General features: G+C 39.5%; 2 protein-coding genes across 5 annotated transcripts; both read left to right on the top strand.

Annotated features, from left to right (window-relative positions):
* The first annotated feature begins 3,923 nt into the window (after nt 1–3,923).
* Nucleotides 3,924–23,436, top strand: TM4SF19 (transmembrane 4 L six family member 19). 3 transcript variants are annotated; one of them, XM_070370898.1, is made up of 6 exons: nt 3,924–10,723; nt 15,372–15,573; nt 15,981–16,058; nt 17,950–18,119; nt 18,371–18,554; nt 22,026–23,436. In XM_070370898.1, exons 2-5 carry the CDS (start codon nt 15,394–15,396, stop codon nt 18,549–18,551), a joined length of 609 nt encoding a protein of 202 aa, XP_070226999.1. In that variant the 5' UTR covers nt 3,924–10,723; nt 15,372–15,393; the 3' UTR covers nt 18,552–18,554; nt 22,026–23,436. The 3 variants fall into 3 exon arrangements, with proteins under 3 accessions (XP_070226999.1, XP_005897872.2, XP_070226995.1); XM_005897810.3 differs by lacking the exon at nt 22,026–23,436 and adding an exon at nt 19,747–22,015; XM_070370894.1 differs by lacking the exons at nt 3,924–10,723; nt 22,026–23,436 and adding an exon at nt 19,747–22,015 and having other exon boundaries at nt 14,055–15,573.
* Nucleotides 23,437–23,462: 26 nt separating this feature from the next.
* On the top strand, nt 23,463–51,143 carry DYNLT2B (dynein light chain Tctex-type 2B). Of its 2 annotated transcripts, none has more exons than XM_005897809.2 (5): nt 23,463–23,939; nt 26,705–26,838; nt 32,134–32,203; nt 41,546–41,609; nt 50,993–51,143. In XM_005897809.2, exons 1-5 carry the CDS (start codon nt 23,572–23,574, stop codon nt 51,038–51,040), a joined length of 684 nt encoding a protein of 227 aa, XP_005897871.2. In that variant the 5' UTR covers nt 23,463–23,571; the 3' UTR covers nt 51,041–51,143. The 2 variants fall into 2 exon arrangements, with proteins under 2 accessions (XP_005897871.2, XP_070226984.1); XM_070370883.1 differs by having other exon boundaries at nt 50,998–51,081.
* Nucleotides 51,144–51,509: the final 366 nt, after the last annotated feature.

The raw sequence follows: 51,509 nt of genomic DNA, 5'->3' as shown, positions 1-51,509 counted from the left end.
TCAAAGTGATATAAGTAAGCATATCAAAGAGATGGAGAATGAGATATTGATCCAACTTAAATAAAACAGGGGTTTTTAGAGTACAAGATGTAGAGGATTTTATTTTGAGGCAGGAGTGTAATTATCCTGGGTTTGGTATATAGGCCCACAAGGAAGGCATTATGAATTGTACACAGGAAGAGTACGGATTGTGCTTTGTTCAAGAACTTAATACACTTTATTAGTAAGTCTTATTTCCTCTGCAAATTCCTTACCTCTTTGGAGGAGAGGTTTTATTGAATAGATAAAATGAAGTTAGTGAGATTAGATAAAAATAGTCACTCCTCATAGGTATTGGAAACAGCTTGAAAGAGACCTTAAAAGGTAGGAAGGAAAAGAACAGGATAGACTTTGATGAGAATAAATGACAGAAGACAAATACAGGGAGATGAAATGAAAATTAGTAGGGAGGAAAGTAACAGGAAATCATTTGAATTTGATTTATGAAGGGACCAGAGAAGAGAATAGCCAAATGGGGGAAGAACAGGAAAGTAATTTTGAGTAACTAACAAGTACTAAGTACTTCATGTGCATTTTCTTCTTATCTTCCTAAGGACTCCACAAAATGCATATTTTCCCCATTTTACAGATAAGGAAGAAAATTGAAGTTCAGAGAACTTGTTCAGGATGTCACAGCTAGTAAGTGGCAAAATCAGAGTTGGCATTCATGCTTTTTTTCACTCCCGTGCTGTGGTCTCCTACAACAGGAATCAATTTGTTCAAAAGGTTATCTTCTCATTGTTTGGCTCCGTAAGTTATTTGGTTTTGTTTCCTTAAAGCTCGTGAGATTTGTACTATGCCTAGATAGTCTTATTTACACCATTATTTTCAGTGGGTGATTACTAATTGTTTTTTAAAAATGATGCACTGATGAAAATGTGAAAGGAAAATAACTGTGGCACTATTTGCCAAGAAAAAAATGGATGAAAAAGAATTTTATCAACTTTTTTTTTTACCATTTTTCAGAAAAGATACAATTATCTTTTCTATATCCCGTCTATATTAGATTGTTGTACATTCTGTGTGTGTATTTTCAAATCATCTATAAAATTCTACTTCCTTTACTCTGTAAGTTAACAGTTATTTGAGTCCTTAATCAAAGTTGGAAAAATCTTAAATCTAAGATCTGCTTCCTGCCTGTTTTATCCAGTTGGAGAGACACACTACACATGAGATAATAGAACATGTAAACGCTTACTTTCCTGAGTCTGAACCATAATTACAATAGAAGTTTAGAAAAGGTAAAAAATAGTGTAAGTTTTATTTAGGGAAATAAAACTGAAAAGTGGCAAACACTTGCTCACATTTTCTTTTGATTCCCCTATATTCTTTAGTACCAGCTTTTGAAACTGCTAGATTTAGGGTGTGACACATAACAATAAGGCATAACTAGGAAAGAAGTATTGATCCCAGGATTAAAGATTTAAGCTAGCAGGGATCTCATTTGGACATTTAGGAAAATACCAGAGGGAGCCACTTGCTACTGGAAAGGGAAGATTTAATTTCTCTTTCTGGGTACACATTAAATGTATTATATATTATATGCAGAAGGGGTACTATATGTAGGTATAAAGTATACTTGGGTTACGTCTCTGCCTCTAATTAACAGAAAATTGGACTAGATCAATAGTTCTTAGTCTGTTCAAGTAAAAGGGCTTGTAACGTTAAAATCCAGCAGTGGTGGGGAGTTATAGGGTTAAGTATTAAAATCCTTAATTCCTTAGGTGGAGAAAATGTAAGTGTGCATGTGGAATTGCAGACCCTTTCCAGAGACTCTGGGAACCCACAGATTGTAGACCACTGAATTATATTATCTCTGAATCCTCTCCACTCCAAAATTTAATGCTCTGAGTCTCCTCCTTTTATTTTATATATTAATCCCTAGAGTAATTAAAAGCATTCTTGTTAATCAGTTCTTGCTTTTTTCCCTGTGTCCAGGTTTCATTTGTCCAGTAACTTGATCTACCCATACTGTAATGATTGAAATCTCCAGAAGGAGAGTATAATAGTTTCAGGTTTACTAATGATCTTTTAAACACAATTCATTACTTTTAATTTAAACTTGCTGTCTTCCTAATCAGTGTTGAGTGTGACTAAAATGTAATAAGAACCAATTATTTCACTGACAGCCAGAGTTAAATTTAATTCTATATGTGTGCTTAAACAAAGCAGTTTACTGACTAAGCAGTTGTTCGGAAATTGATTTGTGTAAATTGTAGAATTCACTTGGTTTTGACAGAAACAAGTTTTTCAGGATCAAATTAGGTTGACTTTTAAAAATATTTCTTATCCCATAGAGTGTATCTCCATGGTGTCATTTTCTGTCTTTCTGGGTCTCTTTCATTTAGAGCCGGAGAGAGAGAGTAAATAGTACTCAGAAGTATTACTCAATAGTAAATCACGGAATGGAGGTTGATGAGTAAGTAAAGTCTTGTGTAAAACTAAATGATAGTAAGAAGAACCCACCCTTCTGGTGAACAGCAATTTTCCAATAAACATAAGCCTTGATGAAAAAGCCACTTAAGGACAGCTGTGTACTATTAATATTTAACTTCATTTATTTGCCTTGCTTAGCATTTTACTTACTGTCTTGCCATGAAACTTAGTATTGCACTGTATACATTTTAGAATAGTGGTAAAAATGTTCTGTAGTACTGAAAATAACCAACATAGAACACCAAGCCAGTGTGGTGATTTCTCCTGATATGTCAAAATTCTATATTTCAGTGATGGCTGTTTCGGTCTTTGATTCACCTATGTGTCAGTCCTGCTAGAGAGACAGATTAGTATCTTAGCTTTTTTTTAAATAGAGATTATGATGACCTTGGTAGTTTTCCCATGAAGTGATTGTGTGATTAAATTATTGAATGTAATGAGACCCTTAATTAGAAAATCTTTTAATACAACTTTCTCTTTTATGTTTCCATTCTCTTCTTGATTTTTGACATCTATTCTCAGAAAATGTCATGATTTTTAATGAAATTGGATATGTTTAAGAAATTCCATTTCTGACTTTTAATAACTTTTCATTTTTTATAAATTAATATACCAGGAAAGAATTTGAGGCAAACATCATTTTTTATAACTCTCTACCTAGGAATCCTTATTCCAAATATAGAATAGCTAGTCCATGACACCCTTCCCCCTTCTTTAGCTTATGGAATGCTGTTGTATTGCTTAGAATCTCAGTCTTTCTCATAAACATAATAGTTTTGGTACAGGCTTTTCTTTGACATATGATCTCAAAGTAGAGTTGAGCAATCTAATATGAACTACCTTAATTAAACATAATTTAGTATTTCTGTAAAGCATTTTCAAAAGATAACCAGACTTGTAGGATTAGAGATATAAATACTGATGGTAGTATTTTGCCTAAGAACAATCACATATTAATCTATAAATATGGACTTTTGCCTTGTTGTACTTAATTCTGTTGCACCAAACAAGTTTTTGTTGTTTGCTTAATAGTGTTTCCTCTACAGAGATCAAAATGCCCTAAGATTTTATATCCCTTATAAAGTCACTTGGGTTTATAGATTGGAAGAATAAGCTCTACTTAATGTAAGAAAAATTTTATCTCCATTGAAGGAAATTATTTATCTAACTTGGCCACCATGAATCACTCATTTATTAGACATGGTAAATAAAATGGGAAACATTTCAAATCATTAGATAAATTCTGACTTGGAATTGAATTCTCCCCTCCTTAAAGTCTTTTCTATTTGTTTTTTTTTTTCAAAGACTCAATATGGGCATCTTAACTGATAAGGGAGAGAAATTCTTGGTCTGGAACCATTCCCTGCCATTCTGCCTTTTATTTTTTTTTAAATTTTCCTCTGTCAAGGTCGCTGACTCTAGTACGTGTCACCAGGACATATTCAAGTTAATGACATTGGAATGTTGATGCTTAGTTGGATATCTTTCTGTTTTCAACAAAATGGTTTTATAGTATGCTTTTCTCAAGCTTCTGTGTTCTTAATAATGAAAAATATCAATAAATGGTGTGATTCAAAATATAAATAGGTTTTTGACACTAATCATATGCTCTTAACAGTAGCTTTTTGATAATTTAACTGCCCTGTAAGTTAAACCTCACATGGAGTGACCACTGCCACCAGAAAATCCCCTCTTACCTGCTAATTAGAATGAAAGTAGTATGTGACCTCCACATTTCAGCTAATTAGTAGTAAGCTTGTAGTGGCTGTTTATCTTACCTATTTGGGGACTTGGGCCTTGTTCCTTTCCTAGGTTTGTCCCTTAGATTTGGAAAGACTGTTTAAAATTTGCTGGGAGACAGTAAAGCTGTGAGATAATCCTCTAGTCTTAGTTGTAGAGAAATGAATACAGGTTGATGCTTATATGATACTTGGATTTTGAGGGGCTTCCAGCCAAGCTTTGGCATGAATCTTAGAAATAATTTTATTCACTCCTTTAAGAATCTTTTTTTTTAGAACGGTTTTCCTTTTGATTGTTAACAACTTCTAAGCATCTGGTGTCTTTTATTATTATTATTTTAACCCTTTAAGAAAGAAAGTAGGTATTGATTGTTCCATGGAAACTCTCAGGAGTGTTTGTAGGCTTCTCTGCATGCTTTGTATGAGTTCAGTTTTAACTGCATTTTGAGTCATCTGGAGTGTCCAATTCTGGTGTCTTCACTATTGTGTTTTTCAGCATTTTTCATGTCATTTTCCAAACCTCACTTCCCATCTTATTCGGAGAAGTTAATCAAGGAATGGAATTTGGGGATAGGGACGGGGGTGGGTTGGGGACTTGAGTGAAGTCAACTTAGGGTATTTGCTTTAGTGTTCTCAAGCAGTTTCTAATGGTATTTAGAAATTCCCTGGGATGTTTGTATACTCAACTTATTCTGGATAAAGTGGTGGTCTCAGTGAGATTTGCATTCTTAATGCAGGACAAGCTCTAAATTTAATCTGTAGTGTAACTTGGTTATTGAATCCAAGAAGGTAATGGACAGAGACAGTGCTCCTATTGTAGTGTTTCTGGCAAGTGCTCCCTAAAATGCACATAACATATAGTTCTCAATTTTCAGGGCTTTAATCCCATGGTGCTAGGAGAGATCATTTGTTTCTGCAGTTCTTCTCAAGAGTGGGAAGAAGGCTTTGGGACCAGTGAGAAAGGGGCGACAGGATCATCCACTAAATTTTTTTGTTTAAGACACTTGAAAGACCCTCCTGTATATCTAGTAAGAGATAATAAAGGTGCTAGGGAAAGCCTTAAATTTGAAGACATAAGGAGACCATAGGAAATATAAACTTGTAGGAGGAGAAAAACATGCTGTTAGATAAAGCAGAGCTGTAACTGCTGGCTAAGACTCAATGGAACTTCCACTTGCTCTAAAACCAGGGAAATCTTAGATAACTGGGTGTGATATATCTATAGATACACATAGTCTATAGGTAAATAATTTCTAAAATGAGGATCTTTCTCTTGGTGATCCTCTGGTTTTGGCTGTACCAAATTGTGAATATTCTTGCTGTGTTGTACCCAGTTACTTTATATTGATACTGCAACTTGAATTGGGGAGGGGCGGTGGGACATTTGGGGTGGGGGAGGGAGGGGAGTCTTTCGAAGACATCAGCTCACTGTGCTGAGAGAGGGACCAAACTCAAGGAAACCTCTGATCTATAAATTCAACTGCTGCATTTTTTTATAAATACATGTAAATGTCCTGTTGTAATATTTGATCTTGGAAATAAAATCAAAAACTTTTCAGTATTAGTTTTTTTGCATTACTGCTTTTGTGAGGTAAGACTGGGTACTGTTGATACTTTTGTTAATATAATTCAGTTTTGCTTGCCCTCATGTTCTCATGTTGAGGACACTGGTGTTTACTGACAAAGGTTAGTTCATCATTCTATTATCAAGGGTAACGTTTGTTAGCTTCTTCTCTACTCTTAGTTATATGTTGAACATTCATGATGAAAGCTCTATGAATGTTGGCTGAACTGTTCATGAAATTGTTGGGTTAGATAGCCTTGTAAGGAAACTAAGATTGTATATTTGACGTATTGGTAGTCCAATGAATATGTCACATAGAGTCTAGTCTTTCAGACCAGCAGTGACTAATGACTAAGGACTCAGCTTAGGTGAAGGAAAAAAGTAATTACTAAATTAATGGGAGAAAAGCCAAGAGTTACAGAGATTGTGATGACCAAAACAGACAGTCCCTGCCCTCAGAGAACCTCCTTTTCAGTTAGGAATACAGATGGTAAACAAATGAAAAAAATAACAGATTTTTATTCAAACTCTGTGAACAGAACTGGGAAAGGAGCCAGTAGAGAATTCTGCTTTAAATAATATGTTGGGGAGTTAACTTTTCGGCTGACACAGGAAGGATGAAAAGGTGGCCCATGCTAAATAAAAGTAGGAAAATTTCCAAGGAGAACAAGTATAAGGGCTATGGAGCAGCAAAGTTCTTGATGATCTGAGGTATTGAGGGAAGGCCAATGTGTCTGGCATGTAGTAAGCAAAAGGAGTGGCATAAAATACGTAAAAGCCAGATCATATAACACATTAGGCCTGGTAAAGAGTACATATACTGTTAATAGTTTAATGAGAAGCTGTGAATGTGGAGACAAACTGGAAAAGAGACTGTTGCAGTGATTAGGGTACAAAGTGGAAATTGCCTGGACTAGAGTAATAGCAATGGAACTGCAGTGTGGTGTATGATGCATTTTAAAGTAAAAATGTAAAGACAGCTGTTGGATTAGATGTGGGGCAGTGAGGAAAGGGAAATCAAGGATGGCAAGTTTGAGGCAGTAGGTAGGTAGTGATGTCATTCCTGAGACAGACAGACTGGTGGATCAAGCAGATGTAGTGGAAAAATCATTTTGGATGTGTTCACCTCGGCACTTCCAAGTGCAGGTGTAGTACAGCATGTTGAACACATGATTCTGATGCTTGGAGGAGAGGTGAACTGAACCTAAGAGATTTTAGAAATCATCAGTGTTACAGATGGAGTTTAGAGCCATGAGAAAGAATGAGGTCACTAGGGAGAAAGAGAAGATGGTCCAGAACTGAGGCCTGGAGATTACCAACATGAAGAGGCCCAGTCTAGGAGGTATGACCTGTGAAGGAGGAGAAACACCAGAGTGAGAACGTTCAAGAAGCATCTAGTCGCCAACTATGTCTAATTCTGTCTAGGGTCAAGTGTTCAATAGACAAGAAGTCATTGAAGACTAAGAATAGTTTCAGTGTGATGTTGGAGATGGAAGCTTAATTTGAGTATTTGTTATATTTTTATACTAATGAAGAAAAAGGAAAAAAATCCCAAACTTCCTCTTCAGTGAACTGGTATAAATGGCAACTCTTTCAACATTTTTTATCTTCCTTTTTTTTTCTCTCCAATTAAGGAAAATGTGCTTCCTTATTTAGTCAGCTGTCAGTTGAGGCTGAAACCCACACAAGGAAGCTGATGAGTCTGTCACTCTTGTTTGGGAAAGACTGGCCTGATTGTAATCATCTTTTCCTTTTCCCTTCTACCAGTGAATTCCATCTTCTCAACTTCCATTATTCCTTGCTCAAATCCCACCTCCAGTCGAGGATGGAACATCGATTCTGTTTTTGAAAGCCTTTCAGCCTTGGGAAGCCTTTTATGGCATTAGGCAAATAGTTTTCCCACCCAGGCCCCATTAATTTGTGCCCTCCCTGGATTCCTGTTTGCTTCCCCGTAGAAGTATCACCAACCAAGTGATAATTAGTAGCTGTGCCTCTAATAGAGCCAACTTCTAATATCATTAACATATCTGCAAAAAGATAATGTTTAGTTCTGTCACAGCAGTGACCAGGCCTCTGTGACCATAGAGGTCTTACCAAAAGGGAATGAAGAATTTGACCTAAGCTGGCCTTAGTATAATTGTTTATAGCAAGTATATAGTTTCTAAAAGAAGGGTCTTGTTCATAAGATTAATCATTGAATTATTTGTCACAAAGACTTAAACTGCCTTCACCAACCCAAACTGTGTTTAGCTCTTTAAGGTGTTAAAGTCAAATTCCAGCATTTTCCTTTGCTGGGGAATACCTAAAATGGGAATAGCTATGTCACAGTGTAGGTGAATATTTCATTTGGTAAATGATATTGCCAAACAGTTAACCGAAGTGGTCATACTAATTTACACTCCCACTGGCAATGTTGCATTCCAATTGCTTCACATTCTTACCAATGTTTTTAATTCAAGCCATTCCAGTAGGTGTTTGGTAGTATCCATTGTGGTTTTAATTTGCCTTTTCTTAATGAGTTAGAGCTTTTCATATACTAATTGGCCATTTGGTGATCCTTTTTGAGAAGTGTGTGCTCAAGTCATTTGCCCAGTTTTTACTGGTTTTTGTCTTCACTGGTTTGTAGGAGTTCTTTATAATTCCAGGCATGAGGCGTTTGTCATATATATTGTGAATGTTTTTTCCTATCTGTAGTTTGCTTTTTCACTCTCATAATGTGTTTTGAAAAGTGGTTCTTAAGATTTTAAGTTCCATTTATCAGTCTTTTTCTTTATGGGCCCTGCTTTTCATGTCCTGTTTAAAAAATCTTTGCCACTTTCCACTTCATTTTTACTTACCTATGCTATTTATATGCCTCTTCCCCCACAGTTGAGATTCATGAGGGCAGGGGCTGCTGCTGTATCTTACTCTGCTCTGTAGACTCAGAATCTAGCATAAAGCTTAGAACACAGTAGGAACTCAGGAATCGCTTGATTAATGAATGAATTCATGCACTGGCTGGAGTAACTGCACAGAGATTCTACTAATGATGAAAACAATACTGAAAAAACCCTTGGTGTTTTTATGAGAAACATAAAAACATACATAAGAAACCCTTGGTGTTCTTATGTATGAGAAGGAAAATTATGTTATTAAGGCTCCTTTAAACTGTATATAAGCTTTCTATGCTTTGTATGAAATTTCTGTGCATGCGGATGTATATGTGCCTGACACACAAGCTGGTAAACCACTCTGGAAAAGTTCATTAAATAGGATCCAGTTTCCATTTTCATGATAAAAGGGAATCATTTAGAGCCCAAGTGAATTCTTATGTCACCCAGAGAATTGAATTTTGATAGAAGATACTAGGCTGAGGACTCAAAAAGCTTTATATTAAGAACAAACATTATTTACCTTATAAAACACATTCACAAACTATCTCATTAGATCTTTACAACAGACTTAAAGCAAGTAAAATAAGTATTAGATTAGCTTCATCATGCACATGAAGAGATTATAGCCCAGAGGAATTCGACTTGCTCAGAGTAAGAGTGAGTGAGTTTGGGGAAATGATCCTATGTCATCTAACTACACTCTACAGCCCCACACATTGATATTTGAGATTTTTTTCCCCCAACCCAAATTCCAACTGGCTTCTTGGAGGCAATGCTAAAGTGCTTTGGCATCTAAGAGATCTGGGTCTCAATTTCTGCTACAAATACCTATTAGCTATGTGAACTTGCATAGTTCATTGAGCCTCAGTAATAATCTGGGCCTCAGTTTCTCATTTACAAAATGATACCTACCTCACAAGTTTATTTTGAGAAATAAGAGGTAAGATTCCTCTCACAGCATAAGATGCAAGCCCTCTCATTTTCTTGGATTTCAGCAAAAGGATTTTACATACAGTATCTGTTAGAACATTTCATGAAAGAAAGTGAAAGTTATTCAGTCCTGTCCGACTCGTTGAGAACCCACGGACTGTAGCCTGCCAGGCTCTTCTGTCCATGGAATTCTCCAGGCAAGAATACTGGAGTGGGTAGCCGTTCCCTTCTCCAGGGAATCTTCCCAACCCAGGGATCAAACCCAGGTCTCCCGCATTGTAGGCATATTCTTTACCATCTGAGCCACCAGGGAAGCCCAAGACAACCAGAGTCGGTAGCTTATCCCTTCTCTAGGGGATCTTCCCAAGCCAGGGATCAAACGGGTCTCCTGCATTGCAGGTGCTGAGCTACCAGAACATTTCATAGTTCGGCAATTAGAATGATTTGATGGCAGACTGTCAGATATCATTCAGATTTTAGAAGGTATTTCTGTTCTGAATCCAATGGCTTATCTAATAGCAAACACTCTACTATTAAAATGGTGGTACAAGATGATGGTGGCCTGGAGCTTGAAAGTTAGAAAGTTAAAAAGCTATTAAAAAGCACAGCGAAGAGCAAAGTAAGGGAGGTGATAAGGAAAAAAATGGTTGCCCTGCTTGGTGCTGTTTTTTTCAAAGAGCCCAAACTTTGCAGAGAGTGAAACAGATATGTGCAGATAGTGTGTGAAACACTGTTGCCGCTTGGGAAAGAAGGGAGGTTAAGATATTTCTCATGGGTACCATCCTCTGACTCATAAGGCATTTTACTCACGAGGCCATGCCTCCTGGTTCCTTTCTTAGTGTCACATGAAAATGAGCAGAGGGTGGGTCATCAGGAGAGGGCTCTTCAGAAGAGCAGAGCTTCCTTGTTGGAGATCTGTAGGCAGTGTTGTGGGGGCATGTCTCCACACCATGCACCCGCCTGAGTGACCTCTGCATATAAACAGTGCCGCCCTGGCCCTTTGTAGGAGTCTGGAAAGAACAGCCTGCAGTCCAGCCCTGCAGGAGTCCCAGCTGAGGCCACAGGAGTTTAAGCCCACTCTGAACACGGGGCCCTTTTCCAGGTTCTCTGTCTCTCATCCTGATTCTTGCCACTGGAAGCAGGTAAGCAGAAAGGAAAGGGCCCAGTGAGGGGATGGCCAGCTAATAGTTTGGTCTAGCTTTTAAGAGCACAAACTTCTAATCCAGAGGATACCTGCCTCAGCCGCTGAGCTCTGTGTGACTTCAGGCAATTTAACATCTCTTTGCCTCAGTCTATCAACTTCAAACCTTTACACATGCTTAGAATACTTTTCCCTTCCAAACTTTGCCCATCTAATACCTTGTTAAGTTTTAGCTTGGATAGCACTTCCTCCAGGAGGCTCTGCATGCTTCTGCAGGCAGGATTAGGCGATCCTCTGGTGCTCCCATCACACCTTCAATTGGACAGTTCTGCTCAGTACTCCGGAGAAGGCAATGGCAACCCACTCCAGTACTCTTGCCTGGAAAATCCCATGGATGGAGGAGCCTGGTAGGCTGAAGTCCATGGCTCAGTACTTGCTCATTGCCTGGTTAGTGTCCCCACCAGACTTTAAGTTCCTCAAGAGAAGAGGTTGTCTCTGGTTCACCAGAGTGAATAGTGCCTTGGCAGACAGTGGTCACTTAATATAATATTTTGATGAAAGAATGATAAAAAGGCTGGCTAAGTAATAAGTGAGGTAGATCTAGAGACACATAGAATTTACAAGCTCTTCTATATGACTTGCTGCTGCTGCTGCTAAGTTGCTTCAGTCGAGTCCAACTCTGTGTGACCCCATAGACGGCAGCCCACCAGGCTCCCCCGTCCCTGGGATTGTCCAGGCAAGAACACTGGAGTGGGTTGCCATTTCCTTCTTCAGTGCATGAAAGTGAAAAATGAAAGTGAAGTCGCTCAGTCGTGTCCAACTCTTCGTGACCCCATGGACTTCAGCCTACCAGGCTCCTCCGTCCATGGGATTTTCTAGTCAAGAGTACTGGAGTGGGGTGCCATCGCCTTAAGGCTTAGCTGATCACTTAAAACTGTTACCCAGACATCTAGCTAATGAGTTGTTTGTTCACTTACCCCAGATCTCAACTTAGATCAGGGCCTCCCCTAAAGCCTGGTTGTAAAGTTTTACCTTATGACCCGGCTTGTCTCTTCACATATCAAATTAGCCAAACTCTTTCCTAATCTCCTGGCTCACATTTGTGGAAGCATTCCTAAAAATATTGTGGTTTCTAGAGGAACAAAGTCAGGGAGGAAGTGAAATTCAAACTGAGCCACTGCCCTGCGAGATGCAGCAGCAGCACAAGTGCTTTTAGCAGAGAAGTAGGACAGCCAGGATCCTCTGAATCCCACTCATCCCAAAGGCCATGCTCAATTTAGTTTTCCTCTGCATGTTCATGTCTTTTCCTTTCCCTTATTTATTTATTTAGCTGCACCGGGTCTTAGTTGCAGCATGTGGCACCTTTGATCTTCCTTGTGGCAGGAGGGATCTTTTCAGTTGGCCTGTGGGGTCTAGTTCTCTGATCAGAGATGGAACCTGGGCCCCCTGCATTGGTAGCGCAAGGTCTTAGCCATTGGACCACTAGGGAAGGCCCTAGTTTCCCTTCTAAAACTCCAGATTGGAAAAAAGTCCATAGAAGAGATTAGGGCCTGTCCATGTCAGTGATCTGTATCTAGACAGGCCTTACTCATAGGTGGAATGATTCAAAGGCAGCTGAAGGCATTCCTGAACAGAAGTTTCTCCCAGCCAGAGAGTATGCCTCCAAGTCCAGCCACACACCAGTCCTTTCTTGGGCCCCTAACAAAATGTCAGTCATCTGGGAGGTGTGTAGGTTAATTTGCTAACAGCCTGGATTGGTTAGTTCAACCCTGGATTGGAGACACGCCCTAAGAGCCCAGCTGGAGGCTGCATCACACACTGTTGGGGGTGAGGAGTTGTTACCTTACAGGCGCCCTGTCTCCTGACTACAATCCTAGGGAGGAAACAGCCGGTACCATATCGGCTTGGAGGACTACTTCAGGAAAAGATGGCTCCTTGGTTTTCCGCTGGGGGACAGGGGTACGGGAAGGGACACGCCATCCCTCCTGATCCCTGGTGCCTCCCCTTCCCTCTAGGCCCCTTGATTCTCAGGGGAAAGGGCCACTGTTCCTCCTTATCCTACCCCCATCTGCTCCAACGTGTGCCCCGCCTCCACAGATCTGAACTTGCTTTCATCAGGGACAAGTTATTTTACTCACCATGAGAAAATAACTTTTTCTCTAGAAGAAAAACCCAGTGCAGAGGGCACATGGTGAAGACAACTCATCCCACTAAAATATTAGCAATTGCATCAGGAAATTCCCTGCTGGGAGGAGCTGCTGAGGTGTTTGGGCTCTGAGATTAGGGGAAGTAAAAGATCACCAAGGACTGCGGAGGCTGGGGAATGTGGGAGGTGGGGGCCGACAGCACAAGAGCACCCCACCCCTTCGCGCCCCACCCAAATGGACTTCTCAATGCTGTGTCTGACACCAGTCTCTGTAAAAGATGAAGTCTGGACAAATAAAAAATCCTAGGCTAATTAAGGTGGTTTGTTTGTTTTTAATTAAGTTCATAATTTGTAAAACCATTTTTAAAAAGGTATGATAAAATTAAAATTTAGGGTAGTCCTTCCCAGGAAGGAGTACTGGGAAGGAGTACTGGAAGATGATAGTAATATTTCTCAGTGGTAAGGATCCATTTTGTAAACCAGTTGTGTTTACATGGATGTTGTTCAATTATTCCACACAACTAGTAAGGGCAAATATATACATTATGCTTAATTCTTTAACTCTGAAATATTATATATTTAGTTATATGTTTATATGTAAAAGAGAGATTGGGGTGGAGGCTCTGATCCACACATATTTTCTGATTATGGGCAAAGCTGGTCTGTTAGGAGAGGAGTGTCAAGAGCCTTAAGTTGAGACAGACATGTAACTGAATTGCAAAGTGGCAACAAACCACTTCTTGGAGATGTCATGGTATAGGTTTTTTCAGATTCACACTGACCTGAGTCTACCAAATACTAGTCCTATTCTAATTCATATACATAAAAAGTTCACAGATCAGCGAAAATTTAAAAGGGAGAAATGGCTAAAAGTATCGGTGTGGAGGAGGCATTTTTCAACCTATCTGGACACAAACTTTTAATTTTTAATCAATTTTATTGATATATAATTAAAATATAAAATTCACAAATTTTAAGAGTAATTTGGTGAGTTTTGTCAATATATGTAGTTGTGGTATTCACCAGAATCTGGATTTAGAACATTTCTATCACCTCAAAAAGTTTCCTTGTGTCCCTTATATTAATCCCCTCTTCTATTCCCAGCACCTGGCAACCACTGATCCCATCACTAGACTATAGTTCTGCCTTTTCTAGAAGTTCATATACACAGAATCATAGAGTGAGTAGTTTTCTGGCTTCATTCATTTAGCTTTATGCCTTGGAGACTCATCCATTTTGTTGCATGCATCAGTAGCTTATTGTGTTTTTGTTTTGGGGGGATTTTTGGCCATGCCGCATGACTTGTGGAGGAATCTCAGGACCCTGATCAGGGATTGAACCCAGGCTCCAGAAGTGAAAGCTCAGAATCCTTAACCACTAGGCCACTAGGGAACTCCCCTGAATGGTAGTTTTGAAGAGCAAAAGTTTTTAATTTTGAAGTTGTTTTTCACTTTTTATAGCTTGTATTTTTTGTATTCTAATAAATCTTTATCTAATCCAAAATCCCAATGATTTTCTCCATTTTTAAAAGAAAATTTGTATTAGATTTTAGATCCATGGTCCATTTCAAGTTAAATATTGAATAAGGTTACCAGTAATAGGCAAAATACATATTTTTGTTTTACATATGGATTGTTCCAGGATCATTTGTTGAAGAGATTCTCCTTTTCCTACTAAAATATCTTTTTCAAAAATCATTTGATTGTATGTATATAACTCTATTTCTGAATTCTCCAGTCTGTCCCAGTGGTCCATGTCTGTATACACCATTACTTCACTGAGGAATTACTGTAGCTTTATTTGTCTTAAAATCACATAAGTCCTCCCACTTTGTTCTTCTTTTCAAAATTGTTTTGAAAAATCTCAGTTCTTTGCTTTTCCATGTAAACTTAGATTCAGCTTGCCAATTTCTACAACAAAACTCTAGTAGGATTTTGACTGAGGTTGCATTGATATTGAGTCTTTTGATTCATGAGCATGTTTATCTTTGCATTTATTTGGATTTTCTTTTTCTCAGCAATGTTTTATAATTTTTAGTGTACAGGTCTTGCACAGATTTTGTTAAATTTATCTGTATTTTCTATTAATATTTTATGCTATTATAAATATTCTTTTAAATTTTATAATTTATCATTGCTTATATATAGAAATACAATTGATTTTTATATATTTAATTTTTTATTTGGTAACCTTGTTAAACTCACCTATTCTTTCTAGTAACTTTTTAATAGATTCCTTATAATTTTCCATGCAGATAATCATGTTACCTGTGACTAATGACATTCTTACTTCTTTTGTATCTGTGGCTTTTGCTGCTTTTTATTTTCTTATTGCACTGGAAAAGATCCCCTGTACAATGTTGAATGGAAGTTGTGACAATGGACACCTTGAAAATGACAACTTTTAAAGCAAGAGGATGACACCCCGCCCTGTGCTCTGGGGGTTTCCCCTACCTGTCAGACCCAGTAACAGAGCTACATGACCCTCCTTCCATTGGTTCCAGGACACTGTCCTCTCCCTGTGTGATGGCATGCTCACGGACCTGTTCCCGCATTCTGGGGCTGAGCCTTGGGACTACAGCCCTGTTTGCTGCTGTGGCCAACACACTGCTCCTGTTTCCTAACTGGAATGTGACCTACCTGTTGAGGGGCCTCATTGGCAGGCATGCCATGCTGGGCTCTGGGCTCTGGGGAGGAGGCCTCATGGTAAGTGTCCAGGGTTCCCTGAGTGTGAATTCCCAAAGTGTCCCCCAGGGGTGGAGAAACAAAGTCAGGGTGAGGGAAGGAGTTTTGTAATTTCTTGAAAACAAGTTTGAACTAACAAACTGATTGTGAATCTATAGCAACTCCAAGGGATAGAAGACCCTAGGAAGGCTGATCAAAGTTTGCTGGATTTTGGACTAGGCAGGCTGGGTGTGAACGCTGCTGTCCATAGAATCACATCAGGCTAGTCAGTCAAAATTGTGTTCTGACAGTCAAAGCCAAACCCTCTGGGAAATACAGGATAACTAAGTCCATGTGAGATGTCCAACCACTCTGTTTCAACAGCCTTAGGTGGCAGTTAGAGATGTAAATTACCTAATCTCGTCTTAACAAACTCCCTCTTCTTCCAGGTTCTCACTGCAGCTACCCTGATCTCCCTGATGGGCTGGAGATATGGCTGCTTCAGTAAGATCGGGCCCTGCCGAAGGGTAAGAACCCAATTCTACTCTTCTAAGAGCCAGAATGTCCCCACATTCTACAACTTTAGAGGCAGAGTGATGAGGCAATTTGAGTTGTGGGGTATGAAGTCAAGTCCTGACCATACTTCTTAAAAGCCCTAAGCTCTTGGGCAAGGTTTCTGAACCTGAGGTCCTTCTGTTAAAATGAGAGAACCTATTCCAGGGAGTGTTAATGAACACATTTGTGGGGAACTGTTCTTTTAAAATTTATTTTATTGAAGTATGGTTATTTACAATGTCCTGTTAATTTCTACAGTACAGCAAAGTGATTCAGTTATACATGAGCTGTTCTTATTATTAGTTTTAGCCTGTTGAACAATATGGACATGAATTATGTTCTTTGTAGTCATGTGTCATTGATAGAAAATTTCCTGGCTATTTTTTTCTTTTTAGAGCTGAAAGTTTCTCCAGAGATCTGATGACTAGATTCTAGTCTAATGTCTCCGTTTCACAGAAAATGAAACTGAGGCCCAGAATAAATGTGCACTTTATTAATTACAGCAGCATCTATATATACTTGAAATATCTCAGTACGTAAGTGTATAAGGTGTATTGCTCATTCAGCCTCAGACACATGAATCTGTGTCCTTTTTACAGTGTCTACAGTCTGCTTTGATATCTACAACCCACATGTTGGGAACCCCGCTGATTTAGAATTACATGTTAAAGAATTAAATATAAACACCCACATATCTCATTCACTATCTGTTCTCAGTCATGTCTGGTTTTCTCCTAGGCAAGCGGCCCTCAGACTTGAATGCGTGCATCAGAATCCCTGCAGGCTGTGCTAAAACACAGATTGCTGGCACCCCCTACCCCGAGAGTTTCTGACTCCATGGGACTGGGTTGTGGGGAGAATTTGCATTTCTAACAAGTTTCCAGGTGATGTGATGTTGCTGGAACAGGGACCATATTTCCAGAACCACCATCCTAGGCTTATGTCAGACTAATTCATCTTGAATCTTTTAAGAGTCAAAACTTACTATGCATCTTTCTTTGGCCCCTCCTGGGTTTTAAACCAGCTTGACAGTGGGAAAATGACTCTATGATTCTATATAAAAACTATATATGGTTTCTGTGTATGTATATATATATGTGTGTGTGTGTGTATATGTTTTATTTAAACTTTTAAAATATGTTCTTTTGGAAGGTGAAAAAAAAATCTCGTACTCTGAGAAAGAAACCAATTTGGAAGTTAGAGTCCTGCCAAGGAAATAAACACGTCGCTATCTTTTGGGAGGGAAATGAGTGGTGCACAGACTAGAAAAGTACAATGACAGAACTCAAGTCATTTCAGAGTGTAATCTCTGACTTGGTCTCCCCGTCTGTCTGTCTCTGTCTCCCTCCCTCCCTCCTTTCCTTTCTTCTTCTCCTTCTTCCTCCCTTCCTTCCTTGATTTGAGAAAGAGAGGAATCATGGATGGCAGCTTGGAACTTTTGAAAAAATATAGCTTTCCCTTAAAAGGGTTGGACTGGGGCTTGGATAACCAGTCTGACCTTTTAAGCCAGAGACTAAATGACTGCAGTCTGAGTGTACAAGTTTTTGATGCCAATCTGCTGAGAAGCTCTGAAGAGCCTGTTGAGTTACGCTGAGCTTGCTGCCTGGTCAAGGTGCCAGTGTTTCCCCCTTCCCACTTCTGTTCCTTCTTTCCCACCCCTTCCTGGCTCTACTCGGTGATTCCTTGTCAACCAACCCTACCTTGGTTATGTTTTCAAGGAGGTTCTGTGGGTAGAATTATCCTCATGACTGGGGAAAACCTGAGAACCAGAGAAGTGAGACTTGTCCAGATCGCACCACAAGTCACCTAGTCACCGAGTCATGAACCCATCTCAGGCTCACTGTTTCCTCTCTCCTTGTGTAGATGCTTATTGCTCTGTTGTCAAGTGGCCTGGCTTTGCTTGGAGCCTTGATTTGCTTTATCACTTCTGGAGTAGCCCTGAAAGATGGTCCTTTTTGCATGTTTGATGTCTCACCCTTCAATCAGACACAGGCTTGGAAACATGGTTACCCATTCAAAGACCTGCATAACAGGTAAATGGATGGAAACTTGGATTTGCAGTTTTTCGGAAAGAGAAAGGCACACACGTGGGCTACAAATCCCTTTTGGTCATGCACTCTAGCATCCTGCTTCTCGGATTCTTAGAAAATTGCAAATACAAAAAGAGTCACCCTCAAAAGTCTAATCCTATGACCTGAGCTGAGGGTGAACCCAGGTTTCTATTGAGGTTGCTTGGACTTTTCTTACTTATTCCAACCCCTGGTCTCCTTATTTTTTGGGACAGGAATTATTTGTATGACCATCCACTCTGGAACTCTGTCTGCCTGGAGCCTTCTAAAGCTGTCATTTGGCACGTGTGCTTCTTCTCCACCCTTCTGTGCATCAGCCTCCTCCAGATTCTCCTGGTGGTCATTCATTTCATCAACAGCTTCCTGGGCCTTTTCTGCAGCCTCTGTGAGAAGTGACAGGTAATGCCCTCTCATACATCAGTGTTTTCATCATGTGCTGCCTAGAACCTTTCCTGCAAGAGAGGGTACGAATTATAAACACAGTTCCCTTTAGGAAGTCATGTGGTAATAATAACAATGATTCCTGGCATATATATTGAATGATACAATGGATTTTAAATCAATTACTGCAAGATGATATATTAATAGAAGAAACAGTTAAATCATTATTATTGTGTAGGAACTTATAGTCCATGAAATGTCCTCCAGCCATGATCTCCTTTCAGCTTCTCCACAGTCCTGTAAAACTGGCCACATGTTAGAAATGAAGTTGAGGCTCCTAGAGGATAATGGACTTGCCGCCCAAAAGCATTTAATTAGGTTCAGGAAAAGTCAGTACTGGAGCCCCTATCTTCCAAATTCAAGTTCACCAGCTTATTAATAAGGCTGAATTTTGTGGCTCCCAAATTCATAGGTTGAAGCTCTAGCCTTCAATGTGACTTTGAAGATAGGACCTTTAAGAAGCTAACTAAGGCTGAGTGAGTGAAAGATGCTCAGTCATGTCCGACTCTCTGTGACCCCATGGACTGTAGCCTTCCAGGTTCCTCTGTCCATGGGGATTCTCCAGGCAAGAATACTGGAGTGGATTGCCATGCCCTCCTCCAGGGGATCTTCCCAAGGGGTCAAACCCAGGTCTCCTGCATTGCAGGCAAATTCTTTACTGAATGAGCCACCAGGGAAGCCCTAAGCCTTAACTTAGGTTAGATGGGGTCATAAGAGTGGGACCCGAATCCAGTAACGCTGGCATCCTTATAAGAAGAGGATGAGACAACAGGTATATGAAAAGATGCTTAATATTACTAATCATCAGGGAAATGCAAATGCAAACCATAATGAGATATCATCTTATACCTGTTAGAATGGCTATTATCAAAAAGGAAAGAAAGAACAAATGTTAGTGAGGACGTGGAGAAAAAAGAACTCGTGCCCTGTTGATGTGAATGTAAACTGGTGTAACCACTATGGAAAACAGGATGGAGGTTCCTCAAAAAATTAAAAAAAGAACTACCACATGATCCAGCAATACCACTTTTGGGTATTTATCTGAAGCAAACAGTAACACTAATTCAAAAAGATATCTGCACCCTCATGTTTGTTGCAGCATTATTTTCAATAGCCAAGACATGGAAACAATTTAAGTGTCTATCAACAGGTGAATGGAGGGCTTTCTTGGTGGCTCAGTGGTAAAGAATATGCTGGCAAATGCAGGAGACACAGACTTGACCCCTAGTCCTGGAAGATCCCACATGCCCAAGAGCATCTAAGTTCATCACCACAACTATTGAGCCTGTGCTCTAGAGCTGGGAGTACCAACTATTGAGCCCATGTGCTGCCACTACTGAAGCCCAGGTGCCTGGAGCCTGTGCTCTGCAATAAGAGAAGGACCACAAAAAGAAGCCGGCAACTGCAATTAAAGAGTAGCCCCTGCTCACCGCAACTAGAGAAAAGCCCACGCAGCAACAAAGACCGAGCACAACCAAAAAATAAATAAATAGATGAATGGATAAAGATGTTATAGTATACACACACAATGGAATATTCTTCAGACATAAAAAAAAAGAAAGAAATATTGCCATTTGTGACAACATGGATGGACCTAAGTGAAATAAGTCACACAAAGACAGATACCATATGATCTCATTTATATATGGAATTTAAAACAACAGCCACCAAACCAAGTTTATAGATACAGTGACAGACAAGTGGTTGCCAGACATAGGGTTGGGGAGTGAGAGAAATGGATGAAGGGAGTCAAAAGGTACAAACTTCTAATTATAAAATAGTTAAGTCATGGGTATGTGATATATAACATGTGACTACTAATAATATGTATTGCATATTTAAAGTTGCTAAGAGAATAGATCTTTAAAAAAATTTTTGTAACTAATATTTGCTGCCAATGTTAACTAGAATTATTGTGGTGATCATTTTGCAATATATACAAATATCAAATCATTATGTTGTACACTTGAAACAAATATAATGTCATATGTCAATTATACTATAAAAATGACAATGTAGTACATTTCCAGAATAAAAGCATGATTAAGCTTCAGAAAGTTTATTCACCTATAATAATAGATTTAAGGAGGAAAAAAATCCTAATGATTTTCTTTATAAAGTCTGAAAAGGCATTTGATAAAATTCAACATACATTCTTTACATCCTTTTTCTTTTCTTAATTAAAAAAAAATTATTTATTTGACTGCACTGAGTCTTAGCTACGATCCGAGGATCCTTGTTGTGACATGCATATTCTTAATTGCGGCATGCAGGATGCAGTTCACTGACCAGGGATCGAACTCTGGTCCCCTGCATTGGGAACACAGAGTCTTAGCCACTGGACAATCATGGAAGCCCCTCAATATACATTCTTAATAAAACTCAAGAAAATGAGAAGACAGCTCCCTCTTGATCATAATACAACATAACTATCTCAACTTAAAAGTCAGCATCATGCTTAATGGAGGAATTCTAGAAGCAATTTCACCAAAGTTCCAAATAGATGATACTCATTATCATTATCATTTAATATGGTTCTTGAGGTATTAGCCCAAGACCAAGTATTCAAAGGGAAATTAACAGATATAAAATAGGAAAGACAGTGAAGTTCTCATTATATTTGGACAATGTGATTGCACATCTAGAGCACTCAAGTTATATTATAAAGAATAAGAATTTCACACATATAGGTACAAAATATACAGAATGAAAAATCTTCATGTATACAAACAACAAACAGTTAACAGACATGGAGATGGGGAAATCCCATTTATATTAAAAACAAAAAGAAAAAAAAACCTAGCTACCAACATAACAAGAATGTGAAACACTTTTTTTATCTTTTAGTTTCTCTTTATTTACTTACTTTTTGGCTGCACCATACCGTGTGGCTGTGAGAACCTCATTTCCTGTCCAGGGAGAAAACCTAGGCCCTTGAGAGTGAAAGTGAGGAGTCCTAACCACTGGATCACCAGAGAATTCCCAAGAATGTGAAATATTTATTGAAGAAAACTTTAAAATATTACTGGACACAAACTTGCATATAAATGTACACCATGAACTTCAATAGGAAGACTTAACATCATAAAATATGAATGCTCTTTAATCTATAAATTTAACAATATTAATAAAGTCACCAATGACATTTGGTGGAAAAGGATATGGAATTAGATAAGCTGGTTTTAAAGTTCACATGAAAAATGAACAATCGAGGCTAGCCAGGAGACTTCTGAAGGAGAAGGGAATGAGGTGGGACTATACTAGATATTAAAAGCTAATGTAAAACTACAATAACTAAAACAGTGTGATACACTAAATGGAGTTCAGAGATAGAACTAAATATTTTTGAGTATTTAGTATATGCTAAAAAAAGATGTGGGAAAAAAAGAAAGTAGATGATAAACCAGATCTCTCTCCATGGGAGCACAGAGGAAAAGGCCATGTGAGGACACAGCCAGAAGGTAACCATCTGCAAGACAAGGAGAAACGTCTCAGTCGGAACCAGCCTTGTTGGCACCTTGATCTTGGATTTATAGCCTCCAGAAAATAAATTTCCATTGTTAAAGTCGCCCAGCCTGTGGTATTTTGTTATGGCTGCCTGAGCTGACTAATCCACCAGTGTTCAGTGCATTTCAATAAGTGGTATATACTGAATACCCACTGTGTGGTCTATGCCTGAGGCATGATCCTTGCCTCTGGGCCTGTCCCTGTCCTTGAAGAGCTCATGGTCAGGTTAGGGAAACACATCGACTAATAATTTGAATGTCATATGGTAAGGACCATGTTAGAGGTCAGCCCAGGAGTAATAAGAGATTGAGGCAATCTGTCAAGAGATGAAGGAAGGCTTCAGTCATGTCTGAACTGACTCTTGAAATGGTTAGCCCATTAAAGAGTGAAGGGAGCGTTTCCTCAGCTGAGGAAATAGAATGCTCAGAAGCATGGAGGTGAGACAGATGGTGAGGGTGGAGACCTGTGATGCCACAGCTCCTTCAATGTGAAATGCAGAAAGCGGAAGACCTATCTCCCATTTTGGGACCTTTGGTCAGTATGGTATTGGCCGAATTTCTTCTCTTAGTTTTTGAAGCTGACAGGATAATGCAGCTTTCTAAAACAGGACCAGGACTGGTGCAATCGTAAGCAGAAAATGCATCCTAAGTCTGCTCCTTCCTGCCTTTTGCCCTGGAGCAGCAGGGTGGTGAGGCTGGGGGATCTGTAGGTCGACAGTTATGGATTAAAGCAGGACACTGCAAAAAATTTCTGTAAAGGCTCAGTTAATATTTCAGACTTTGAGAGCCATATGGTTTTTATTTTCAACTGCTTCCTTCTACCAATACAGCAGAAGCCAATCTACTGCTGGGCTGTAAAGGAAACTACAGCATTTACTGCAGAGCAACAAGCAAGGAGAATGGACAGCCCACGCTCACAATATTCATATTCCCCAGTGGCTTTCAGGGCAACATTATGGGTGAGGGTCCCCAGGTAATTGATCAGCTCCTGAAACTTCTGACTGGTTCTTGGTGAGGTAACAGGGCAGTTACAGGAATCTCAAACATCAAAACTCTGGCTCTAGGCAGTCTATGGTCTAGTGTTTGTGGTCAGCGGTTTCCATCTAGTAAGATCCTGATTTTTGTAAAAACAATTTAAGAACGTGCATCAGATGGTTACCTATATTCCTCAAGAAAAAAAAAAAATCCCTGTAACTTTTTATAGCTGACCTGTTATTTATTTTTACTTTCTAACTCGGAAAGGCCTAGGAGGGGAAAGATTTTTTCACATGCAAAAAGTCAGGAATGCTTTAGATCTGTCACTGAAACCGCTAACATTGCCCTGCTTCAGCTCGGTTTCCCTTGCCGCATACTACCTGTGTATCCCTGGGCCTCTACGGGCCTCAGGCTCTGTGTCACTTCCTAAGATTGCGACGCCTCTGGAAGTGTTTTGTAAATCGGACAAAAAGAGCCCAGTCTTCGCCGAAGTTATGCTCACTGTACCCCGACACACTTCTGGTCCAGCATCCGATGCGCAGGCGCAAGGAGGAGGGCGGCGAGAGCACGCTAAGAAGGGCGGGTCCCACGGTGCAGAGCGCGGGTCCGCTGCACGCAGGGTCAAAGGCGGCGCTGTCGCCCTGGAGACGGCTCAGCAGCTGCCGCGGCCACCGGCTCAGCTTTCTTTGCGGAAAACGCGGGGCCAAGAAGTTGAGGCTATGTCGGTTGCCGCCTCCTTCCCTAAGCACACGTCCTTCACTATGCGCGCGTCCTTTGCTGCAGCTGACGGCTTGCCTGAGACTGAGAACAACGCTGGGGAGCCGGAGAATACCTATATTCTGCGGCCTGTTTTCCAGCAAAGGCGGGTAGAAGACGGGTTGTGGCGGAGGCGACCCTCGAGACTCCTTCCGGCCCCAGGCAGAGCTCGCCTAATAGCTAGGGTGTCTGGAAGGAGCGCGGCGCCGGGGAAGGGGGGGGCGGTGCGTAGCGGGCTATGGAGGATGGGGCGGGGCTAGAGGCGGAGGGGCGGGCAGGGGAGGAGCCCGGGTGTTGGCGGAGGAACTTGAGAGGGAGGAAGGGGCGTGACCGGGGAAGGAAGGACTGGGCGGGAGAGGATGCGGTGCTGTTCCGCTTGGCCTTCCAGCTGCAGAAAACAGCACAGGACCGGACCAGCGATTGCAGGGTTAGAGTGCTCGGAGGTAGTCCCTTAGAGTAGCGCAGTAGGGGTAGTTGACTCTCGGAGTTTCAGAAAGTGGACACAGAGGAATTGAGATGGTTAGATGGCAGAAAACAAACGGCTTGCTTTGAATGCCATTCAGTTTTGAGGGTTCATGTGTGCCTAAGTGTGCCCAGAATGCGCTTACTCCTCTGCACGAGACCTGTATGTATTCATATTACAGTCTTACCCAAGTAGTATCCAGAGGCTTTTGGCCTGCCACCCTGATACCTTCCCAGAATTAAGGCACTAAGTCTTGTGTAGAGGAGGGTCAGGGTTGTAGGATCCATCAATAACTTCATTTTCCCAAGATAAAAAAAAAAAATTAAGACTTTCCCAAGCCCCTCCTCTTGTTACTTGAAATTACATTCCCAAATCAAGTGCTTGGTGAATACTAGAAGCCAGGAACGTTAGTTATAATGTGATAAAAAGATTTCATGTAGCAATTTTCTGGTGGGTAGCGCGTGTGTGTAGTCACCTCAGTCGTGTCCGAGTCTATGCAACCCTATGGCAACTGTAGTGTGCCAGGCTCCTCTGTCCATGGGATTCTCCAGGCAAGAATATTTGAGTGGGTTGCCATGCCTTCCCCCAGGGGATCTTCCCAACCCAGGGATCAACACAAGTCTTTTATGTATCCTGCGCTGGCAGGTGGATTCTTCACCACAAGGGCACCTGGCAAGTCCCTAGTGGCTTAGAAGGGACATTAAAAAAATATGCTGTTGTCTTGGTTAAACATTCTAAATACATAGAATGCCCTTCACCTGTGTTTCTGTTGTAATACAGAGCAAGATTAACAGCAAGTATATATTATGTAGAAATAACACTATGAGATTATTTGTGACTTGCAGAATGCCTTTGACATTTCCTGAGAGTGGAAAGGACTTAAAGGAAAAGCCAGATATAGTATGCTTGTTTATAGGAAAACCACATTTTGAACAGATCAAATCCTGTAAGTTTATCCATTATTTAAAATTTGCCTGTGAGAATAAGCAGCCAAGAGACCAAAGAAAATAATATTAAAAAGTAGTAAGGGGCTACTAGTACTACCAAATATTAAGCTGCATTATAAGCTCAAAACTGAAAACATTCTGGTAACTTGGCACATGATAAACAAATCAACTGAGATACTATATAGCCCAGAAAAGGAACTTAGTGTTGTAATATGTAATAAATGCAACTAAAATGCTAATAGTATTGTTAGGGTGGCTAAATTAGGGGAGACTTTTTTCTCTGTCTTCATTTATTCAGTAATTCATTTCTTCAAAAAATATTTGTCTGCTGGATGCTGTTCTAGAAATGGGATATAACCATGAACAAAACAGATAAAAAATTCTGCCCTATGGAGCTTGTGTTGTAGTTAGGTCAGACCACAAACAAGATAATTACATAAGTGAACCATATAGTGTATCAGATAATAATAAGTACTTGGAAGGGAGATAGATAAAGTGATATAGTAGGAAGGTGGTTTGAAGTTTTATAAAGGGTGGCTAGGGAAAGAGACTTTTGAATAAAGACTTGAAAGAAGTGAAGGAGCTAGATATGCATATGAAGAGAGGAACTGAACCTCTTACAGAGGTTAACATCAAGTGCAGAAGCACTGAAGTTTGTATGTCTGGTGTGGTCCAAGAACATACGGAAGGCTGGTGTGGCCTGAGTGGAGAGAATTAGCAGCAAAGTAGTAGAAAACAAGGTCAGAGAGTTTACTAGGGTGGATCAAATGAGACCTTGCAAGTCACAGAATGTTGCTTTTACTCTGAGTGAGGGGAAAAATATTTGGGTATTTTAAACAGAGGAGTGTCATGATCTGGCACATATTTTAATAGCACCAGTCTAGTTACTATGTTGGGAACAGGTTTTGGGGGAAAAGGCAGGCACAGAGACTTGTGAGGAGGTCATGATAATCAGGAAAGAAGCAGTGGTAGCTTGGAGCAGGGTAGTGGTAGTTGACTGGTGAGTGATTGAATTTTAGGTTATTTTGAAGGTAGAATTGGTAAGATTTGCTCATGAATGGGATGAGGGCTCTGAGAAAGGCAGCCACACTGACTCCAGGGTGTTTGGCTTGAGCAACTGGAAGAATGGAGTTACCATTGACTGAGATAACCTAGTTTTGGTGAGAAATGATCAGAAGCTCAGTATCGGGTGTACTAAATCTGAGTTGCCTCCTAGTCATCTGGATGGAGTACTGGTGGGAATATGTGATCTGAAGTTTAGGGGAATGGTCCAGGCTGGAGATATGTTTGTGATATGACTTGTTTTCTTAACTTGTATTTATTACTTTTATAATAAAAATATGAAAAAGAAGGATAAAATGATTGTAATGACAAAAACTGCAGGAAGTTGAGCTCTGAAGTTCAACTTTAAGTTTAGGATTTTGGAGTTACCAATTAGATGTTTTGAACTGATTCATTTAGGTTCAGACCCTCTGTGGTTAAAGACTGTATCCATGCTGTACTCAAGGAGGAATTGGCCAATGCTGAATACTCTCCAGAAGAAATACCTCAGCTCACAAAACATTTATCAGAAAATATTAAAGATAAATTAAAAGGTAATAGTGATGGTAATTGGAAATGACTTGTTCCCTTCAAAATACAGTTTTACCAATTTATCTCCTTTATGTTTAAACAAGGGACATACCTTAGCTGTGGATTCTGTTAAACACACATTTTTCTTCGGTGTTGGTCTTCTCAGTTATTTGGTAACTTTCACTCATGCAGGTTTTTGCATATGGTGGGAAAGAGCAAAGGTGTGAAATACCTAGTTGTACTGAATGACTATCCAAGATATCCCAGTATGCAGAAAGATCAGAAAGTACAGGGGCTCCTTTCCTCCTTTCCTCCATAACTTCTGATCTGCTGAGATATCAAGTCCTCAGCTTCTTATCATATCCTCCCAGATGGACCTTAGTCCACCTGTCTGGCCAAATGCTTAGCCATTTGCCCTACTCACCTCCCCACTCCTGCCTCACTCTACACCTGCAGGGCTGATCTCATGCTTTTCCTCCTTGTTCTTTGTCTTTCTATCTCTCTTACTCTCTTTTGTTAATAATGTCATGCCATCTAAAAAGTCCTTTCTGTCTACCCTTTAAAAACTATTTATTTTGGCTGCACCTCATGGCTTGTGGAATCTTAGTTCCCCAGCTGGGGACTGAACGCAGGCCATGTCAGTGAAAGCCTGGAATCATAACAGGCCACCAGGAAACTCCCTACCTACCCTTTTTAAAAAATTCTTTTGGAGGGAAGAATGTAATCGTAATACATTTTCATTGTAATAAACCTGGAAAATATACCTAATGCATTTTTTAAAGTTATATAAAAGCCTGTTAACCATGAGAGTTTCCATTTAATACTTTGATATATTTTCTTATTTTTAATAACGTATCTTAATTTTTAGAAATATAAAAAAATACAAAGAAGAAAATTGCAATTCTATTCTACTGCAATTCTATTCTATTGTAACTGTTAGTATATTAACATTGTTTTTAGATTTTTAGTGAAATTCTGTTAAAATTGTTGTAAAAAATACATGCTTGCTATTAAAAAGTTAAAGTGTAAAAAGATAATTAAAATTAGAATAATCACTTCAAATGCTTACACCCATGAAGAATGATTAGTATTTCATAAATATCATACCAGAGCTCTTTTCTGTGTATGCACGCATGCGTGCTTAGTTGCTTCAGTTGTGTCTGACTCTTTGCAACCCCATGAACTGTAGCCTGCCAGGCATCTCTGTCCATGAGATTCCCCAGGCAGGAATACTGGAGTAGGTTGCCATTTCCTCCTCCAGGATACCTTCCTGACCCAGCTGATCTCCTGCATTGCAGGCATATTCTTTACCCACTGAGCCACCTCGGAAGCCCCTTTTCTATGTATATGTATGGATAAATACTTTAAAAACAATGATATAGTATAGACTATTTCCCATAGCATTGTAGCATTTATTCTATATTTAAATAATCCCTTCACCGTGCTATTTCCATTTCTGATGTCTTTTTTCTGGTTCATTTCTTACCTAATAAGATTTTGTTGTAAGGTTTTTCAGGAAAGGCTCAGAAATGCGTTATTCCCTAGATTCTTTCATGTTTGAGAATGTCTTTAAACCAAAATATATTTTGGATGAATATAATATTTTGAGTGTGTGGATCATAATAAACTGGAAAATTCTGAAAGAGATGGGAATACCAGACCACCTGACCTGCCTCTTGAGAAACCTGTATGCAGGTCAGGAAGCAACAGTTCAAACTGGACATGGAACAATAGACTGGTTCCAAATAGGAAAAGGAGTACGTCAAGGCTATATATTGTCATCCTGCTTATTTAACTTATATGCAGAGTACATCATGAGAAACGCTGGGGTGGAAGAAGCACAAGCTGGAATCAAGATTGTCGGGAGAAATATCAGTAACCTCAGATATGCAGATGACACCACCCTTATGGCAGAAAGTGAAGAGGAACTCAAAAGCCCCTTGATGAAAGTGAAAGTGGAGAGTGAAAAAGTTGGCTTAAAGCTCAACATTCAGAAAACAAAGATCATGGCATCTGGTCCCATCACTTCATAGGAAATAGATGGAGAAAGTGGAAACAGTGTCAGACTTTATTTTTTTGGGCTCCAAAATCACTGCAGATGGTGACTGCAGCCATGAAATTAAAAGACGCTTACTCCTTGGAAGGAAAGTTATGTCCAACCTAGATAGCATATTCCAAAGCAGAGACATTACATTGCCAACAAAGGTCTGTCTAGTCAAGGCTATGGTTTTTCCTGTGGTCACGTATGGATGTGAGAGTTGGACTGTGAAGAAGGCTGAGCACCAAAGAATTGATGCTTTTGAACTGTGGTGTTGGAGAAGACTCTTGAGTGTCCCTTGGACTGCAAGGAGATCCAACCAGTCCATTCTAGAGGAGATCAGTCCTGGTGCTCTTTGGAAGGAATGATGCTAAAGCTGAAACTCCAGTACTTTGGCCACCTCATGTGAAGAGTTGACTCATTGGAAAAGACTCTGATGCTAGGAGGGATTGGGGGCAAGAGGAGAAGGGGACAACAGAGGATGAGATGGCTGGATGGCATCACTGACTTGATGGACGTGAGTCTCCGTGAACTCCAGGAGTTGGTGATGGACAGGGAGGCCTGGCGTGCTGCAATTCATGGGGTCGCAATGAGTCGGACACGACTGAGCGACTGAACTGAACTGAACTGAATATTTTGAGTTAATTTTTTTGAGAATCTTATATATAATCGCTTCACTGTCTTCTTGAATTAAATGTTATCATGGAGAGATCCGAGGCCAGTCTGATGTTCTCTGCAGAAAGACTTCTGTCCTTAACCTTGATGCTCAATAGATTTTCTAGAGTATAGTTTGATATTGAGCATTTTATGTCTGTTAATCTGTGGATTTTATTCTTTCCATATTGGAGAAATTTTCTTGTATCTTTTTTTTTTTTCTTGTACATTTCCAGCTCCATTTGTTAGATTATCTTCTTCAGGACACCAGATATCGATGTGTTGAATCACCTCTGTCTACCGTATTTATTATCTTTGCTGTAATTTCTTCCTTTTTTTTGACATATACTTCTGATTAAGTCAGTAATTCAATTTTCATTTGTGTCTGTCCTGTCTCTTGCCATTTGTAAGTGATTAGTTCTGCACTGATAGATATGGGTATTCAGTTTATTTCCTAGGCCTATAGTCTCCCTTTTCATCTTTCTTTTGTTTTGTAATCTGATTGAGTTCTTATTTTATAGAATTTGTAAGCTTATATTATGAATCAGCTGTGAGGAATTTTTCTTTGTTCCTTGATTTATGTTATCTCCTGGGTTGAGTTTTTTGGCCTTTTAAACAGTAAGTTTCTTTTCTTGCTAGTTCTTTGGCTTGTTTTTGCTGTTTTCCTTTTCCTTATTACCATTCAGCTTCTTTTCATTTTTGCTCTGATGTGGTATTGATGATTTTTTTTTTTTTTTACTTCTTAGCTTTTTTTTTTTTTGCCCTCCTCCCACTGTATCTAAGACTATATTATTTTTCCATCAGAACTATGTTTTAAGCTCTGGGCATTTAATATTCTAGCCACATTTCTAAAGCATGGGTATGAGAAAAGGAGGAAGAGGAATGGATAGAGAAGGAGGAAGCTCAGCTGAGCTGTGTGCAGTGTTTTTAAAAAATAACTTGGACTCTGTCTCCTTCTGCTGCTACTGCTACTAAGTCGCTTCAGTTGTGTCCGACTCTGTGGGACCCCATAGACGGTAGCCCACCACACTCCTCTGTCCCTGGGATCCTCCAGGCAAGAACACTGGAGTGGGTTGCCATTTCCTTCTCCAATGCATGAAAGTGAAATGCTAATGCTAATGCTAAGTCGCTTCAGTCGTGTCCGACTCTGTGCGACCCCATAGACGGTAGCCCACCACGCTCCGCCGTCCCTGGGATTCTCCAGGCAAGAATACTGGAGTGGGTTGCTATTTCCTTCTCCAATGCATGAAAGAGAAAAGTGAAAGTGAAGTCGCTCAGTCCTGTCTGACTCTTAGCGACCCCATGGACTGCCGCCTACCAGGCTTCTCTGTCCATGGATTTTCCAGGCAAGAGTACTGGAGTGGGGTGCCATTGCCTTCGATGAAAGTGAAAAGGGAAAGTAAAGTTGCTCAGTCGTGCCCGACTCTTATCGAACCCATAGACTGCAGCCCACCAGGCTCCTCCGTCCATGGGATTTTCCAGGCAAGCGTACTGGAGTGGGGTGCCATTGTTTTCTCCTTCTGAGACTTTGTTAAGTATCCTGAATTCAAGTTCATGTCCCTCAATGGAAGGGTACCTGTAGATGTTCAGATTATTTGCTTAATTTACCATATGATCCTGGAGCTTTTACTTTCATAAAAAAAGAATTGGCTCTGTCTCAATTTTGCCTATTTAACTTTTCCTTTTTAAAAAAATTTTACTGTTTCCATTTTTCTTTGGTCAGAAAAGAGAGAAGATAAAGATGCCCATTCAGTTTTCTGTCCCCAAAATTTGCTGTTGGAGAGAATTTTCAGGATTTTGCTGTTTTAGCAGTATAGTTTTGGGGGAGGTAGCCGAGTTGTCCTTGGCCATTCCATGTAATCCAGAATCTTTTGGTTTCTTTTCTATCTTACTGAAGAGCTTGTAGTTTTCTAAAGATCCCACGCACTATGTCTTTGCATGTGCTGTGCCCCTCCATAGAATGGAGAGACATTGTTCGTTTGATAAAATCTCACTCGTCTTTCAGGACCCAGCTCACTTATCGCATCCTCCAAGAAGTCTTTTCTGGTCATTCCTTCCCCATTGCCCAGTCAAAGGGAGGAGCCCCCCCAGCCCTGTGCTCCTAATGTACCTTGTACATGCCACTCTTTGAATTACTACTCTGTGGCATTTTCATTTTATTTTCTGTGTTTGCCTTCCCAACTACTATGAGTTCTTTAAGGCAAGAAGGATGTCTTATTTACTTCTATGTCTCCAGGGCCTAGCTCAATACCCGACTTAGAGCAAGAGAGAAAGGAAGGAAGCAAAGACCTATTGAGAGACCGCTGTGGAAGAGAAATGGGTAGAGACAGGAGGAAACTTATCTCTTCTAACCTCACAACACTTCCAGGAGGAAGGTAGTGATACTCCCATTTAACAGTTGAGGAGACTTAATCAGAAAAGTTAAATAACTTGTCTAAAGTTACACACTTATTAAGCTTACTGTTAGAATTTGTCCTCAAATCTCTCTGACTCCCAGATTTACAATCATACTCACTAAGTGTATAGACCAAATGCTTGTGTTCAATATCAGGAAAATTTGTCTTCATTAAGTAATTTTCCCATGTATTTGCTTCTATATAACTTTCTTTTTTGTTTTTCTTTCCAGAAATGGGATTTGACCGATATAAAATGGTGGTACAAGTAGTGATTGGAGAACAAAGAGGAGAAGGTGTATTGTGAGTAGCTGGTTTTTCCTTTTGTTTTTATTTTTATAAATTTCTTATTGGGTATTCATCTTCTTGACAATTCAGTAAGATCCTGTCTTTGCAAGGATGCGAGGAAAGGACAGTGTAATAAAATGCATGTGTGAACTGAAGAGATCCTGGTACTGAGCAGTGAGGTTGATAGTCTGGGTAAGTTCCATGGGGTAACTCACTTTTCATAGTATTTGTAGGCTAGTAAACCTTTGAGAGTTTATGTATATATGCTTCTAAGATAGTGTAGGATTATGTATATATGTTGCCTTGGTCTTACCATTCTCTTAATTTCTTTAAAATTGTCTGAGGGACAATTTTCATAGCTATTGCTATTGGCTTGGGCTTCTGTTTCTTAAAATTCACTCTGTTTTTTTTTTTTTTTCCAGTCCCAATGTCAGTTACCTAACTTGTTTCTCTTATGTTTTTCTGATTATTTTCTCCTTCACTGGTTCCTCTTTCCTGGCTATACCCCCAGCTGTGAACTTTCTTGAAGGCTCAGGTTTTATTCCACTGCTCTTCTCTGTCCATTTTCAATGAGGTCATTCATTTTCATGATATCAAACTGTCATTCCCATACTGACAAGTTCAGAATCTGTACTTCTTGTTTTTTCCTGTGCCCGAGTATTAATCTCTTATTTTCCTTTATAAACAGTGCCTAGTCTAGTATTTTGTAAGACAGTATGAAAATATTTGCTGGATGAATTAAAAAAAAAACCCTGTAGATACTATCACTGAGAATTTTCACTGTAGATTGTTAGATTGGGAAAGGACTACAGATTTTTTCCAGTGTCCATTCCCCTTATTTTATGATGACACTTACGAGGTTCAGCATGATTTGCCCCAAATTATGTATCTGGCTGGTGTCAGGGTCACTGTACTCTTTACCATGGTGTCCTCTTCCATTTGGTCAAAAGGTTTCAGGAGATTTCTTCACCACAGAGAAACTAGGAAATGCTTTATTATTCTGTCACCTCAGACTGCGATGGCACTCTACTCCAGTACTCTTGCCTGGAAAATCCCATGGATGGAAGAGCCTGGTAGGCTTCAGTCCATGAGGTCGTGAAGAGTTGGACACGACTGAGCGACTTCACTTTCACTTTTCACTTTCATGCATTGGAGAAGGAAATGGCAGCCCAATCCAGCGTTCTTGCCTGGAGAATCCCAGGGACGGCAGAGCCCGGTGGGTTGCCATCTATGGGGTCGCACAGAGTCGGACACGACTGAAGCGACTTAGCAGCAGCAGCAGCACCTCAGATTCAGTGTGTTCAAATAGAGTTCCATATTTCTCTTTCCTTCCTCTTCCAAAATCAGTCAGACATTTTCATTTCTCTGTCTCCCGCAGTATTACCCAGGTTCCCCTGCTTAAAGTGTGGAGTCCTCTTTTATGTAGCCCTGACTACCTCACTGCAAACACTGTAACCTGGATGTCAGGGTTGCTTAGCTCCCCCTTATCAACACTTCCAGACTCTGATCTCTCTCCTTTGCAATTCACACACAAGACTAGTGTCCCTGAAGTATGCCCTTACTTTTCTTAAACTCTGTAGAGTTTATTTCAAACCTTGTAAAGCATAAACACCTCAAACTTGTCCTGACTGACTGTTAAATGTGATCAGGCCAAACTCTAAAGCATGGCATATAAGGCCTCCCTTACCTCCTGTTAAAACTTTCGTCATCTAAAATTTCAGGCGTATGCAAAACTGCAGAACCAAGGAACTTGTGTGTGTCTGTTACCTAGCTTTAAGGTTATCAACCACACACTCATGTTGTTTCATTTATACCTCCACCTACTCTTCCTGCCTCCATCAGATTATTTTGAAGGAAATTCTAGTCATCATATCATTTCATCTGTAAATACAACAATATTTATGTCTAAAATATCAGGGCCTTTTTTATCATAATAAAATAGCACATTTAAACATTGAAGGTCTTTAATATTATAAGATATTCAGTTGGCTTTTTTTCTCTTCTTAAAACAGATAAGAGTCCGTGCCTGGTGAGGTGCCTCACTGGTGTCAAGGATATGGGCTCTCCTGTCTTGCCCTGATATGTCCTCATCTGTATCGTTGAAGGTGACTCAATACTACATTTATCCACATTCCTTAAGAGAAAGAGATAGAAGGAAAACATAAATGCCTTTCCATTTTCAACACTTTAAACTTATGATTACACTCTCTTCTGATTTCAGTTGTTTCTGTTGAGAAATCAGCCCTGAGTCTTATTTTTGTTCCTTTGGAGGTGATGTGTCTTTTTTCCTAGCCACTTTAAAATGTTTTTCTCGTTGCCTTTTTAGTATGATATACATGGTTTTCTTTGTATTTATTCTATTTGAGGTTCTTAGGACTTCTTGAATTTGCGGGCTCTTGAATCTTGTCGTATCAGCTTGAGAAAAGTCTTAACCATTTTTTCTTTTTTTTAAACAAGTCTTTTATCTTAGAATAGTTTAGATTTATAGAAAAGTTTCAGAGATAGTACAGAGAGTTCTTAAATATTTCACATCCAGTTTCTTCTGTTATTAACATCTTCTATTCAGTCAGTTCAGTCGCTCAGTCGTGTCCGACTCTTTGCGACCCCATGAATCGCAGCACACCAGGCCTCCCTGTCCATCACCAACTCCCGGAGTTCACTCAGACTCATGTCCATCCAGTCAGTGATGCCATCCAGCCATCTCATCCTCTGTCATCCCCTTCTCCTCCTGCCCCCAATCCCTCCCAGCATCAGAGTCTTTTCCAATGAGTCAACTCTTCACATGAGGTGGCCAAAGTACTGGAGTTTCAGCTTTAGCATCATTCCTTCCGAATAAATCCCAGGGCTGATCTCTTTCAGAATGGACTGGTTGGATCTCCTTGCAGTCCAAGGGACTCTCAAGAGTCTTCTCCAACACCACAGTTCAAAAGCATCAATTCTTCGGCGCTCGGCCTCCTTCACAGTCCAACTCTCACATCCATACATGACCACAGGAAAAACCATAGCCTTGACTAGACAGACCTTTGTTGGCAAAGTAATGTCTCTGCTTTTGAATATGCTATCTAGGCTGGTCATAACTTTCCTTCCAAGGAGTAAGCGTCTTTTAATTTCATGGCTGCAGTCACCATCTGCACTGATTTTGGAGCCCAGAAAAATAAAGTCTGACACTGTTTCCACTGTTTCCCCATCTATTTGCCATGAAGTGATGGGACCGGATGCCATGATCTTTGTTTTCTGAATGTTGAGCTTTAAGCCAACTTTTTCACTCTCCCCTTTCATTTTCATCAAGAGGCTTTTTAGTTCCTCTTCACTTTCTGCCATAAGGGTGGTGTCATCTGCAAATCTGAGGTTATTGATATTTCTCCTGGCAATCTTGATTCTAGCTTGTGTTTCTTCCAGTCCAGCGTTTCTCATTTGCCACAATCAATGAACCAATATTTATGCTTTATTATTAACTGAAGTGCATATATTATTCCAGTTTCTTTAGTTTTTACCTAATGTCATTTTTCCAGTCTAGGATCATATATAGGGTACCGTATTACATGTCTCTTCTTAGTCTTTTCTTGGCTATGACAGTTTCTCAGATATTCTTTGGTTTTGATGACCTTTGACAGTTTTGAGAGGTATGGGTAAGTATTTTGTAGAATGTCCCTCAAATGGGATTTGTTTGCTCATAATAAGCCTGGATTTATAAATTTTGGGGAGGAAGATCACAGAGGTAAAGTGCTGTTCTCATTGTATTATTTCAGGGTACATGTTGTTAGTATTATATGTTACTATTGATGTTAATTTTGATACCTATCTGAGTAGTATTTGTCAGATTGTCCACTGTAAAGTTACTCTTTCTTTCCTTTTCCATACTGTACTCTTTACAAAGAAATCACTACGTGCCACCCACACTTTAGGAGCAAGCAGTTATATTCCACCTCCTTGAAAGCAGAGTGTCTATACAAATGATTTGGAATTTTTCAGCATAGAAGATTTGTTTCTTTCCCATTTATTTGTTTATTCATTCATTTATTTCAGTTTGGACTATGAAAATTTATAATTTGGATTATAATCCAGTTCTACTTTATTTATTTCATGGCTCAGATTGTTCCAGCTTTGGCCATTGGGAATTCTTTCGGTTGACTCCTGGGTCCCTTTTACATACCCTGCCATTGTGGGGTTTTTGAGCACATCCTTATTTACTGGCACTATAAGATGTCTTACCTTATCCATTCCCTGCCCCAGCCCTAGAATCAGCCACTTCTCTAAGGAGCCTTGATTCATTTTCTTGGATAATGGCATTAGATACTAAGATCTGGGTGCTATATATGGCTATTATCCTTTAAAATATTGCCTCTGCTTCCTTGCTGTCTGCTGTCCTTTATGGACTCCAGTTACAAATATTTAGATCTTTTTACAGTAATACACATATCTCTTGGAGAAGGCAATGGCACCCCACTCCAGTACTCTTGCCTGGAAAATCCCATGGATGGAGGAGCCTGGTAGGCTGCAGTTCATGGGGTCTCTAAGAGTCGGACATGGCTGAGCGACTTCACTTTCAGTTTTCACTTTCATGCATGGGAGAAGGAAATGGCAACCCATTCCAGTGTTCTTGCCTGGAGAATCCCAGGGATGGAGCCTGGTGGGCTGCTGTCTATGGGGTCGCACAGAGTCGGACACAACTGAAGTGACTTAGCAGTAGCAGACATATCTCTTATGATGCTATTGTCTGATTTTTTGTTCTCTGTACTTCAGTTTGAGTATTTTTCTATTGACTTGTCCCTCAGTTCACTAATCCTCTTTTCCATTCTGTCTAATCTGATATTAATAAACCCACCAGCTGAATTCCTAACGTGTTATTATATTTTACAAGTCTAGGATTTCCATTTAAAATCTTTTTTCATAGATTCTAATTGTCTAGTGAAATTATTTTTTAATCTATGTTCTCCATCCTCCCTCTCTCCTCTCTTTTTACATTTTGGTCTTAGCAGTGCTTACCCTTGTCTCTGAACTGTGTGTTAGCCTGTTTTCTTTGACTATTTTTTTGTCTTATTAATCTTTCATATGGCTCTGTCTCTTGGCATGCCTACTTTGAGTCCTGGATATTGTGTTAAAACTTGTAAAACTTGCAGATAATATTATTTTCCTCCAGAAAAGGTTTACCATTCCTTTGTTATTCAGGTAGAATATGGTCTACTTACCTGAATCCAATAAGATACTGAGCTGAGTTGAGGTTGGGTTGTTGCTGTTTTGATAAGGCTTTCTCCATCTTTACCTCACCCTTCTTTGTTGAATGTAGCCCTCCAAATCTTTCAACCAAGAACCTGGCGTGTTCATTGAAACCTGATCTACTGACTTTTAGTCCTTTTCTTCTGAGTGTTAAACTCCGCTTCATTCCAAAGGCTTTTTCTGTAATGAATTAGTTTCCTAGAAAAGCAAAAATATGTTCTTTTACGGTTCTGGAAATCCTACATTCAGAATGGGTTTTGTTGAGCTAAAATCAAGGTGTTGGCAGGGCTGTATTCCTCTTGGAGGCTCTGGGGGAGGGTTCACTCCCTTGCCTATTCCATCTTCTAGAGGCCACCTGCATTCCTCAGCTCCAAACCCTTCCTCCATCTTCAATGCCAGTAGCATTGTGTCTTCAAATGTCTCTCTGACCCTGACCCTCCTGCCTCCCTCTTTCTTTTATAAGGACTCGTGATTACATGGAACCCACCTGGATAATCTCCCCATCTTAATATCATTCATTATACATCTGTAAAGCCATTTTTGCCATGTAATATCACATTCACAGGTTCTGGGGCTTAGGACATAGACATATTTGGCCATTATTTTGCCTACCATGTTTAGCTTTTTAGGTTCCTGCATGCACAGTTTCAGAATTTAACACATGTCTTGAGGGGGAACCTACCAAGTGACAGGCTCAGTTCTACTCTCTCCTTTTTCACAGGGATCTTGGCCCCTTCAACGTCTCCAGTTTTATGCCACCCCCAACTCCCCAGCCCTGCAAGACTGCCAGCAGTCCTGCTGATTTTTTTTTTCCCTCAGTAATTGGTCCTTTTCCTGGACAAAGCCCAGGCTCTCAGCCTCTAGCTCTGTGCTTAGAGTTGGTAAGTGCCTCAGGGAGAACTTTGCTTCAGAGTTTCAGCTTACTTCATGTGGTTCACCTTTCTCTGGAATTTTGGCTCTCCTAGTCTTTATTTCCTTCAGCAGCTCTCTGATTCATTTTATTTATTTTTTCTAATTGACTTGGTGGGAGCATTTGGGCACCTACAAACTGTTCCATCATATTTCTTCTAAGTCTTTTGACATAATTTTATAAATATATATATATACATAAATATATAAAAATGTACATATGTATATATATTTAAATGAATATAACATTCTTTTTTTATATAGCCAAGGGTTTTGAAATGATTTAAGTATCCCAGGTTTATCTTGTACATTTTCAGCCACAGTCTTAGAACTGGCCATTTTTCCAAGGAGCTCTGGTTCCTTTTTTGGGGAAATTGTGTAAAGAGACTGCAATTCTAAAGTAAAATTGTGTTTTGTGCATCTGTGTATCATTTACACCTAGCACTTTGCTTATATATAATACTCAACAAATACTGGTTAAATACATTTTTATATTTATTCTTACACTTGGTTCTACTCAGCTTAAGTACTGCTTCCTTCATGAAATCTTCTTTGGCTTTTTGTCCTCTCTAAATTCTCTAAAATTCTTCAGCACTTCTACAGATTTAATTCAACTATTGTGCAACTTGGACTTGGAGGCTTGGCATAGACAATATAATCCCTTTTAATCCTAAATAACCTATAACAGCACCAACAATACATTATCTTATTCTTTTAATGAGTATTATTTTTTTTCACCAAATTAAGTTGAGAATTGTTTGAGGACAAAGCCAGGTTTTACTGATTCTGGACATATGATACTTGCTAAATAAATACTTATTGATTGATCAGTTAAGTATATTAATTTGATTCATCCTGTTACCATTTGGAAATAGGTAGAACTTTTTGGATTTAAGAATGTGTGAAATATTAGGCTGGGGGGAGCTATTCTATGTAAAAGTCAGGGGAAAAAGGCTTTTAAAATTGAACGAATATAGTATGGTACGTGTATATCTTTCTCTACAGGCTTGAAGCTGAACTGCTGCTGCTGCTAAGTCACTTCAGTCGTGTACTGCCTAGGTTCAAAGCCAACCTTTGTCACTTACTATATATTATAAATGACTTTAGACAAATTTATTAATTTCTCAGTTTCCCTATTTATTAAATGGGTATATTAATAGTACCTATCTCATGGGATTAAGTAAGTTAATATAAAGCACTTAGACCAATGAGGCACAAAGTAGTGTTCAATAAATGTTAATGATGAATCATATACATACATTAAAAAAAATAGAACATTTAAAATTACTTTTTAAAACTTATTATATTGTGAATATCTTTTCATGTTCTTAAAAGTTTTTTTTTTTGTAAAAAATCTTTAATGGCTGCACAGAATTTCATTCTAAGAAATACCGTAATTTCATTTAGTAATCTAAAACTTCTTCATATTTGTTTCCATTTTCAAATAGACTTTTATTTTGACTGACATTTGTTCTTATCCATTAACTGGGGAGAGGAGAATGGCTAATTTTAGAATTTAGAGGCAGCATAGCATCCTGTAGAGATAATACTGGATAGAATTAGTTAGAAGATTGAATTCTAGTTTAGAATTGTCCCTTTCTTCTCTAGGATCCTATGCACTGATCAGTTCAGTCACAACTCTTTGCAACCCCATGGACTGCAGCACGCTAGGCCCCCCGTCCATCACCAACTCCCGGAGTTTACTCAAACTCATGCCCATTGAGTCGGTAATGCCATCCAACCATCTCATCCTCTGTCGTCCCCTTCTCCTCCCGCCTTCAGTCTTTGCCAGCATCAAGGTCTTTTCAAATGAGTCAGTTCTTCCATCAGGGGACCAAAGTATTGGAGTTTCAGCTTCAGCATCAGTCTTTCCAATGAATATTCAGGACTGATTTCCTTTAGGGTGGACTGGTTGGATCTCCTTGCAGTCCAAGGGACTCTCAAGAGTCTTCTCCAACACCACAGTTCAAAAGCATCAATTCTTCAGCACTCAGCTTTCTTTATAGTCCAACTCTCACATCCATACATGACCACTGGAAAAACCATAGCCTTGACTAGATGGACATTTGTTGGCAAAGTAATGTTTCTGCTTTTTAATATGCTATCTAGATGGTCATAGCTTTTCTTCCAGGGAGCAAGCATCTTTTAATTTCATGGCTGCAGTCACCATCTGCAGTGATTTTGGAGCCCAAAAAAATAAAGTCTGACACTGTTTCCACTGTTTCCCCATCCACTTGCCAGGAAGTGATGGGACCTGATGCCATGATCTTAGTTTTCTGAATGTTGAGCTTTAAGCCAACTTTTCACTCTCCTCTTTCACTTTCATCAAGAGGCTCTTTAGTTCTTCTTCACATTCTGCCATAAGGGTGGTGTCATCTGCATATCTGAGGTTATTGATATTTCTCCCAGAAATCTTGATTCCAGCTTGTGCTTCATCCAGCCCAGCATTTCTCATGATGTACTCTGCATATAAGTTAAATAAACGGGGTGACAATATACAGCCTTGATGTACTCCTTTTCCTATTTGTGAACCAGTCTGTTGTTCCATGTCCAGTTCTAACTGTTGCTTCCTGACCTGCATACAGATTTCTCAAGAGGCAGGTCAGGTGGTCTGGTATTCCCATCTCTTTCAGAATTTTCCACAGTTTATTGTGATCCACACAGTCAAAGGCTTTGGCATAGTCAATAAAGCAGAAATAGATGTTGTTCTGGAACTCTCTTGCTTTTTCAGTGATCCAGTGGATGTTGGCAATTTGATCTCTGGTTCCTAGAACAGATTGGACTAAATAATTTGTTGGTCCTTTCCAGACCTTCCTTCTCATATTATTGTGCAGGAATTGAGCCCATTTTATTAGCCATAAGTCTAGGTATTATTTCCTCTAAAAGTCTGACCTGAAATAATCTTTAACAGAGCTTTCCACCTTGACTGCCTTAGACTTCAAGGTATCCACCTCTTCAGCCATTGAGCAGCCAGTCAGAGTCTGAGGCTGCTAGACCCCTGGGCCTGTTACCTCCAGCTGCAAGCAGCCTCATCTGACTCCAGTCCCTTCTAGTGTACCCAGGATCTTTTGCTATACAAATATGATTTTCTATATGTCATCTCATTCTGTGAAAAGATTTGGAAGCACTGGTATGTAAGAATGTATCATGGGAAACTTTTGTTTATGGCAGATATATGTGGTTCAGGTCCTTGTTATATTGTTGATAATTCTCTACTCTTTGACTTTTTAGCATGGCTGCTCGCTGTTTCTGGGATGCTGACACTGACAACTGTACTCATGATGTTTTCATGAATGTAAGTCTACTGGAAACCTTTTTTGCCTATCTTAAGGACACGTGGGCATTCCAGATCAAATCCCTTAATATTTGTTAAGATATGGTGACACTTTATTTATTTTGGCATCACAGCATGTGGGATTTTAGTTCCCCAACCAGGGATTAAACCCATGCCTCCTGCATTGGCAGTGTGGAGTCTTAATAACCAAACTGCCAGAGAAGTTCCTGAGGCCACTTTAGTTTTAGACATTTGTCTGACACTACTTCTAGATAAGATGATTTTACTGTCCATTTGTGTTACTAAATCAGAAGCCTAGTGTGCTGCTTATAGATAAGGACACTTTTATATCTACTGATGATGTAACTCTTCACAAATTTGAATGTAGAAATAGCATACTACTTATTTGGTGCTAACAGACAGCAGTTTGTTAAGCTGCAAAGAAATTTGGGTGGCAGGGATTCCATGAGCAAAGGTGATTTTTCTTTCAGTAATAAAATTAATTACTTTATCTTAAAGCTATTTAGTAAAACTAAGCAAAAGTACAGAGGAATTTTTATAAAGAAGTTTCATTTAAACATTGGGACATTATTGACACGAACATTTCATATATTTTAAACATATGTTGTTATTTTATGCTTATTTCCAGAAAGGATCCTGTCTTCTATCCAAATGCTCTCAGGTTGTGAGTTAGTAGAGTCAGACTTAAAGTATAGTAGAGTAGAAGAGAAGAACTAGATTGAGTGAATTGGGAGAGGTCCCATTTCTAGTGCTGTAACTTTCTAATTGAATGACTTTAGGTAAGTCATTGAGCTTTTCTCTGATTGTATCAGTAATATGAGAAAGCTGTATTAGATATTCCTAAAGACTGGCTGTGGGTGACTAAGAATAATTTGAGGAACTTGTTTAAAATATAGGTGCCAGGGCTCTGCTCAATAAATTCTGATCAAATAAGCCAGGGGTTGAATCAGGGAATCTGATTCTTTAAAAAAGTTCTCCACATGATTATCTTACTGCCAGGTATAGAAGCTGCTGGTGCAGATGATCCTAAGGTACCTTTTAGCTCTAAAATTCTATGGTCCTACCAAAGTTTTATTTTATGCTCAACTAACCTGAAGATCACAGGATGGACAGTGGGAAAGGGTTAGTCACTCAGTTGTGCCCGACTCATATCGACTGTAGCCCTCCAGGCTTCTCGTCCATGGAATTCCCCAGGCAAGAATACTGGAGTGGGTATCCATTCCCTTCTACAGGGGCTCTTCCTGACCCAGGGATTGAACCCTGGAACCTAGGTCTCCCGCATTGCAGGTAGATTCTTTACCGTCTGAGCCACCAGGGCAGTGGGAAGTACTATGCAAATCTTCAAATATCAGCTCTTTGGGAGAAGGGTCAAACTCAGGTGGTGGTTTTCCCTGCTCTTTGAAAACTGCATATTTCCCTGAGTCCTTATATGATACAATTCATTCATTCAACAAATAATCCTGAGCTCCTATTATGTGCCTTATATTTTAATGTTTTGATTTTGTTATAATCTGTTATTACATTTAGAAAGTAGAGAAGAAAGTAGGGGATAACCCATAACTCAATTCCTTTATTGCTAGGAATAAAATGGTGCACTGGGACGACCCAGAGGCATGATACGGGGAGGGAGGAGGGAGGAGGGTTCAGGATGGGAAACACGTGTATATCTGTGGCGGATCATGTTGATATATGGCAAAACCAATAGAATATTGTAAAGTTAAAAAATAAACACACACACACACACACAAAAAGACAGTCATGATTTCAGCTGGTCAAGAGCTTAGAAACCCATGGAGACTAGACAATACTCATATTAACCAATATGCAATTTAAAATTTTACTTATTAATTATTACTTAGTAAAGATGATCAGGATCTGGATTTAGAATATAGGATTAATGGGGTAAGTGTCTAAAAGTCATTTTTGAGAGCCTGGTCTAGGTTGCTAACTTAGTCTACTATATCTTTAGTTCAGTTTATTGAGTGTTTATTTAGGCTTCATTTTTCAGTGCTTAAAGTATTTTGTTTATTTGGGAGAAAATCCCAGGAAGGGCCAGTAGGAGTTGAGGAAATGAGAGAGGGGAGAGAAAAGCATATTATTGAACTGATTACTGTGGATAGCCAGGGCTCAATTCCTGTGAAGAACTCTGGGTGGCACTGGAAGAACAGTGCCAATCAAAGGTGGGGTCTATAAGACCAATGCCAGTCTACAAATTGTTTGGTACATGTCTTCAGAAAGATAAATACATAAATTATGTGTAAGGGTTTAGAAACTCTCATGGAATTTGACAGAGTAATTTTATGTTCATTGAGTCTAATTAATAAGAAGTTTAGGTTGTATTTGTATGTTTCTTTTTCATTTTCTTAGTTAATAATTTTTATTTTATTTTATGAAAGTATCATTCATAAGGGATTAGAAATTAAAACAAACAAAAAATAGGTGCTCCTCACCACAGACAGTACTATTTTATTTTAGCGATACATATTTTATTGAAGTATGGTTGACTTACAGTGTTTCAGATGCACAGCAAGGTGATTCAGTTATACATATACACATATAATATTTTTTAAATTATTTGCCATTATAGGTTATTACAAGATATTGACTATAGTTCCCTGTGCTATACAGTAAACCTCTGTTGCTTGTTGCATATCTACTTATTTAAATTAGGAATCTGGCATTCTATTCATACTAAGTCAAACAAGTGGAATCAAAATGTCATAAATTTTTTAGTTAGGCAAAAATTCATAAGTTTTCTAAAATACGTATATTATACATATTATTTGTATATAAGTGTACAAAAGCTTTTCTACTATGCTTGAGAAAGAACATCAAAAGAAAAAAGGAAATGGAATAATTGGTAAACATAAACTAAATGAAACGGGAGCGCTGAATATGAAATAGAAAAAGTGAAACAAACTAGAAAGAAATAAAGATAATCATATAGTCCAATTGTTTTTAAACATGAATGCTCATTAGAAACATATTTGGAGCTCTGGAGAAAGAAAAAGCAATACCCGGGCATTTGTATTTTTTAAAAATTTCCAAGATATTTCTGATATGCATCTGGATTTTAAAAAGTGATTGCAGGATATAGAGTGCTATTATTTTCCTGTTGACCAATCATGATACAGTGGTATTAAGTGAATAATAGTTACATAAACACAATAATAAAAGATGTTTATCAGTTTTTTCAGTCAGTAGCCAGACAAAAAATAAAAGCCAACCATAATGGCAACATGATTAACCTAATAATATAAAATAATTACATACAATTTGGGGGGGTCAAGCAAAGTGATGTGGTAAGTAGAAATACATCATCCATGCACATGTTTTCATCTGCCAAGCAGGTCTGTGTCTTTTGGTTAGTGCATTTAATCCTATTACCATTTTCTTAATTGTTTTAGGTTTCTTTTCTTTTTTTTTTTTTTAGAAATTTATTTATTTTTATTTTTTAATATAAGTTTATTTATTTTAATTGGAGGCTAATTACAATATTGTATTGGTTTTGCCATACATCAACATGAATCTGCCACGGGTGTACACGTGTTCCCCATCCTGAACCCCACCTCCCTCCCCATACCATCCCTCTGGGTCATCCCAGTGCACCAGCCCCAAGCATCCTGTGTCCTGCATCGAACCTGGACTTGCGATTCATTTCATGTATAATATCATACGTGTTTCAATGCCATTCTCCCAAATCATCCCACCCTCTCCCTCTCGCACAGAGTCCAATAGACTGGAGCCTATTATACAGAGTGAAGTAAGCCAGAAAGAAAAACACCAATACAGTATACTAACACATATATATGGAATTTAGAAAGATGGTAATGATAACCCTGTATGTGAGACAGCAAAAGAGACACAGATGTATAGGTTTATTTTCTGTAGGTCTTTGCCTTCTCTGTGTTTCCTGCCTAGAGAAGTTCCTTTAGCGTTTGTTGTAAAGCCGGTTTGGTGGTGCTGAATTCTCTTAACTTTTGCTGGAAAGCTTTTGGTTTCTCCATCAAATCTGGATGAGAGGCTTGCTGGGTAGAGTCTTCTTGGTTGTAGGTTCTTCCCTTTCATCACTTTAAATATATCGTGCCATTCCCTTCTGGCTTGTAGAGTTTTTGCTGAGAAATCAGCTGATAGCCTAATGGGAGTTCCCTTGTATGTTATTTGTCCTTTTTCCTTTGTTGCTGTTTTTATTTCATCTTTAATTTTTGTCAGTTTGATTACTATGTGTCTTGGTGTGTTCCTCCTTGGGTTTATCCTGCCTGGGACTCTGTGCTTTCTGGATCTGGTTGACTATTTCCTTTCCCATGTTATGGAAGTTTCCAGCTATTATCTCTTTGAATGTTTTCTCAGGGCCTTTTTCTCTCTCTCGTCTCCTTCTGGGATCCCCTATAACGTGAATGTTGGTGAGTTTACTGTTGTCCCAGAGGCCTCTTAGACTCTCTTCATTTCTTTTCATTCTTTCCTCTATATTTTGTTCTGTGGCAGTGATTTCTACCCAGTCATTTATTTATTCTTGTGCTTCAGTTATTCTGCTGTTGGTTCCTTCTAGTATATTATTCATCTCTGTTTGTTCTTTAGTTCTTCTAGGTCTTTGGTAAACATTTCTTGCATTTTCTCCATTGTTTTCCTGAGATTCTGGATCATCTTGACTATCATTATTCTGAATTCTTTTTCTGGAATGTTGCCTATGTCCACTTCATTTAGTTGTTTTTCTGGGTTTTGATCTTGTCCCTTCATCTGGGACAAAACTTTCTGCTTTTTCATCCTGATTAACTTTATGTAATGTGGTTTTGTTTTAACTGCTGTGGGTCTGTGGTTCTTCCTGCTTCTTCTGTCTGCCCTCTGATGGAGGAGGCAAAGAGGTTTGTGTAAGCTTCCTGATGGGAGGGGCTGGCAGTGGGAAAAACTGGGTCTTGCTCTGGTGAGACGGAGCCTTTCTTTAATCCAATTATCTGCTGATGGGTGAGATTGCCCTCCCACCCTACTAGTTGTTTGGCCTGAGGCAACCCAGCCCTGGGGTCTCTGGGCTCTATGGTAGGGTTAATGGCGAACTCCAAGCAGATTTATGCCAAGGGGGACCTTCTTGGCCTGCTGCTTTCAGTGCCCCATCCTTGTGGTGAGCTTCTTCTAACCCATGCCTCCACAGGAGACCCTCCAACACTAGCAGTCTCCTATGGGGTCACTGCTCCTTTCCTCTGGGTCTTGGTGCATACAAGATCTTGTTTGTGCCTTCCAGGACTGGTGTCTCTGTTTCCCCCAGTCCTGTGGAAGTCCTATAATAAGATGCCACTGGCCTTGAGGTCAAATTCCCTGGGCATTCCTAGTTCCTTTGTCTGATCTGAAAGCTGGTAAGCCTGACGTGGGGTTCAGAACCTTGACAACAATGGGAGAACTTTTTTGGTATTATTGTTCTCCAGTTTGTGAGTCACCTACCTGGTGAGTATGGTATTTGATTTTATAATGATTGTGCCCTTCCTACCATCTAGCTGAGGTAGAAATTGCTAGGCAGTGAGTGTAGGACTCTGAGACCTCAATCTTGTTTTCATAAACATCTGGCTCCATTAGCCTAAAGTTATATCCTTTCTCCCAATTCCTGGAATGTGTGCTTGGTGTGACAAATTATCAGCACTCAGATCCAGGGAAGGGAAGTAACTAACTTCTGTTCCATATGCCTGAGGAAAAAACAACTGATGATCATTAATCTTAAGCCCGTACATCAAAGTCAGTTCAGTTGCTCAGTTGCTCAGTCTGACTCTTTGCAACTCCATGGACTGCAGCATGCCAGGCCCCCCTGTCCATCACCAACTCCCAGAGTTTACTCAAATTCATGTCCATCGAGTTGGTGATGCCATCCAGCCATCTCATCCTCTGTCGTCCCCTTCTCCTCCTGCCTTCAATCTTTCCCAACATCAAGGTCTTTTCAAATGAGTCAGCTCTTTGCATTAGGTGGCCAAAGTATTGGAGTTTCAGCTTCAGCATCAGTCCTTCCAGTGAATATTCAGGACTGATTTCCTTTAGGATGGACTGGTTGGATCTCCTTGCAGGCCAAGGGACTCTCAAGAGTCTTCTCCAACTCCACAGTTGAAAAGCATCAATTCTAAGGCACTCAGCTTTCTTCACAGTCCCAACTCTCACATCCATACATGACTACTGGAAAACCATAGCTTTGACTAGATGGACCTTTGTTGGCAAAGTAATATCTCTGCTTTTTAATATGCTGTCTAGGATGGTCATAGCTTTTCTTCCAAGGAGCAAGCATCTTTTAATTTCATGGCTGCAGTCACCATCTGCACTGATTGTGGAGCCCAGAAAAATAAAGTCTCTCACTGTTTCCATTGTTTCCCCATATATTTGCTGTGAAGTGATGGGACCAGATGCCATGGTCTTAGTTTTCTGAATATTGAGTTTTAAGCCAACGTTTTCACTTTCCTCTTTCACTTTCATCAAGAGGCTCTTTAGTTTTTCTTCACTTTCTGCCATAAGGGTGGTTTCATCTGCATATCTGAGGTTATTGATATTTCTCCCAGCAGTCTTGATCCCAGCTTGTGCTTCATTCAATCCAGCATTTCCCATGATGTAACTTGCATAGAAGTTAAATAAGCAGGGTGACAATATACAGCCTTGATGTACTCCTTTCCCAGTTTGGAACCAGTCTGTTGTTCTATGTCCAGTTCTAACTGTTGCTTCCTGACCTGCATACAGAATTCTCAGGAAGCAGGTAACGTGGTCTGGTATTCCCATCTCTTTAAGAATTTTCCACAGTTTGTTGTGATCCATACAGTTAAAGGCTTTGGTGTAATCAATAAAGCAGAAATAGATGTTTTTCTGGAATTCTCTTGCTTTTCCTATAATCCAGTGGATATTGGCGATTTGATATCTGGTTCCTCTGCCTTTTCTAAATCCAGCTTGAATATCTGGAAGTTCACGGTTCACAAACTATTGAAGCCTGGCCTGGAGAATTTTGAGCATTACTTTGCTAGCATGTGAGATGAGTGCAATTGTGTGGTAGTTTGAACATTCTTTGGCATTGCTTTTCTCTGCTATTGGAATGAAAACTGACCTTTTCCAGTCCTGTGGCCACTGCTGAGTTTTCCAAAATTGCTGGCATATTGACTGCAGCACTTTAACAGCATCATCTTTTAGGATTTGAAATAACTCAACTGGAATTCTATCACTTCCACTAGCTTTGTTTGTTATGAAACACAACTGATGATTATTAATCTTAAATCCATACATCTGGTCCATTGTAAAATGGCCAGGTGGCATGAAAAAGGGTGGAAAATTAATTCAAGGATCAAGAGAAGCCATAAAGATGTTAAGCTAAGCATCTTGACCAAAAATGTACAGATTAAGGATATAAATACTGCTGTTAGTCCCACCTTTGGGTGACTCTCTACCCTCTTCTCAGTGTCTATGCTGAGAGCTTTATACTTTCCTTCTCTTTAATAAATCCTGTTTGCTTGCTACCCTAAGTGTTTGCGTGTTCGTGAAGTTCATTCTTCGGCTCCAGAAACAAGAACTCGGATTCCCATTTCATCTCTACAGCTTCTTCTTTGTTTTTGATGTGGGTTACCTTTTTTTCAGTGGGTTCCAGTGTCCTCCAGTCTATGGTTATTCAGCAGTTAGGTGCCAGATAGCATTATTTTAGAACACAATAATCCCACCCAAGAAGCCAGGGAACTGGGTTAACTGAAGAATTTGCTTTTGGTTAATAATCACGTACTTGAACTCATATTTTCTTGCATCATTGCCAGGCTGGAGGTGAGGTTGATGGGTTAGGAGGTACTAAGGCATTCAGAAAACTAAGATCATGGCATCTGGTCCCATCACTTCATGGCAAATAGATGGGGAAACAGTGTCAGACTTTATTTTTGGGGGGCTCCAAAATCATTGCAGATGGTGATTGCAGCCATGAAATTAAAGATGCTTACTCCTTGGAAGGAAAGTTATGACCAACCTAGATAGCATTTTCAAAAGCAGAGACATTACTTTGCCAACAAAGGTCGGTCTAGTCAAGCCTATGGTTTTTCCTGTGGTCATGTATGGATGTGAGAGTTGGACTGTGAAGAAAGCTGAGTGCCGAAGAATTGATGCTTTTGAACTGTGGAGTTGGAGAAGACTCTTGAGGGTCCCTTGGACTGCAAGGAGATCCAACCAGTCCATTTTAAAGCAGATCAGTCCTGGCTGTTCATTGGAAGGACAGATGCTGAAGCTGAAACTCCAATAATTTGGCCACCTCATGTGAAGAGTTGACTCATTGGAAAAGACCCTGAAGCTGAGAGGGATTAGGGGCAGGAGGAGAAGGGGACGGCAGAGGATGAGATGTCTGGATGGCATCACCGACTCGATGGACTTGAGTTTGAGTAGACTCCGGGAGTTGGTGATGGACAGGAAGGCCTGGCGTGCTGCGATTCATGGGGTAGCAAAGAGTCGGACACGACTGAGCAACTGAACTGAATTGAGGCATGTTGCTGCTGCTGCTGCTGCTGCTAAGTCACTTCAGTCGTGTCCGACTCTGTGCGACCCCATGGACTTCAGCCTACCAGGCTTCTCCGTCCATGGGATTCTCCAGCCAAGAACACTGGAGTGGGTTGCTATTTCCTTCTCCAATGCATTAAAGTAGAAAGTGAAAGTGAAGTTGCTCAGTCGTGTCTGACTCTTAGCAACCCCGTGGACTGCAGCCTACCAGGCTCCTCCATCCATGAGATTTTCCAGGCAACAGTACTGGAGTGGGGTGCCATTGCCTTCTCCCTAAGGCATGTTGAACACCTCTAATTACCTAAAACATGTTTTAACAAATTTATAGGATATGGAGCACATTTTCAGATTCTGAGTTAAAAGGTGGACAGTTATATTTTGTCAGTTAAGAACAAACAACCAGACATCATTTGTCCTTATCCAGAATTTATGACAAGGTGCTGTATTTTCTTTATCTGTGATACTGTAACATGCTTGGATTTGGTAATGCATATAGTTTAAGAAACTCAAAGCATTTTAATTATATTATTTCTTTGATAAATCAGGAAAAATGGGAATACTTATTTTAATAATAAACATTACATAAAGTACATTAGCTTGCATTATGTTTCTTCATTCAGAAAATCTATTATTTTTTTTTTCATTCAGAAAATCTATTATTTAAAAAAAAAAAAAAGAAAATCTATTATTTAACCATCCTACCCTTTTAGTTAGCAACTTTGTAGCTATCCTGAGGCAAGAAAATCTCTAGCTATACTCTGGAAAATCTGTTTCTTAAAGAAAGGAAAGTCTTCATGATTGAGAACTGGTAAAGATCTGAGATGATGTTAATTTCACATCTGTGCTGTCCTTTGGTACTAACTGAAATACTAACAATGGATTCATGTTTGCTTTCTTTTTTTTAGGACAGTTTATTCTGTGTTGTAGCAGCATTTGGCTGTTTCTACTATTGAATCTTGAAAGCTGGAAAAAGATATGACTATGAAGAAATATGAACTTTTTTACATTGTTAAATAAATATCTTGACAAAATAAAGTGAACAGTTTGGCAACTGAGTCTGTTAAGTTTTAGGTCTTATTTTAATGTTTCAATTTCATTATAACATGTTACTACATTTAGAAGGTATAGAAAAAAGTAGGGACAATCCATAATGCAGTTGTTCAAACATAACCAGTGTTTTTTTATTTACAGGGTTAAAAACATCATATATACATTTTGTAACCTGATTTTTCACTTATAATGTTGTGTACAATTTTTATATCATTTTATTTGATTGCAGTTTTCATCAGCCTACATGAGTGAGTGAGTGGAGTCGCTCAGTCATGTCGGACTCTTTGCAACCCTGTGGACTGTAGCCTACCAGGCTTCTCTGTCCATGGGATTCTCCAGGCAAGAATACTGGAGTGGGTTACCATTTCCTTC

Source organism: Bos mutus, chromosome 1 (genome assembly GCF_027580195.1).
Source record: "Bos mutus isolate GX-2022 chromosome 1, NWIPB_WYAK_1.1, whole genome shotgun sequence".
Classification (NCBI taxonomy): Eukaryota; Metazoa; Chordata; class Mammalia; order Artiodactyla; family Bovidae; genus Bos; species Bos mutus.
The sequence above is the reverse complement of the archived record's forward strand: the minus strand, read 5'-3'. Positions and strand labels throughout refer to the sequence as shown.

Coding starts and splice junctions, on each gene's coding strand:
- TM4SF19 (XM_070370898.1), top strand. CDS start 15,394: ATGGCATGCTCACGGACCTGTTCCCGCATTCTGGGGCTGAGCCTTGGG. Junction 16,059..17,949: donor AGATCGGGCCCTGCCGAAGG/GTAAGAACCCAA, acceptor CTCCTTGTGTAG/ATGCTTATTGCTCTGTTGTC. Junction 18,120..18,370: donor TTCAAAGACCTGCATAACAG/GTAAATGGATGG, acceptor TTTTTGGGACAG/GAATTATTTGTATGACCATC.
- DYNLT2B (XM_070370883.1), top strand. CDS start 23,572: ATGCTCACTGTACCCCGACACACTTCTGGTCCAGCATCCGATGCGCAG. Junction 23,940..26,704: donor CGGCCTGTTTTCCAGCAAAG/GCGGGTAGAAGA, acceptor TGATTCATTTAG/GTTCAGACCCTCTGTGGTTA. Junction 26,839..32,133: donor TATTAAAGATAAATTAAAAG/GTAATAGTGATG, acceptor TTTTCTTTCCAG/AAATGGGATTTGACCGATAT.